Source organism: Solanum dulcamara, chromosome 8 (assembly GCF_947179165.1).
Source record: "Solanum dulcamara chromosome 8, daSolDulc1.2, whole genome shotgun sequence".
NCBI classification, from domain to species: domain Eukaryota; kingdom Viridiplantae; phylum Streptophyta; class Magnoliopsida; order Solanales; family Solanaceae; genus Solanum; species Solanum dulcamara.
Genome location: NC_077244.1, coordinates 62875461 through 62947549, shown reverse-complemented (window position 1 = coordinate 62947549; position 72089 = coordinate 62875461). Strand labels below are relative to the sequence as shown.

Genomic DNA, 72089 nt, shown 5'->3' with positions numbered 1-72089 from the left:
CATCTGGCAGTGGCCCTTTTCCAAATTGCTTTTTAAAAAAAAACTCATCTTTTTTAAAAGCTTTTAATACATCAAATATTTTTACATAAATATATTTTAGTCTTATATCTACCGAAAAGTGGGGAATCAGAGCAAGCGATCGAAGATAACAAGACAAGGAGAAAACAAATGGAGAATTCAACACAGATCAATTCATTCAAAATTAATATTTTTTTTGTGGATGCAGATTTATAAAGGATCACCATATCCCTCCGTTCAGCAAATACAAAGATATTAAAAGAACAAAGAGTTGTCAAAGCGATAATTTTTGTCATCAGGATTCATCAGACAAAAAAGAGACTTTCAAAATATGAGCAACAATGCCTTGTTCAAATCTCCACCAAACCATGAGCCACAATGAATATAAAGTGTTCAAAAATGAGCATGATATTCACACACTAATGTCAAACTGATCAGGCACTTTGTACATATTTTCAAGAATTTTCCTTAAAATTTTTTTACTCAGTCATTAGTTAAGATGACAACGTGGCTATTACTTATTTTCTTTTGAGTACAGGAACACACGAAGGAGCTACTTTCATGGCATTCAAGCGTCTATAATGACGTCAATTGTATTCTCCAACGTCAAAGACGTTTAATGGGCATACATAAGCGGCATCAAAAAACCGAAGAAGATTTGAAGTACAACTAACCAATACATCCGATATCATGCCAAAAATCGATCAAATATCAACCTTTGAAGGATATCGATCATCATCTTATCAATACAGCATCGCCATCCTGTCAATAGGACATCGTCATGATTACACATTCTAATTGCCAAGAGGGTTATTCATATTTTTATTATTCGTATTATATTACCGGAGGTGATAATATCATTCGCCAAGAGCATTCCTATTTTTATTATTCGTATTATATTACCAGAGGTGGTAATATCATTCGCCAAGAGGGTCATTCATATTTATTATTCGTATTACCGGAGGTGATAATATCATTGCCAAGAAGGCCATTCATATTTATTATTCGTATTATATTATCGGAGGTGGTAATATCATTGCTAAGAGGACCATTCATATTATTTTATTCATATTATATTACCGGAGGTGATAATATCATTGCCAAGAGGGTCATTCATATTTTATTATTCGTATTATATTATCGGAGGTGGTAATATCATTGTCAAGATGGTCATTCATATTTTATTATTCGTATTATATTATCGGAGGTGGTAATATCATTTGTCAAGAGGGTCATTTATGTTATAATACCATGTATGATGATAATGTCATATATGATGCCGTATACGATGATATAATGCCGTATGCGATGATGTAATATCGTATACGATGATCTAATATCGTATACGATGATATTATTTTATTCATATTATATTATCGGAGGTGGTAATATCATTGCCAAGAGGGCCATCATTCATCATTGCCAAGAGGGCCATCATTCATCATTCATCATTGTCAAAAGGGCCATCATTCATCATTGCCAAGAGGGCCATCATTTATCATATCATCGCCAAGAGGGCCATCGTTTATCATATCATTGCCAAGAGGGCCATCATTTATCATATCATTGTCAAGAGGACCATCATTTATCATATCATTGCCAAGAGGGTCATCATTTATCATATCATTGCCAAGAGGGCCATCATTTATCATTGCCAAGAGGGCCATCATCTATCATTGCCAAGAGGGCCATCATTTATCATATCATTGCCAAGAGGGCCATCATTTATCATATCATTGCCAAGAGGGCCATCATTTACCATATCATTGCCGAGAGGCCATCATCATATCATCTCATTGTATATTACATCAAAATTAAAACTATTTGCAGTCGAGAAATATATTATAAATCACATCAACTTAGGAAATACGTTTTATTTTGCTCTACGTCAAAATCGGAGGAGGTTGACATTCGTACACAGTAACGACGCTACCCTTTTTTCTATAAGTTATATTTTTTTTCTACTAATGAGTTTTATCTTAGTCTTTGACGAGATCAACTAAGAGGATAGATTCTCAATTAAACCACATGTGTGGATGGCATAAAAAAGAATGCAGCACAACGTAGAACTTTTCTTAGTAGCAAATTGGAACACGAGTTGAAGAATAACTTCCACCACACCACACCACTACAAGAAGGCATGTGGTATCCCTTTAAGTTTGTTGGTCTAAATTTTGCTCCAGAAAACTTCAGCTTGTCACCGAAAGTAATTTCTCAATCTGAGTGACGATACATCAAGAGCTTTGGAAATTATGTCCGTGTACGTTCTTAATTATAGGTGTGAAGCTAACCACATTCATGGTTAAGAGTTTTTAAGCCTCCTTTTCATACTCGATTCATGTGTCACTCCTCCTAACCGAAGGTTATCTTGGCATAAAAGATCTCATTTTCAACCGATTGAGTCGAACTACAAGCAGTTTGATTCCTAAGTTTAAAGATATGTAGGCGAGCTCGATATTGAAAACTCGACTGTACTCCAATAAACTTCTTCATCTCATTCTCAAAAATTTTGATTCTTCATAATTCGACACCAGGGTAATTCTTGTATTCTTTCAAAAAAAATCATGCATCAAATCAAGCGTTTTAAACTACAAGTGGCCTAAATTCTCATTTAACTTGAGATATATAGGAGACTCGATACCGGATTTTGGCCATAACTTTCTAAAGTCCATATCAAACCTCCTTTCATAAAAAAGAAAATATGGACGGTCAAAATTGGATTTGTCAATTTTCTTTAATCAGAATCTCTTTCATCGACCCTACTCAAAAAAAGGGACAGCTGTTGACACCCAATTTTTACCACCTATAACTACTTTTTGGATTGCTATTTTAATAAATAGGCATTTTTTAAAATTATTTCTTTATTAATTAAATAACTTTATATTTAGTTTAATAAATAAATCGTATATTTTGATATTCATAATTTATAATATTTTTGCTATTTATTAATATTACTACTATTATCTCTATTATTTTTATAATAAGCTTAATACGTTCAAATATTCTTACGTATCTATTTAATATATATCTGTGTATTTTCTTTATATAAAAATATTTCTTAACTAAGTTTATTTTATAGTTTACTTATTCATATTAACATGCAAATATTATATATCTATTTTAATACGTCTTGTATACATGTGCATATAAAATTATTACTTAATTAAGTTTATTATATATTTTAGTTAACTATATTAATTATGCATCTATTTTAGTATGTATTATATACATACGTACGTCATATATATATATAGATACATATATTTATGTAGTATATACATAAGTAGTAGTATAATCTTAAATCCATCTTTAAATCATATCCATCCCATCCCATCTTTATCAAATATCAAGATCTAATCGTGACCGCTCATCAAAATTAATGAACGGCTAAGATTACATTTTTTATTTCTAATACCAAACCCTAGCCTAAACTTTCTTTTTCATTTGGTCATCTTCTCCAAAGGAGAGAAGACAACAACGCCGCCTCCCTCTCTCGATCTCTATCACGCCGCCGCCTCCCGTGGCTGCACTCTAGCAGCCCCACACGCACACACTCTCACACTCCCTCATCTCTCTCTCTACATCCTCACAGCCACCACAAGCTATAAGCAGCCATGGCTGCACGCTTCCAGCAGCAGCAGCGACGCAACCGGCAGCAGCACAGCGCCACCAGCAACGGCAACCACCAGCAGAAGCAGCCACGAACAGCTGCAACCAGCCGTGACGACAAGCAGCAGCAGCAGCCAACGGCGAGCAGCAACACCTGCTGTCCAGCGAGCAGACAACCAGCAGCCATCGACGAATATCAGCAGCAGCAACACATCTGTCAAGATCCATCTTTAACGAGCTGACATCTTGTTCATCATTGACGTCGGAGCTGCTGTCGCTCGTGCAAGATCCGTCCAGGTTTGATCATTTTTTACTTCTTATTCTTTCTTTGTTTTAAATTTTTGAATTAATGGACGATTCACTTTTGAGCTCAGTAGTCAGTTTTATACTTTATTCTGGAAGTAATGTTAACTTGATGTTCATATACTTGAATCCAAACCAACCAAATAGAAAAATATTTATGTTTCTTTACTTTTAGTTATGTTAATTGATTTTGTTACCAAAAAAATATTTAATTGATTTTGTCTGCGTAGAGATGAATAGAGATCCTCTAGCTCCATTATTCATTTAACTAAGCATTTATTTTTCTTATTTTCATATAGCTATATTTACAACAACATTTGTCGAGAAACGATGAACCTATAGAAGTTACAAATTTTATATTCTCAATGTAAAAAAAAATTGACTATCAATCCATAGCATGGCTGTTGAATTTAATTTATTGGCTGTGCTTTATAAATCTTTCAACTAATATCATGAATTTCTTTGAAGTGATGAAAACCCTTTCAATAGTATTTAAGTTTTCCATATAGAAGAGAGATTGCGAGGAAAGGGTATTGGCTTTGGTGCATTTGTGTCAATCTACTATACCTCAACCCATAAGTAGTTCTGTTGTATGTATTTTGATCTATGAGAAATATATATATATATATATATATATATATATATATATATATATATATATATATATATATATATTATATTACTACTAAATGATTTTGTCTTTTAAGTAAAATCAAAGATTTGCTAAAACTAGAGGTGGGTTGATCTTTATCTCAAAACAAACAATCAAATTTATATAGAATAGGAAGAGTGTAAGAAGATTCTTGACAAGCACCTAATGTAAGTGTACCTGTGCTTGAATTCCTAATTAGTTATTCTCACCAGTGTTAATTTTCTGCTCTATTGTGTTTCCTTTTCTGTTAAGTCCGTGCTTATCTGGTGATAAGCACCTAATGTAAGAGTAACTGATATATTTGGCCTAATTATGATATTATTCAATTTATTAATCGACTTCTTGATTCCATGATCATGTAAGTTGTAATATTTCATGATCAATTTTTCCGTTCATGGCATATACAATTGATATCCTTAAATTTTGAACAAACTCTAAACCTGATTTCTTTGAATTCTAAATTATTCTTGTTAAAAATTACTTTATTGTTGCCTGTAATAGATTATATTTATATTATAATTATTATTGGTGGGTCCCTCTAACAAAACTTTTTGACTTTTGAAAGATTTTTTTTTTGAATAAATTTGAATCAAATCTGGGAGATCCGATTTGATTTGGTTGACAAAATCTTGAAAATATTGTCATATTCTTTGGAAATTAATGGTCTCACCGACTTGTCTGACAAAGTTTGAATTACAATCTTTTTCAGCTGTTTTATTGAAATTTTGGACACAATCACTAGTTCTTTTCTTTTCTTCAGAATTATAAATTAAGAGCTCCATCTTTATTTTAAGGGACACACTAATAGAGAGAGGAAGGAGAAGAAAAAACATACAGAGTATTGAAAGAAAAAAGAATGAAAACATTTCACTTTACATTCTTAACACTCAAACGAAAAAAAAAAAAAAAGAGTTGCTTGCACACTTTAATATTCTATTTCCGGTGTTTAGTATTGGGGTTCAGATTTCTATTTACTCATTCTTCCTAGCTAAAATATCCAGGTTAGTTCCAACCTTTCTTTATATGTTAGCTTATTATTTTTTTAAAAAAAAATATTCTTTCCTTGTTTGTTTACTTTATTGAAGTAAAATTATGTAATCATGTTACACCTCTATATTATTTGTATACTGCTTGTATATATTTTTATGGTTTAGCAGGTTTTGGATTTCAAAGTTCAAAACACGAAGAGTTGCGAACTAAAGGTTAAGATGTAGTTATTTCGTCTACACCTTTTGTATTATTCACTTACTTTTTATTTTTAGTTTGTAATAATTTTGTAAACTATATTCTACATAATAATAAATATTTGGGGACTGTCTAAAGGGAAGGGGAATCTACGTGCTAATTATATTTATTTTGCTTTGACATAATTTTATGTGGGTGTGCACGCTAAAAAATATGCCAAAAGTTAGTTTTAATTATTAAAGTTATATTTTATCGATGCTTCGATTTAATATGTTAGTCACAGATTTTAAGATCAACCTATTGTTTGAATATCGATAAACTTGATACATTTTAATCAATCTTCTAATTTTAATATTTTTTTTACTTATTAATATGTATCAAATAACATGTCCAACTCTCATATATTTTGTTCAAACTACCAATCATTCTATTATTAAACATCATGTACATACACTTTCAATAGATAATTTTCAGCATGCTAATTGAATCCTATATCATTGCTTAAGCTTAATATTTTCAGCATATTAATTGAAACTACATCTACATGACTCGTTTAAACACGTTAATTTATATAGAAATCATGTTTAGGATTTAATAAGTATTTAATAGGCTACTTTAATACCTAAAATGCCTATAGATTTGTTAATGAATATTTTAGAACGTTATATCATATAGAAACTATGTCTATAGGATATACTAATATTGCAACTATATAGAAACTATGCTTTCATAGTAATAATCATACATAAATCATGTCTATAATATTTAATGAATATATTAATACTTTATAGAAATTAAATTATGCTTATAAGACTATAAATATTTTCATCATATTGATTCATATAGAAGCTATGTCTATAGGATTTAATAAATGTTCCAATGCATACTTTATTTAGAAACCAAGGTTATAGAATCTTATAATTTTAATATAGCATGTCTATAATATTGTTAATTAATATTTTTAACATGTTAATCACTTAGATATTATGTTTATAGGATTTAATAGTATTTCAAGCATATAGAAACTATGCTGGTAAAAACATTTTGAGCCTATTAAGTCCATGGGACCTAACAATATTTTCAGCATATTTTATCATATAACAATCACGTTTATAGGTATTATAATTCTAATGTATCAATTAAATAAATATCATGTCTATAGGCCTTCATAAATATTTTTCATAATATTATGCGTAGAAGTCATGTCCATAGGTTTCTAATAAATATTTTATCATTTTATTCCATTTTGAAACCATGCCTACAATTTTAATAAATTTTTAACATATTATTTCATTTAGATACCACCTATCTATAGTATTTTAATAGTTTTTTTAGCACAATCTTAACTAAAATCATATTAATAACTAAAATTATCGAGCATGCATTCTTTTGTTACGCCTCGGTAATTAAAATTCCCTTCATGTGTCTAATGTTATATTTACGATACCTACGTCTGATTATATGCACACACATGATTATTATAACAACTTTCACTATTTATCTGTGTTTTCAAGCATGCTAATTAATTAATTTAGAGGCTTACTTGAGATTTTATGTGCTAACTATTCGTCCAATCTATTTTGTTTGGCGATGTGTCTAATTAAGATGACTATATTTTTTTTAGTCTAAAATCTACCCTAATAGTACGTCCAATGCCTCTTGGATATTAAGTTGGGACGTTAGACACCTCTTAAGACGTTAGTTTTTAATATTTCTTTTAGATCGCTTTAGGATTAAACTAACAAACAAATTTAGGAGGGGTAGGGGTAGATAGACCCTTCAGAAATGATGGAAATCGACCCGAGCAGAAAATGACAAAATACTATATTTTTGTCTTCCGATTAATAAGCCGGCGCTGATCCGAAGAATGTGAATACATAAATATTTTATCTTGCTTATATGTTTTGCTTGGTATATATTTGGGGTAGTTTGATGTTAAAAACTAAAATGTTTCCCTTTAGGTATCACTAACTCCTATTGTTTTCACTTTGTTTAATTAGGCAACAATATTTATTTGTCATGTATTAGTTCTAACATTAATTATTTAGTTTAACCTAATTAAATCCCTCAAAGAGAAGCCATTTTTTATGATCAATTATTTTTATTTAAATGATTTATATACTAAGTCTATATTTATTATAAATTATCTTGAATGTTTTAAATCTATATTTTTCTCAAAATTGTTTAATACTTTGATTATTGTTAAAACACATTTTTCCAAAGTTAGTTAAATAATTTTTAAATCATCGGACAACCGCATGTTAGCGGTTATTTTAAGTGCTAAAACCTTCTTAAAATGGTAATATGAATTTCGTACCTTTTTCTCTGAATTTTTTAAGACTTAAATCTGTTAGGGTCTTTTAAATTAAGTTTTCTTAATGTCTTTAAAAAATTAAGTGATGACTCTTCTTTTATTAAAATTGATTTTTTCTCTAAAAGTTGAAATTGATTTTAAATATTTTTTTCCGACATAACAGACATCGCTTCAAAACCTAATCTATATGGTTATAACTGCCCATTGGATTGATGATAATTGAAACTTGCAAAAGAAATTCTTAACTTTTTTCAAGTTTCAGATCATAAGGGTGAGACAATTGCAAAGACGATCGAGGCTTGTTTGATAGAATGGGAGGTTGACACTCCATTCATCGTGACCCTAGATAATGCTACTGCTAATGATGCTGCAATTAGACACTTAAAGGTGAGGATTGATGACTGGAAAGGTATCATCTTGAACAATGACTTTCTACATGTAAGATGTAATGCTCACATTCTGAATTTAATTGTAAAGAAAGGGTTAAGTGATCATAATGAGTCCATTTCTCAGGTCAGGAATGTTGTGAAGTATGTTAAGTCCTTTCCTGCCAGATTTGCTTCATTTTAGTTGTTTGTTGAAAAGGTTAAAATAGATAGTCATGGTCTTTTGAGTTTAGATGTCGAAACTAGGTGGAACTCAACATATATGATGTGGAGTGCAGCTATTAAGTTTGAAAAGGTCTTTTCAAGAATGTTTGTTGATGATCAAAAGTACCAAAAACATTGTCTTGAAATGATTGGGAGCAGAGGGCAATCAAGTGGGGATGATTGGAGGAAGGTAAAAGGTTTTACAAAGTTTCTCGACATTTTCTATTAGATTACTTTGAAATTTTTGGAAACTTTGTTTGTTATTTCAAATTCTTTCTTTCATGAGCTTTTTAATCTTATTGATTTTATTAAAAAATAATTCTCATGGTGATGATTTGGTGTTGATTGATATGGCTGATAAGATGCAAGTCAAGTTTGATAAATATTGAGGCGATTTTGATAATATAAATATTTTATTATTTATCGTTATTGTATTGGATCCCCGATACAAGATGAGGTATGTGAAGTTCATTTTTGTCAATGCTTATGATAGTTTGGTAGGAAATTTGAGATCGGAGAAAGTGATGAAATACTTTAACTCGTTTGTATCAACATTTTCCAAGATTCTTCTTCTAAGACTTCTGATATTAATTTGGAAGGTCAATTTAACATGTTGACTGAAAGTGATAGTGACGAGATATGTCAATTACAATGAAAAAAATATTTGCAAGAGGAAGTTAATGTTGGAAATAAAATGATCTTGAGAGGTACTTGATAGATGATATGGAGTTAACCAAAGATTTGAATATCATGGCTTGGTGGAAAGATGCAAGCAAAAGGTATCCAATTGTTTCTTGGATTGCGAGAGATATTCTTGCAATTCCTATTTCTACTGTTGCTTCCGAATCGGATTTTAGCACCAAAAGACGGATTCTTGATTCATATCAAAGTTTGTCCCAAAAAACTGTAGAAGCTTTAATTTGCACTCAACAATAGCTTGGGTCAACTCCCAAAGAATACAACATTGAAGATATTCTAGAGAAAATTTAAAAACTTGAAATAGTTGGAAAAGGTAATTTTATACCTTCAACTCTTTGTGAATATGTTTAAGTTTTTGAATTCATGTAATGTTAATATTTCAATTCTTTTCTTTCAGAATATCCCGATGATGTTTTGATCATTGATTAGCTCAAATGATGGAAGCAACTTCTACTATATTCTTGTTGCTTGAAGTTTCAGATGAATTTTATTTTAATTTGCTATGTGAAAGAGTGTTTTACAGGACCCTATTATGATTTTGTTATTGTAAATTTGTAATACAACTCTTTTTAAAGTTGGATGATGAAAATGACATACTATTTTCTGTTTACGTTGAGCCTTTTATTTAAAGTTGATTCATGTGTTGAGTCATGTTTTATTTTTCTGTTTATTCATATGTATGGTGTGTTAAATATGAAGTAGAGACTCATAAACTTTAGTAGATTTTTCGAGCAGCTTCATAATCCTAAGCTTGCCTGAAATTATGAACAAAATGGAAACTGATTGAAAAGACTTCTCTTTCTCCATTTAGCATATTTGAATTGCAGCAAAATCTTTCATCAATATTTCATGAATCTATCTATTGTTAAGATTTATTATTCTACTTAAAAGAAGAATAAAACAAGAGCCACATTTTTTTTGCTGTATAAGATTTATTATTCTTTTGTTATATAAGCTTTATAAACTGACTTTTTATAAGCAAAAGAGTATGATTGCTGAAGCCATGAGATACTATGGACTATGGTACTAGGGGCATCTTGCTATTTGAGGAATGGCTTTAACAATTTTAACTTTTGTTTTGTGCTAGCTCTACTGTTCTTGGCAATACTACCCATTGCTAAGAATAAGTATGTTCCTGAGTTTAGTTTTAGGAGTGACTATTCTTGGCAATACTATTTCAAATAAGTTTAAATTCAAATAGTGACTACAAAGCATTTTAAAAACCGACAAAAATTGATAAAAACTGACAAAAACCGAATAGTAAAAACCGATATAGTTTGATTTGATTTGGTTTGACAATTTGAATAACCAACTCAATTGATTTGGTTATTTTTTAAATAAAAATCGATCCAAACCGAACCGTGAGCACCTCTGCTTCCATGAGCCTTCTTAGATCCTTTGAACATTGCTATTTTCTCTGTAAATTTTATTTTTATTTGTGTAGCTATTATCTCACTATTAACAATCTTGACTCTACACAACTTCCAGTTGCTTGCCCTCCAAGTGTGGTAAACTATAGCACTCCAAACTGCAACAACCCCTTCTTTATAGAACTGCCTCCAATGCTTCCTCTTGATCCTTTCTAGCACTTATCGCACCTCACCTGTGTACACCTGCATGTTGGCCCTGAGTAAAATTTCAGCTTTCACTTGTCTCAATCAAGTGTAGTGGGCAAAGAGGTGCAACTGAGTCTCCATCTATTAGCTGTGATGCAAATAACATGTCTCATTATTAACAGGAATGTTCAAACATATCATCTTTTCCTTGGTAAGTAGCCTACCTTGTACTGCTAATCACATTATTATTCGGTGCCTTGGTTATGCTACAGATGTCCAAATAAGATCAGCTATCCTTAGCATATTCAATTCATCCAGCATTGCATTATAATTGTGACAGAGATTGAATATTGTCCAGAGTGAGTCAGAGTATACCTTCTTTGTAAGTACCAGTTCCTCATATTGTTCTTTAGTGCATTTAGCTTTTTTTAGTACCAGCTACAGTCTAGAAGCGGGATATGTTTCTAAATGAAATCACCATTTCTTATATAAACTTCATGAACCTATTTCACCCATAATGTATTTTATTTTTGCGATAATTGTTATAACAGTTTGCCTATTGATGCAACATTCGAGTTACTACAACCCTTAACATTCAACCCTCCAACCTTCTTTGGACAACAAATTTTCTACCAAGCTACTAGTGGTACTTTCCTCTTCTCTTCATTACTCCCCCAAAGATAGTTCCTACAAATTTTATCAATCTTCCTGAGAATACTTTGGGGGAGGATGAAGACAGAGCTCAGATACTATATATAGAAACCAATACAACAATCACAACTTGAATTCTACCGGCGTAAGATAGAAGTTTGGAATAGCCAGTGTTAATTCAGCTAGTAATCTTCTCTTTTAGAAGTTGACAATCAACTCTCTTCTACTTCTTAGAGGATAATGCGAGCCCAAAATATCTTATTGGAAATTATCACAGGGTGAACTCGGTCATTTCTAACAATTGCCCTCGAGTTCTATCATCTACTTAAGCTACACAGATGCTAGATTTATCTACATTGGCTAGCAAACCCGTTACTTCCCTAAAATGAGTTAAAAGTTCTATCACTCTAGCCACAGAACTAGTGTTACCTTTGCAGAAGATCATTAGATCATCGGCAAAGATTAAATGAGTCAATTTGAGGTACTTACATATTGGATGAAAATGAAAGTTTGGTAAATCATCTATGCAATTTAGCACTCTCGAGAAATAAGAGAGGAGACATCAAGTACCCTTGTCGTAAACCTCTTTTATCAGGGAAGAACCCACGTCTTTCACCATTGACTCTGACTGTAAAATACGGTGAAGATACACATATCATCACTAATTATATAAAACTTTTAGGAAATCCATAGGCTACCAATGCTTCCTCCACAAATTCCCAGCTTACCATGTCGTATGCCTTTCTTAAATCTATTTTCATCAAACATCTTGGCGTGGTTTTTCTTCTGTAATGTTGCATCAAAGCATGATATATCAATATGTTGTGAGCCATAAACTTGCCTTGGACAAAAGCCGATTGATTTTCTGTCACTAATGTGCTAATAACTCCTCTCAATCTGGCACATAAAATTTTAGAAATACATTTGTAAGTTTGCTTTTATAACTTATAAGTGACTTAAAAAAATTCAACCCAAACACTCCTAAATACAAATTTATTGATATTTTATATTTTTAAGAGCTCAAACTTTAAAACCTTACATTAAAAATAAAAAAATCCCAAATTATTCTATCATTATCTTTGTCAAAACATTTATCACTTTAATTTAAAATTTTTTGAAGCTGGAAGTAGTTTTTTTAATTTAATTTCATGCTTGCTACTCTAAAAATACATAAAATTACTGATTATTCTTCATAAAAGAAAAAGAGTAATTTTGTCAAATATATGTTATAATTAAAATCATCACGTTTTAAAAGATCAAAAGGTAATATGTTAAAATTTACTATCTATTGTTGTTGGTGCATGAATTATTACTCAAGACATCTTTGTGATTTGATAATATTTTTTGATATTTTAAAATATAAAAATATATAAGACTGTATAATTTCTTGGAGTAAAGTACCTTATAGGTAATATTTAATTATCTGAATTTTGCGCTGAAAAGATTAAAACAGAACACTAATAATAGCAGGATAAAATAAAACAAAAAAAAAAGGAGAGGAAAAGCTGAAATGAGTTCCGCCGGAGCCCTTTTCTCTTTCACCAACTCTTAAAAACCGTTTGCTGACCCAAAGTGATTCTTCTCTCTCTCTCTAAAACGCTACAATAAATATCCATTCTCTCTCTAAAAACCTAGAGAGATACTTTTATGTTTATTTCCTGAAATTGCTCATCTTACTGTTCGTCAAGTTTCTTCAAATTCACGAGGTATGATCTTTATGTTGATTCTTCTCTTTTCTGTAATCTTTTTTTTGATTTTATGGCAATTAGGTATATGTATGTATCTGCATTGGTGTTGGAGATTTGATTTTAGGGATTTTGATGTTAGCTGCTTAGGGTTTTCTTTTATTGGTGTATCTACCCTTTCGCTTTTGGGCTTCTCTAGTAGAAAAATGGGGCTCCGTTACTTTTCAGTTTTCCCTGTACAGAGGTATTGTTATCTGTGTGTGCATTAAGCTGCTGTTTTGTAAAGTAAGATTTTTTTTCGGTTTTCTGGTGTTGGGTTTTCTAGCTCAATGCAGTAAGTGATCATCTCTCCTGTAATGGGCCTGGTGATCACCATCTCATCCGTAGAGGTGATGAGTAACTCTGCCTCCACGGGTTAAGCAGATTGGAGAAATCACCTTTGCTTATTTGACTCTGTCAGGTCTTAATCCCAGCTAGGCACAAAAAATAAGTGTAGGACAAAAAAGAAACTAATTAAAGTTGTATATATATGTGCTTGTGCAAGATGTTTCATCAGTAATTTTAGGTTAGGTGGGTGTTGGAAAGAGTTGGGCTGCATTATTTTGATTTAGTCTTTAGCAGATCTGAAAATATTGGGTTATGCACTGTTTAATTGCTAAAACTTCATTTAGCATTTGTATGCACCGGATTCTCTGTTAATTCAAAATATTTCATTAATGTCCCACAAGCTAATGATACATTACCAAAGTACGGTGTTACATCAGACTCCACGAGATTTAATCGTTATATTATACAGGAAACATACTTTCTGGACCAAAAGAATAAGTGGAGAAACGAAAGGAATTAACTTTCCCCAGGGGAGTTTATATATCCTAAAAGATTCTCTTTTTTCTTTCTCCTAGTCAATCGAAAACTACAAAGATGAGCAATCTCCCACAACTCTTCTCTTTCTGACATCCACTGCTTGTCATCCAACTCACCACATGGAGTAGACTAGAGCCCATGACTCTATTGCAAAAATGCAATGTAGTAGTAGGTGATTGACTTGTCCTCAAGGGTGCGGCCTAGTGATGGAGGAGAATGATGAGGATTCTAGTGGAGGCAAAAAATATTAGGTGATTTTTTCCCATCTACCTAAGCACTTAATTGGAATAAGCGAGGAACACGCAAGCTAGCTGAACACCACTGTCGTAAAAAAATAGGTAGTAGGTGATCGGCTTTACTATTTTCTTTGAGAAGGAAAAAATATGGTAAAGCCGAGCACCTACTACCATTTAAGAAAGAGAGAAAACGGAATAGGTCATCTTCCTTCGCATACCTGGTAACTTGATTATATCCTTGACATCATAGCTATGTTTTGTGACATCTTTATTGTTTATGGTGGTGGTTTTCTTGTCCATGTTATAGCATTCCCCCCCCTCCTCCCCCCCCCCCCCCCAATGTGTGGGGAATTTCTCTCTATTTACAATTCCCATCCTTTTTGTGTGTATGAATGCTTCAAGACTTGTTTGATGAAGATTCTGAATGCTTTTCTAATTAATATAACTATCATTTGCTCTTACAGATCACTGCAGTGAATTTCTGAGGCAAGCATATCTGTACATGGCAGTTAGTTCTTGACATCTTGTACTGGTATAAGGAGGAATTATCATTGGGGCCTATGCTTTCTTTGAACATTGCTGTAAAACTGTTGTTATGCTTTCCCAGATATCAACAGGAGACAATGTCTGCGATTTTGGGCAGAGTTCATATGTCATGGATTCCAATTACATGACTGAAAACTTATCTGTCTCTTTGCAATCACCTCAATCCTTTGAGATAAGATCTGCTGATGTGTCTCATAGAATGGTCACACTTGATGTTTCAGGGACTGATGTTCTTGAGAATGCTTCTGACTCAATTAGCATAACTGAGTTGTCACAAAAGGAGGATGATAAAGGCAAAGATACTGTAAAAGCTGATATTGCTTCTGAAAGTGAATGCCCTGACAATGCATGCATTGCTCCTCGGAGAAGGAGTGGGCGCAACAGCAAGTTAAGCCAGAGTCTGGCTACAGTACCAGCAAGAAATGGCAGGAGAATAGCCATTAAAAAAACATCCATAGATCTTAGTTCTTTGCAGATTACAAGAAAGAGAAGAAGCTATTTCAGTAAACAAGCTCGTTCTTCGGTCTGGGGTTTGTTAGAAAATACACTGCAATCTTTTGAACGTAATGTCAGGCTTGAGATAGCTTCAGGGAAGCAGAAAAATTTAAGAATAGCAAAAAAGGGTTGTAGCGGAAAAGAGAAACATGGTAAGAATCAGATTGGTCGAAAGTCACGAAAATCAAAGGGTAAAAGTTCCATTCCAACTGGCCCAATTTCCTTGAAGGTGAAATTTGGTCCACGTTATCTGATGGATGTTATTCCTCTTATTGATAATGATACTAACAAAAACTGTGCTGCTGGAGAAGAATTGAAAAAATTGCCCAAAATTGCTAGCGAAGTTGATGATAGGTTTGGAGAGGAGGTATTAAGCGTGCAGTTCCATGGTTGCAATGGAAATTTGGATAATGACTATGTTTCTTTATCAGAAGGATGCCAACCTGGAAAAAGCTCAGTTCAAGATCCAGCTGCTAAGACTTTAGTTTGTCACGTTGAGTCACCTTCCCAGGATGGAAGGTCGGTCAGTAACAGGTTTTTGGATCCTGGAACTTCACCTGATTCAGAAGTCATCAACCTAATTACTGATACTCCAATCGATGTTCCAGAAGAGTTTCATGATTTGACTTTGTCTAAGCCATGTGCTACTCCTGTGGATGCTCCAATTTTGAGGACGCATGAGAAGAGCTGTAAAAAAGGATGGAAAAAAGAGAGGCTCCCAAAGGTTTCCAATTCTGGGGTGAAAGATTTGCTTAGTCCAGAAAGCATGAGCAGTGCACAAGTATTTGGGAATACCATGCACGGAGAAAAAAAAAGGGATGGTTTGTCTTGTTCTGATACTTCTGTTTTAACTACAGCTGGTGGAACGGGCAACATGTTCAGCACTGTGATATTTTCAGGAGAACTGCTTGGTTGTTCAGGAGTGTCAAACTTGGGAATCTCGTGTGCGTCCTCAAATCCTGAAAGTGATCCAGAGGGAAATCATTGTTCTAGTGTTGGCACTGAGTCTCCAGAGTCAGGGTTGTCGGAGAAATTGGTATCCTCTCCTGATGAGCGAAAAGTTTCTGAAGAGGGGAGACCGAAGGAATTAGGAAAGAGCAGGCCAGAAGTCCCAAGTTTGTCAAAAGGAAGAGGTAGTAAAAAGAAAGGGAACAAAGAAAAGGAAAACATTATGCATGATGTGAAGCACAAAAGTGACCCTGTTAAGTGTTTAGGTGAAGTGAGACAGCACTCAGGAACAGGTATTGTCAGATGATTCAGTAATAATAAATTGAGCTTTTAAAGTTCAATTTATGTAAGCTAACCTTGGTACATTGTAGTATTCAGTGACTATATTAACTAATGTTGTAGAGAATGGAATAACATCTGGGCTTGGACAAGTTGTCTCTGAAAAGAAAAGTTTAGATGGAGGCATTTCAAACTTGGACATTCTGCAGAGTGAGATAGGCGAGCGCCTCTTGCCACCAAGAAATGCTTGGGTGCAGTGTGATGATTGCCTCAAATGGAGGCGTATACCTTCCTTGCTTGCTGATCAAATTGAAGAAACAAACTGCAGATGGTATGTGATATATTCTCACCTAACCTCCGGATCACAGATGTGCCAATAGTATACTCTTCTGTTTCCATTTAGTTTTTTCTTGGTGGACTATGGCTAGATCACACTTCCCAATTATGTGTCATGTGTGCGCTCGCTCACATATGTTTGTTATGTGTCTATGCATGCGTCATATTTCCCTGCTGTAATTCAAAAACTAGTAAATGCATTCCCGAGCTTCTGTGGGTCACCATAAAAGTCAGCCTTCTTTTCTGTCTTTACATGCTATGGTGATTCTATATGTTCTAAAACTAAGCATGCTCAGATTGAAAAACTTAAATTTTTATTGTTATAGCCACTATATCTCCTAAATGTTAGTTTTTGTATTTTCTGTAAATTTGTGGGGTTTACTTAGAGGTTGCTTCTCGCTTAAAGCTGTAGGAGCCTTGTTGTATTTCTGCTCTTTTCACTGTAAAAGCACTGTTACAGTGATACTTCTTCATTTCTATTTTTTTTGGAGAATGGTAACTTTTCAACTGTATATCCACAGGTATACTACATCAAAAATTGTAATCCCCATCCAAAAGTATTACAACTTACAACTAGATTTCTTGTTTGTACTTTTTTTATACAAATAATCTAAAATATCAAAAAGATCTTCTGTTTGTGCTAGCACTTCCTATTTACACCAAAAATAATAAGGAGCTAAACAATTAACACCATTTTATTCTTAAACAAATTGTAAGGATTCAATCCATTAACGTATTTAGCTTTAGACTTTGGTATGATGTTTTCTCTTTAGACTAACTTTTCATTTACCAACTTTAATAATTTACTCCACCATCACTAATATAATATACACATCAAATTAGGGTTTTGTTTTTAGAGGTAAAGGTAGTGTGTGGTAGGTGTGTGCCACGAGTTGGAATCCAGAGGTGAACCAAGTGTGTTATTTTAGTGGAGAAGGATAGAAGGGTGGATTGATTATCCACCAAGTTTTCAAGTTGAAAAAAATGGATTTCTCAGTTATCAATAGACACACACACATTTGTGTGTGTGTACACAAACCTATGTCTGTATGTACACACGTATGTGTCTGTATGTTCACACACATCAATTTAACATCTTAAACTTGTTACTTGTGTCCATTAAATGGCGTCTTACAAAATGGGATAAAGGGAAATCCAACTCAAAACATTAAGGCATTAAGTAAAAAAATGCTCTCAGGGCCCCTTTTTCGAGGCATCCTCCTGAAGTTCCATCTTATCTGGGCTTTGGGAATCCCATTCAGGAAGAGACCTTTTGGGTGATGGTAGCCATATGGGGGCCACATGCAAGCTGACCCCACCACTAAGCCTTTAACACAAAAGAACTCAGTTGGGCCAAGGCTTTTGGACATGGAACAAAAGCTTGTAAGGAATGTTGACCCCTTCATTAAGGAAACTAACATCTGGCTTCCATCTAGCGAAGCCCAAAACGATCTTTTGACTTATGTTGACCAGGTTATGTTTTTCGAAACCATTGTTCCAGAATCTCTAGAAAACTATCTGTATGCAGATGTGCAAATCCCAGAGCATGTATAAATGTCGAGTACGCCTAAAAAGGAGAGGGATATAAGCATTGAAGAACAAGGAAAATTGAATCAATTAACCTTCCTGGGTGATCCGATACCAATTAATTCAGATGCATCCGGATGTACTAAAGAAGCAGAGGGAAAGGAAAACACTTAGGTGAATAACAACATTATTAGGCTCAGCCAATGCTACCTTTGTGGCTATAATTCCTAAGAATACTGGAGCAATTGAGCTAAATGATTACATACCTATTAGCTTGATTGGGGGAGTCTGATTATTGCTAAGCTTTTGACTGAAAGGTTGAAAAAGGTTATCCATAGACTGGTGAACAGACAACAAATGGCATTCATAAAGGGGAGACAAATCATGGATGCCATCCTAATTGCAAATGAGTGTGGAGTCAAGACAAAGGAGTAAGCTACCAGGTATGTTATGCAAACTAGATATCCAGAAAGCATATGATCATCTAAATTGAGACTTCCTAATTCAGATGATGGAAAAGATGGGGTTTGGAGCTAGATGGATCATGTGGATTAAACATTGTATTAGTACAGTGAAATTCTCAGTCTTGATAAACAGAACACCACATGGCTTTTTTCCTTCTCATAGAGGATTGAGGCAGGGTGATCCCCTGTCATCTTTCTTGTTTATCCTGGCAATGGAGGGTATAAGCAACTTACTACACACAACTAAGGTAAAGGGATGGATAAGAGGCTTCCAAACTGGGATGTAAACAACTTGGAGATTACTCATTTGCAATATGCATACGACACCCTAGTTTTTTGTGATGCAGTGGAAGAACATATTTTGATTCTAAGGGCTATCTTCATTATCTTTGAAGCTGTGTCAGGTTTGCATATCAATTGGAACAAAAGCTTCATTTATCCCATAAATGAAGTTTTGGGACTAGAAACTCTGGCTACAAAGCTAGGAGGGATGGTGGGAATCTCCAAACTACATACATGGGCATGCCTCTGGGTGCAGAAAGCAATTCCAAGGGGAGATGGAATGGTGTATTAGAGAAATGTGAGAAGAATTGACAAATTGGAAGAGTCAATATCTTTCTAGAGGAGGAAGACTCACCTTTGCAAACAGTGTATTAGAGGCACTACCTGCATACATGATGTCTATCTTCCCAGCGCCAGTAAATGTGATAGACAGAATTGACAAAATCAGAAGAGATTTCTTTTGGCAGGGTAGTGAAGACGAACAAATTTCACTTAGTTAATGGGGGAATTGCTAGTGGGAAAGAAAGCAGGAGGGGTTGGTATGAGAAATATGGAAGCACAAAGTTAGAGTCTAATGATGAAATGGCCGTGGAAATTTGGAACAAATGATAACATGTTATGGAAGGAAATCATCACTGCCAAATATGGGATGGAAAACAATTGGAAAACAAACATGGTCTCAATACCATATAGTTGCACAGGTTGGAGGGCTATAAGAAATCTATGGCCTCTATTGAAGAGAAAAATCTGCTATAAAGTAGGAAATGGCCAAAAGATTTCCTTTTGGAATTATAACTGGATAGGGGATGCACCATTGCAACATCAATTTCCAGATCTCCACAATTTGTGTATCTCTCAACAGGCCACAGTTGCAGAGATGTGGACTGGACAAGGATGGAACCTAATAGGAGAAATCTGAATGATTGGGAAGTGGGTAGAGTAGCAACTTTTTACACCATAATGGCCAATTTCAACAATCTATCTGAAGAAAGGGATACCATGGTATGGAAGAAAGAAAGGAAATGTACTTTCACTGTCAACTCAGCTTACAGAGAACTGAATACATCAAAGCATAGGGGGGAAAATTGGCCATGGAAGATGATATGGAAGATCAAGATTCCATACAAAATGAACTGCTTTATATGGCTACTGGCTAAGGAATCAATACTGACACATGACAATTTGAACAAAAGGAATTTTCAATTATGTTCGAGATGCTTCTTATGTGGGGAACAAGTGGAGACAATTAGCCATCTTTTCTTGTATTGCAAATGGATAGAACAACTTTGGAGGATGTTCATCAGCTTGAGGAAGATAAATTGGTTAAAGCCAGGGAACATCAGAGAGTCCTAAATAGTTGGAATAGTGATGGTAATGCAACAACAAAGGAGGAGAGATGGAAGATTGTCCCAGCATGAATATGGTGGACAGGATGGAAAGAGAGGAACCAGAGGTGCTTTGAAGACAAGCAGAATGGATTTCAGAGTTTCAAGATGATTTGTGTAGTATTGTTTTATTTTTGGTGTAAACAAAATATTTTAGTCCAAGCAAAAGATAATTTGGATGTTTTAGATTATTTGTAAGAAATAGAGGTGATAGGGGCAATATGATTAGGTTGTAATACTTTTTGAAGGGGAACTACATATTTTGGATGTAGTATACCTGTGAATATAGAGATTACTGTTACTATCCTAAAAAAACAACTGTTAGATGACTTTTGTCAAAGAGAGAGAGATAATGTATATTGCACTTATTGCAAGTGAAATAATTGATACCATAATTAGAGGTGATGTACCAAGGGTGATGTGTAAGCTGGACATAGAGAAGACTTATGACCATCATAACTGGAATTTTCTGATCAACACAATTAGATAGACGGGTTTGGGACCAGATGGCTCAAATAGGTCGAATTCTGCATTAAAACCACCAGGTTTTCTATTTTGATAATTGGAGAACTTATAGATTTTTTCCCGCAGAGAGGGGTCTAAGGCAAGGGGACCCCTTGTCACCTTTTCTGTTTATTATTGCCATGGAGGGACTGGACAAAACTTGTTGAGAAAGGCTACTGCCAGTAACTGGATAAGAGGTTTCAACATAAAAAATAGGGCCAACGAGTTTATGGAATTGACACACCTATTGCATGCAGATGACACAGCGGTGTTTTGTGAAGCAGTAAGGAGCAAATATGTTACCTTAGGGTAATACTGGTGGTTTTTGAATCATGCTCAGGGCTGAGAGTGAACTAGAGGAAGAGCAACAATTTTTCCGGTCAATGAAGTTCAAGAGATACAAATACTAGCAGATATTCTGAAATGCAAGATAGAGAAATTGCCCACAATCTATTTTGGCATACCATTGGGTGCTAAACACAGCACTTGACATTTGGGATGGGATAACTGAAGAGACTGAGAAAAAGCTAGCTTTGTGGAAATCACAATCTCTGTCACTAGGAGGGAGAGTTACACGAATAAGCTCAGTACTGGACTTTTTACCAACATATGTAATGTCTCTCTTTCCTATTCTTGGGAAAGTGGTTAGACTCTGGACAAACCAAGGAGGGACTTGTGGTAAGGAAACAAAAATGAGAAGAGCTTCAATTTGGTGAAGTGGATTACAGTCATGCTTTATGGTGGTTTGGAGTGAGAAAGGTTAAGTTGCAAAATAAAGGTTTGCTCATGAAGTGGCTCTAGAGAAGAACAAGCCTTATGGATGGGTGTGATCTCTCATAAATATTGAACGTAGGAGCAGTGGTGCTCAAATGAAGTGATTACCACCTATGGAGGTGGAGTCTGGAGGTCCATTAGGAATCTCTGGTTGATACTCAAGGCCAACACAAATGTCAAAGTAGGAAGGGAGGGGGGGCAAAATCTCTTTCTGGAAAGAGGAGTGGAGTGCTCATGGCACCCTACAGACTCTTTTCTATTTATGGGAGCCCTGAGTGTAGCATGCAGGAACTGTGGTCACCACAGGGGTGGAACTTGGTTTTCGGGAGGCTACTAAGTGATTGGGAAATAGCTTAGGTAACTGAGTTGTTGAATCTGATAGGAGGATTTCCTTGTACTAACATGGAAGCAGATAAATTGATATGGGGACAACATAAGGATGGTTTGTTCTCTGTCAACAGAGTGTACAAATGGGGACTTTCTGAAACTGCAGGAAGATTAATAGGCCCTTGGATTACTATGGGGAAGAGTGTGGCTCCAACAAAGGTGAAGTGCTTTACTTGGTTAGTGGCTAAGAGAGCCTGTTTGACACATGAGGCTATGCAGAAAAGGGAATTAACATAGCCTCTAGATGTATGCTATGCAAAGAGGCACATGAGACCAACAAACACCTCTTTCTTCATTGCAAAGTAACAACACAAGTATGAGATCTCTTAACTAGGATAGCCAATGTGAACTGGAGTATGCCAGAACACACAACAGACGTTCCTAGCTGCTGGATGAAGAGAGGTGAAAGTAAAAGTCAGAAGAGATGGTGGAGAACAGTTCCACTTGCATATGGTTGATTATTTGGAAGGAGAGAAATTAGAGGATTTTCGAATGGAAAGAATGCTCAGTACAGAAGATCAAATGGAAAGTTATTACAATTTTAGGATTTTGGTGTAAAGAACAAAATATAGAAGTCCAATTAGTGGATTTTATAGGATCCTTGTAAGTATCCATGTCTTTTTTTGTAAAATTTTGGAGGTGGCCAGCATAGTCCTGAATGCTGATGAATACAAATTTACTAGTTTTAAAAAAAGAATGGGATAAAGGGAATAATACTTTTGTATTAGTGTGAATTATCGGGAAGAGAACTTTTCCTTTTAAGGAAATATCAAGTCTTGCGGGTTGGACCAAAAGAAATGTAGATCATTTCCTTTGGACCCAAGAGTAGTGAAATATCGCTACCAGCCATTGCTTCACAATTTCCCTGTGGACCCCGAAAATTGTTGGTTTATATTCTTTTGTTTGAACTGAAGGACCTACTCCTAAAATTTAAGGCCAAATTAGGTTTTTTGTTTTATTGGTGTAGATAGTTAAACTTCTAGTTGTTGACCTAGGAAATGATCTTTTTTTTTTGGAATTAACCTCGTCCTCTCAAAAATACAAGACGTAAAAGGAAAAAAATTAGTATCATTCATCAGAAGAACTAGTCTATGGAAATGGGGTTTATTTTCTTCTTTTTATTTTGATAAATGACACTTGCATTCCAATTTTGTATATGTGAACTAGTTAAGGTTTTGTTTTACGCAACTCAGATTCTTAAAAGAAATTTATAGTGTGCTTCTTTTTCACAAATTGCTAGTTATATCTTCCTATCTAGATGTATGAAGTGCAATCTTGATGAAGGGGCATTGCACTCTCTCACTTGTTTAAACTACTGCCGAGAGAATTTGCCGCACATGTAAAGTTTAGCTTGTAGAGAATAGAGATCATTGTAAGTGGTGACATGCTATATTACTGAAAACAAAATCCTGAGGTGGCATTGCTTATCAAACTGGTTTTGTCCAAATAGGCAACTTATTTGTGTTTATTGTGTCTCCCTTACTTTCCTTTCTCTTGTTCTCTGACTTATTCTTTTTGATAAGCTAAGTTATTTTATTAATATCTGACTATCTCTTGTTTATTGACTTATAAAAACTTCTAATTTGAGTGCATCCAAAATTCTTCTGCATTGCTGGCTGTTTGCTGTAGGAACACTGATGTGATGGTTTCATATTGCTTCTGCAAAATTAAGTGGATTTATTAAAACTAAGCATTGGATGACTATTAGCTCCATGTCATCAAAAAAAAAGATGACTATTAGCTCCTTTAGTCAGGGTAAAACAATTTTTCAGAAGGGGTGGGGGGGTGGGGTGGGGTGGAGAGGTTGATAATCGTGATTTAATATTTGAGGTTTCTCTAATGGAAATGGAAGCACCTGTCATTGCCAAAGCATGATATGTTTTGTTTGATTTTCAAGAGTTAGTGGCTTATAGTCTCCTACCAATTTTGAAGGACTTGTAAGGACAATCTGGATAGAGCTTTTGCTGATTGCTCATTTCCCCAAGAGAAGTCAAACTCAGAAATCAATGCTGAGCTGGAAATATCAGATGGCTCTGGTGAGGAAGATGTTTCTCGTACACACTTGAATTCGAATGGATCAGGAGAGAAGAATCTACTTGGTATCTAGCCATTGTACTTATGAAATGGCTCTGTTATTGTCTTGGGGCACATAATTTCAGAGTAAACTTGCACTAATCTGATTATTTTCCTTCTTTATGTTTGTTGCAGTGGCCCATCAATCATCTTGGAATCGGATCAAGTCTAATTTGTTTCTTCATCGCAACCGCAAAAGTCAACCTATTGATGAGGTAGATCCTGATCAAGTCTGCATTATTGCCTCATATACACTGTGGTTTTCATTTGAAGAATAAAATGTAGAGGAGCATAAAGGCATTAGAATTTCAGTGTTTTTAGACAAAGTTCGTCTGTGAATTTAAAAATCATCAGAAAAAGAAAAACTCTAAAAGTTTAATTACCTAATTATCTTGGTTTATCGAAAATTAACTTGTGAGTTGTGACTTATTCTTGGTAGAACACTGTTGCCTTATAAGAAGGAATTTCATCAGAAAGGGTTGATTTACAAATAAAATCACCTTTTTGGTGTTGGAGGTGACCATTCCGCAAATATGAATCATCTTACTTCCTGGATGGTAATTTATTATTCGATTTTGCGATAAGAAACTGATATTTCAGTGATTATGGAACTGCAAATTTAGTTATGCATATTACTGTTGTTAACTTTCTGGACTTCAATTTTATTCTTTTGGGAGGGATCTAGGCTTGATTTTATCTGTTTCTTGAGATATGATCTGGTAATTAAATGTACCTACGCATATGACATAACTAGGCCAAACTCATGGGTTTCTGTTATTTAAGTCCTGGGCTTTTTTTTTTCCAAATGAAACTTCCTAAAATGCATAAACTGTTATTCTTTCCCTTTTCCTTGGTTGTGACTTTGTGTGGGCATTGCTGTATTATTGGCTACAATGAGACATTCAGGTACATCCGTTTAAAGAAATGCAGTGTATGAGTAACTCTCGGTTCCTCTAAACGAACTAATTGGTGTGTATACTATGAGTCTTTCTTGTTGTAAATCTTGGTGATTTGCCTTGTCCTCTATGGTTACGATGTTCTGAGCTGACATTTTCAGCCCGGCTATGATACTATGTGGAGAGATGGTTTATGTGAAGTAGATTTCTGCGGTAAAATGAAAGGAAATGATTGTTTGAGAAGGAAGTATCATGTGGTTTTTCTTGGGTTCATTTCAATGATGTCTTTTAGAAGGGGTACTTGTCCATTATCATGATAACAGGCCTACATCTTCTCTTCTAATAGTTAGAGCAGTGGATTAACTTCTAAAGTAAAGAAATGGACTTACAACTAAATCATTTTGAGGTGGGTGAAGAAAATATAGTTTCAACACTCAATTGCTAGAAGTTGAGTTTTGAGAAGATTCTATAGCAACCTCTAGAGAAGCGATTCATTAGTAGAATTAAATATCAAGTGATGTACAATGTTTACAAGACTGACATGGTATAAGGCTTTTTTGATCTTGTTTCGCATGAAATTAACTTATATGACACACACCATGCCCTTGGCTGGCGCTATGTTTGGGCTAACATCCCGTAAGGAACATACACCTTCTATTGTCCCTCTTATTTCTTTGTGAACTGCTGCTTATTTGAGTATCTGCATGATCATCTTGAACCTACCTTTATTCAAAGAGTATTTGCATGTTCATATCAACTAATGATTTCTGATGTGCTTGCAGTAACAGAAACTAAATTACTTACAATTCAGTAACTTCTATTTCATTCTATTGTCCTTCCCTATTAGATCATGGTCTGCCATTGCAAGCCACCTTCAGATGGTCGAATGGGCTGTGGAGACGGATGCCTGAACCGGATTCTCAATATAGAATGTGCTAAAGGGACTTGTCCTTGTAGAGAACTCTGTTCAAATCAACAGGTTCTTTAACTTGCAAAGGCTTACACTTTTTTTTGTTTTGTATATTGCTTTTATTCTGCAGGTTGTATCATCTCTATCATATACTGTTTGCAGTTTCAGAAACGCAACTATGCTAAATTGAAGTGCTTTAAATGTGGAAAGAAGGGTTATGGCCTACAGCTTCTCGAAAATGTATCAGAAGGGAAATTTCTTATTGAATATGTCGGGGAGGTGAGATATCTTCTCTACAGAATTTTGGTGACAGTTATGGGGATTACTGGAAGTGGACGCAGTAGTGCAATGTTTGGAACCATTAATAGTTTTTTCCTATCTTAACCTATAAAATACCAAAACTTAACTATGTTTATCCCAACTCCTTCCCTGGGTGGGTACCCCTTCCCAAGAAAAGAGATTGCGAAAGTTAAGAGATGACCATGCTATTAGTAACCAAATTATTTTTTGGGAAAATCACCAACTTGCGGTGGTAAACCCGTCAGCATCAAAATGACATCATAACCCGTTTCCATGGGAAACAAGTCAACACCCTTAACTTTTTTGCAGAAAATGAAACTCCTTTGCCCCCTTTTACACGATTTCATAACTGTAGTCTTGAACTTTCTAGTATCATAAGTCACCCCAAATTTCAATTCTTTTGGTTCAAGTATGGCTTTGGGTTTCTTTTTTTTTTTTTTCCTTTAGAGTTCTCTTTATCATAATGTGCTTGCTTATGTCTGTTGATTGTCATATCAGGCTCCTGGATCTTGCTCTATCTAATCACGATGATATCCCCAACAATTTCTCCCAGTTCCCCTCCTTAAGGAGCTACCTTTCATCGTTTGAAGCTAAATTGCATTCTCTTTTTTTGTGTTAACACATCTTTGGGCCCAGACATATTCCTTCACAGCTGTTATTGTCTTATTGATTAATGTCATGATAGTTCTTTAAAAAGGGATACTTACCCATATCTACCTTCGGCAAACTTAATTGCCAGCGCTAGCTGAAATATACAAAACCTATACACTGATTATGTATATTATATGTATTATGTATATTTATTCTTAAACATACAAAACCTATACATATGCTGGCTGTTTTATAAACTAGATCACCCCAAGGCATTGGACTGTAATTATTCCATCCTTTAATCCTACTCCTGTGCTGCTCCTAAATTGTTTTAGCTCCTTGAGAGCTAAGAATCATCTTCCGATTTCCTCAATCTTTTTGCACACCCTTCCCCATAGTCGTCTTTGTACTGTTCTTTTTCTTTTGCTGTCTTTCCAGTAATAAGGGCACCCTTAAGTGATTCTGCCTTCATCCCTTCAGATATTATGGCTTTTTGTGAATTCCGCTTTTGAACCTCATCAAACTCTGGTACACTATTGTGTTTGAAAAGAGAAAGGATAACGTAACCTAGGGGCTTACCTACTCAATTATTCATTTGTTTACTTCATAATTTTTAGCTTTATTACCTACTTGATTCAAGTTATTCAAACAGTGTTGCATATTCTAACCCGAGAGTTTCTGATTTTTCTAGCATTGAACTCCAACAACAACAACAACAACAACAAGAAGCCCAGTATAGTCCCACCATGTGGGGTCTAGGGAGGGTAGAGTGTACGCAGACCTAATCCCCACCTTGAAAGGTAGGGCGGCTGTTTCCGAAAGACCTCGGCTTAAGAGAGAAGAACAAGAGAGGAGAAACAAGGAGTGTTTTAGAGGCTGAGTCTTCGACTGTTTCTGGCGATTTTCCTATCTGTCTAACTCACCTATGATCTATCTTCAAAGGCTGGTTGGGACATATTTCACATCTTGTTTAGGCCATCTGTCTACAACCCATAAAGTTCCTCATAGCTTCTTCTTCTGGATTCCACAATCCATATTTGGATTTGACGTTTTCCTCTTACACTAATAAGTGCGAATGTCAGAAGATCATCTTGCCAATGGGCATCTCTATCGGTGGCCGGCAGACCTCTGATTCGTTGGCCTTCCTGCGTTTTTATACAATTAGCTTAATACCAAATACTTATTTCTCATTTTGGCAGTTGCTACTATTCTGTTCTCCTCATCAAACCTGGTGGCAGGTTAGCTCATTCAGATTTATTTTATGTTGTATGGTAAGTCTCACTTCCTAAGCACCCCGCCCAAGAGATTCCCACTTCTCTCCTTGGTTACTTGAACTTCCAACATCATTGTTAGAGGTGAAGGGCCCTTTCCAGGATATCTCACTCAGAAATCATCTAAACCATTAAGTCGTTCCAAATCTTTGCCATGACCTTTATTGGTACTCTGGTACTTCTAGGTTGTCAATTCTTTCCTTGAAGAAGGAATATCTCCTTCCATTGTTCACTTTCTTATAAATTTCATCTCTCTTCTCCTATTTTCATCAGCACCAGGGCTTGCTCCAACTATGAATTCTTTTCAATTCCTTGGGTGTAAGTTTGATCCAAATTCACAGCATCTTACAATTAATGTCATTGATGCTTGTTTTATTTTCATCAAAAGATTGTCTAGAATTTCTTATTTGATTTCTAGAGGTTTCCTCTTCATATGTAGGATATGTATCTATGCATGATTTGCTTTGTGTTGCTGAAATATTATAGGCTTATAGCTTTAAGTTTTGCAAATTCCTAGGTGCTGGATATGCATGTTTATGAGGCACGGCAAAAGGAGTATGCATTGAAGTGTCATAAGCATTTTTATTTCATGACACTTAACGGCAGTGAGGTATTACAGTTCACCTTGATATCTCTAATTAACAGATATTAATGTTGTTAAGTGTTTAATATAGCCAGATTTGTAATGTAAAGGAAATAGATTTTTTTGGTATATGTATCTATTGATGGATTTATAATGTGAAGGAGATAAAACTTTGGTATGTGTATCTATTTTGAACCGTTTTCATTCTACGGTCAATATGTCCAAATTTGTAATGACTTGGTGCATATAATAGACTCATTAATTTTCTGTTTTCTCTCACCTTATCGTGTAATGTCGTTTTTATGCCTCTTGTTTCAGGTAATTGATGCATGTGCTAAGGGGAATTTGGGCCGTTTCATCAATCATAGCTGTGACCCTAATTGTCGTACAGAAAAGGTGACTATGCTTGGCAACTGCACTGTGCATTAAATTCTGTAAAAGAAGAAGGGAATGAATTGCTTGATTATTCCCTTAAGCATGTTTGGTTTATATAGTGTTTACAAGTAATCCAAAAAAAAAGAAGAAGAAAGGAAAGCATGCAAGTAATACCAAAAGGAAAGGAAAGTAGTTCCTGGTAATCCTATTTCGGTATACACAAGTACAAAGATTTAAAACATTTCCTATCTATGCAAGGATTGAGTTCTTGGCATATTAATAGTTTTCTAATTCTTAACAGTCTCCGCCAAGTTGGGGCGTACATATTGTTAGCTCCTAACTTGCTACAAATATAGTCAACTCTGAAGCCACCAAGTAATTTTGTAAGAATATCTGCTAACTGATCATTTGAGTTGACGAAATCTGTCACAATGCAACCTCGATTCAATCTTTTGTTGAATAAAATGAAAATCTATTATTATATGCTTTGCTCCTTCATGAAATACTGGATTCAAAGCTATGTGTATTCAGCTTGATTGTCATGTATCAATTTCGTGGGTAATAGAATGAGTTGTTTGATCTTTTGCATTGGATGAAAGGTAGGATTCCAGTTCCATTGGTCTGTACCACCATTTGTTTTCTTAATAGGAAAAAGAAGATTGCTTTTTGCGTGAGATTAAGTAGAAAAAGAAGATTTCTTTGGAAAGGAAATAGTCCTTTTTAAAAAGAAAATGAGACAGAGAAAGCGAAGGAACTTTTGTTTTGAGCAGAAAAGATTTAGTGGAAGAAGTATTGTTTTAGTGGAAGTAGTATTTAGAAGAGGGAAAAGAATATTCAGAGTAAGGAGAAACAATTTTTAGAGTCCAATCCTTGACTCTTATAGAAATTCAAGATTAGAGGAGCCAGGAGGGCACCGGTCGCGTAAAAGTAGCAATGCCGATAGCTGAAGAGATAGTGGCACCATAAAGGTCATCAGAGAGATGAATTGTGCTAGACACGATAAGGGAGAAGAAACGATGAAAATCATCGACTAAGCTGGCAGAACGCAGTGGCCAGTTTAACCTGTCAATAGCTGAAGCCTATTCGAGTCTCTACCGTCATGATCTTAAAGACTCTAGTACCAATAACTCTCTCCAATCACAAGTCCACCTTTTTTAAAAGGGCGAGGAGCTCTAACTTGGGAAATGTGTCTGATCTTTCTCTCTCTAAATCATGTTCGGACATCTATCTCTGATAACACTGGAATATCAGTTAATTACCATGGAAAACAAGATCTTTCTCATTTCAGGTGAAAAATCATTCGAACTCATTGATTCTGTTGAAGAGTGGCTCATTTTAAATTTTTAATTTGAAAGAGGGAAATTGTTTTTGACCAGAATCAAGATATATGAGAAAAACCTTTGTTAGGTATGTGATGCTCTCAAGCAAGCATGAAAAGGAGCAGGATATTATTATTATTTTTTGATAACTGTGGTGCCCGGGCTAGCTTGCGCGCACCTTGGCTAATTCTATGAGGTACCTGCTATCTACCACAAGCACATGTACCGAGCAACTCTGTCCACCAAGGCTTGGACAGGTGGAAACAAATCACCTAGTGCTTTGTCTCCTCTGAGATTTAAACCTGAGACCTCATGGTTTTCATCCCATCATTGACCACTAGGGCACATCCCATTATTACAGACGTTGGGGATGAAGCCACACGTGTACATCCATAGAGTTTTTCTAAACTATAAAAGTTATGGTCTATATATGTTGAAGCTTTGTTGGGGGTCCTGAAGTCTGCAGTGATCATTCCTGAAGCTGATTACAACTTGGGATGGGAAGATGTAGCTGGGAAAATATTACAGTTTCTAAACAGTTTCAGGCATGTCAATACACCTCAGACGAGGTCATATGTTGACTTGGCTAAGATCATTCAATGGCTGGAGGTGGTGAAGCTCCCAGCAAGGGTGATTGATAATGTGATTACGGTCAACTCAAGAACTGATGAAGAGAACCATTTGTTTCTGTCAAGATGCTTAGTTGGCTCTTCTGATGATCCATTGAATTGCAGTCCAAACAGTAGGTGATTCAAAAATGGTTTTTGACCTGGTAGAAGATTTGTGCTGGTATGGAAGTTACCTCTCTCTTACAATCAAATCTGTTTGAGTGACCTTCATGGAAAGAAACTGTGAGAGTCCATGCTAGCGAATAGTTCTGAACTGGTCATAGTCTATCATTAGAGTGGTGGTCACCTATGACGGGCACCGAGTTAGCTTGCCAGAGATCCGACTCTAAACCAGTGCATACGAGACAATACTTTGAGTCAAATTATCAGTTTTATTGTGAATTCCTTCAATTTTAAAAATGAGTATGAACAATCATATAAAATTGTATCTTCTACAATATTTAGATTTTTGAAATATTTACATATCAATAAAAAGGATGATCATCAAAACTATAAAGTTATGTCTTCAAGAGTCTAGTTTGCCACATAAATTTTTTGGTGTACTTACGAGGTCCCTATTTGTATAGAGGATTTGATCTCTTTTGTTGAGAATCATATTTTGATGTAGGTTCTCTACTTTTGGTATATGGCTTGTGTACGGGGTTTCCCCTTTTGTTACTAAAATTATTTACCCTCTCAAAAGAAAATTCAGTCAAAGGTAGGAGGCAATTTCATTCTTTCAACAACAACAACAACAACAACAACATACCCAGTGAAATCCCACTAGTGGGGTTTTCATTCTTTCAAAAGTCTATTTTCCACATAAGATGGTACAAAGTAGGGCACAGTTATGTTGTTTATCGAGGAATTGTTATTGGAATGCAATGTAAATGTGATTGTTTTGCTCCTTTTATCTATTGTCACTTAAAAGTTGACAAGGCCATAAGGAATATCTGGTTAATGGTTCCTGGAGCTATTTTTTGGTGCATATGGTCAGAAACAAATAGAAGATGTTCTGATGGAATCTCAACTCCATGTGTCTCCCTAAAGTCTAAGTGTTTAATGCAACTTTTTTGCTGGCTCAAGCCTACAGCTGTGCAGCATTGGGCTTTTTTTGGATTTTGTCAGTTCATTAGATTTAGTCTCTAGTTGTTAGAACTGACATAATCACTACTTTTGCCTCTGAGTTCCCTTACTCTGCCTTGTAAATTCCTGCATCTTCTTGATGCCATTAAGGAAATCCTTACTTCATAAAAAAGTTAAAACTCCTGGTCAGTTTATTCCATCAAATTCCTCTTGCTTTCTTTGTGGTTTGCCTCAAGATGTTACCACTCCTTTAAGCGGAGTTTGTTTTTTCATGGAAATTCAAAACCTTTTGGACACCATGAGGGATGCTTCTCTACAAGTTAATTGCAGCTACATTTTTCCTTATAGGATATCAATTTTGTTGGAAAGTGACCTTTAACTCAATGTTGGGCTCACTTCAAGAAGTACTTCTACTTCTGGCTTTGCACTGATAAAAATGGAAGTTGTGATGAACAGTTTCAATGAAATGCAGCTCTTTTAATTCTAGAAAACATTCTCAATAGTTACTGCAGCTTAGTTAGTTTGCCTAATAATGTGTACAAGTGATCGTAAGCGTAGGATTGGTTCTTTAGTGGACTCAATATATTTCAAAAGTCCTAGATATTGGTCACAGCTCATTGTCTGAAGCAAGGCTACATTTTTTCGAATTGAAAATAACGTCACTTGCAAACTATTAATGAAGTTAAGTTTTAACCCTGACTCTGCAATCTTTATCTTTTGGTTGCATTGTAAAATTAGTAAAGATTTTCTCCGTTTCTGTGATCTTACTTAGGTGGTTGATCTCTGTATTACCTATAAATAATTAAATATGACCTTGTTCTTTATATATTTTTTTAAAAACCTATCTATGTCCACCCAATTATCAGTTTTGGTTTTGGATCTTATTTTTCAATTCTAGAGGTATTGGGAAATAGGAAGTAGCTTCATTGCTTATCGATGCACCTAAGCCTGTATCCAGATTCTTTGTTCATTCGGCTATAATCAAACAGTTTCCCCCTCTCCTCCCACCAATTGCGTTCTGCAGAAAATGGTTGATGTACAAACATAGTTCTCTCAGCTTTTTTTCTTTCTTTTCGAGAAAGGTAACAACTTGTATATATAGCAAAAGGCAGCACTTGGGTAGTGCTGAAAAGGGTAATTACAAGCTCTAAAAAGAGCCAAAAGGAGACTATCCAGATCTGTCTAGCTGTGCCATTCCATTTTGCTTGTTCGATCTATCAAGTCCCCTGTATCCCCTAAAAGATTATGTTTACATCAGAAGTAGAAAAGACTAAGACACTTCATCCTAAGTTTGTGAATGGGGTTTCTTGTATCTTCAAAGATCCCTGTGTTTCTCTCTGTCCAATTTATCCACCTTATGCAAGCTGGAATCAATTGCCACTAATTTTCTTCTCCATTTCTTTTGCCTATCCTTTTCCTGTAGCTTAGTAGATCAAAAGTGGTTCTGGGCATGACCCAGCTGTTTCCTAGAATGCAAAAGGACACATTCCACAGATTTGCAGTTGTTTTACAATGAGTGAATAGGTTTTCATTAGTTTCCCCATCCAGTCCACATAGTATACACTTTGAGCAAATCTGGAAACCTCTTCTTCATATTTTTTCATATGTTAGGCAAGCTTTCCTAACCTCAAGCCAGGCAACACAGGAGACCTCAGGAGGGATCTTGACTTTCCAGGGCGCCAACACTGTTATAGAGGCATTGTGATTTAAATCCAGTAGGCAGATTTAACAGTGAAGATTTTCTTGCTATTTAACTTCCAACTTGGTTTGTCTGGTAGTTCAGGGGTGATCTTGAATGGTTCCAGAGTCTGTAGCAAGTTGGTTACTTTCTTAATATCCCAGTCATTTAGAGATCTATTAAAAATCAGATTCCATCCTTGTTGCTCCCAAATCTGATTAACCTTTGTTTGTTGTTTTAAGCTGATAGAGTAAAGTTCAGTGAAAAGGTTCTTCAAAGAGCTTTGACCTGTCCAAATATCATCCCAAAACTCAGTTTTTAGGCCATCCCCAATCTTGATGCAGATGCTATTGTTGAAAGCTGGCCTTTAATTCCTGATTGTTTTCCATAAACTGGTACCATATGTGGATCTGACAACTTCTGTTGTCCATTGGCTTGACATACCTCACTTATGGTTGATGATCTTTCTCCAGATTGTGTTGTCTTCTAAGTTGAAATTCCATAGCCATTTTTGAGTGCATGTTTCAATAGTCAATTACGGAAGCGTGTTTCAATTGTTTACATGGAAGTATTGAGTGCATGTTTCAATAGTATTGATGTTTTGACCCAACTTCCTTTCATTTGCTGAACAGTGGATCGTGAATGGAGAGGTCTGCATAGGACTCTTTGCTATAAGGGACATAAAGAAGGTAAAGTCTGTTTTTCTATTTAGTGCAACTTACTTGTTTTGACCATTCACAGGATCCTAAATGACCTGCATATGGCAAAAATAAAATGTATCCTCTATTAGCCCTTACTGTTCTAGTTTTATGTTTTTCCAATAAGTATTCTAGTAGTAGTCCTGAGCTCTTTAACATCTAGTAAACTGTAAACATCAGCATAACGGATTGAAAAAAATTGTAACGGTTGTTTTTGTTGCAATCATCAAGTCCAGAATTTATGATAAGTATTGTCACACCCCAAATTCAGGGTCACGTGACCAGCACTCGACTAACCCCGCCAAGCAAGACAACCTTTCATAATTGAGGGGATGGAGGTGTCTTCATCAGTAGAGGAATTTAAGACATGGTTATCCCACAGATTATCTTGACTCCTTTTCTTCTTCAGTTGTTTCCTAAGTAGGCATGGTTACTATACCTGTTTGAATCCTCTCTTGGAGTAATTTCCGTCTTAATACTAGCTATACGTGCTTTTGGTTTGTTTCTATTATGTTTCCAACTGGTATATGCTTTGGATCCTATTATCAGGGTGAAGAGGTGACATTTGACTACAATTATGTCCGAGTCTTTGGGGCTGCAGTAAAAAAGTGTGTATGTGGTTCACCTAATTGTCGGGGCTATATAGGTGGTGACCCGCTGAATGCAGAAGTGATTGTTCAGGAGGATTCGGATGATGAGTATCCTGAGCCTGTCGTGCTGCGCGAGGATGCTAAAATGGATCATAAAGAAGACAACATTACATGTGCTACAAGTACTATTAATTGTGCTAAAATTAAAATCCAACGGAAACGACCTAAAAAGAAAAACACACTGGATGGATTTATTGCTGAAAATCAAGAATCTTCCTGTCAAACAGATATCAACAGTTTTGTGGGTCAAGAAAAAGTTAATTTGGGCAACTCTATTGCTGTTGTTAGTTTGAATGTTAAAGAGGAAAGCAAGAACTTCACTGATGTATCTCCTGCATCAGCTTTAAAGGCAGAAACACGTGCGGCACGGAAAGCCTCAGAGTGTCTGTCTCATTCTTCTGCTCAACCTGTTGAGACTTCCTTGTCACTGAAAGATACATGTGAAACCGTGTCTGGAGTGAGAAAAGGGTGCACGGTAGCTGGAAAAGTTGCGAAGTACTCTATCTCTTCCCCGCAGGAATTGGAGATAACTTCTCCTGATGCAGTGGTTAGCAAGTCTTTGAGGAAGCCAAAATCCAGCAATGGGAAAGAGACACATGATTCCTTGAAATCATGTCTGTTTGTGAAAACTTCACGTGAATCTTCTTTATTGAAGAAGGGAAAACAGAGGAATTATGCTGTGAATTCCAGACCATCGCTTGATGTGGACAATAAATTGCAAGTTCCACAACCTAAATTGAAGAAACCTCCAGATGGCTCCTTATATGGTCATTTTGAAGCAGGTATCATTGTTATCATTTTTTTTTGAAATCTGCAGGTTGTGGAGTATTGTTACATTATCTTTTCTTACCTGAATTTGCAGTTGAAGAGAAACTTAATGAGTTGTTGGATCATGATGGTGGAATAAGCAAACGCAAGGTGAGTAGTTGAAAGCTATATGATGTAATCTGTACTTACTTTTTGTTGCTGAGTGATTCGTAATTAATCATTGTGCTGGTTTGTGTGAATGCTCCTTTCTTCTGCTTCTGCTGCACTTTGGTGCAGCCTCTTTGGTGTTAATTCATCGAGGGGGAGTAGGCCAAAAAGTTGTTGAAAGGGAGGGGTGGAAGGCGCTCATATAGTGTGTGGTGATAAGGGATCATCATTCATCATTGTTGGCCACATATTGTCGTCTCAACTTAGTAGCCTCTCCATTTAGACTTTCATGGTCCTATTTTGATCTTCTGAGGCATTTCCAGTTTCTTAACCGAGCCTTTACTTAGTAACCTCTTCATCTAGAATTTCATGTTTCTACTAGAATACTCTGAAAGCATTCCCGTTTTAAAACTGCTGCCATATCTGTAAATGCATGCATGCCTAATCCACAGTAATCTACATTTTTCTTTCAATTATTACATTTCTCTTTTCTTGGAGCAGGATGCGTCCAGGTGCTACTTGAAGCTCCTCCTCTTAACTGCTGCTTCAGGGGATGGCTGTAATGGTGAAGCTATCCAGAGGTAACACATTGCTCGCCTTTTAACTCTTTATAGTACTAATAGTTGCATTCTTAGCTGGTGCTACTTCTTATTTACATAATTGTTAATATATGCATTTATTTGTTTGCAGCAACCGGGACCTTTCTATGATCCTTGATGCAATCTTGAAAACAAAGTCACACACAGTTTTGATGGATATTATAAACAAAAATGGTAATAAATTGGTGCTTACTGCATGCATTAGCTTTTTCTATTTTCAACTATACTGATTGTTGGATCTGTTTTTGTTTTTGCTTGTTAGGGTTACAGATGTTACACAACATAATGAAGCGATACAGGAGGGAGTTCAATAAGATTCCAATTCTCAGAAAGTTGCTGAAGGTAATGTAGTATTCTGTAGCCCTATACTTCTGCTCTACTGATTGAGTAGTTAGCTTGGGAAGTACAAGAATTTGAGAGGCTATACGGTTAAATATGAGTTTTAGCACCGCTCATGGTCTGAATATGCTTGAGCTAGAGGTTATGTTGCTGACACATTATTTATTCACTATGCAGCTTCTTAACTAACACGTGCAGATAAACATAAATTAAATAGCTAGCAGCTTATGGAAGATCTCAACTAGCTAACATAGCAATGCAATGATCACTGTACAGTTTGCTAACTAAAAAAAATTGTAAAAGAAGGCATTTAGTGGCGCCGTTGATCAATTCATGCATTGTGAGTTTAAGTTCAAAGATCAAAGCCAAGTGGGTAGAATGGGCAGTATGCCTTAAGTCTGACATTCTATTGTCACTGAACGGGTAGGATAATATAAATATAGTTTACAAATAAACGTGAAATACTAGATATATATATATATATATATATATATATATATATATATATATATACTCTCTGTATTTTGTCCATTCTAACATCAGAAACAATATATTTAAATCATTGAAGAGTTAGACAGATAAAAACAATGTGAAGTAGTTCCCAACACTAGTAAGAAGAGCATAAAACCCAATATCACATATCTAATTCTATTACTCCCTCCATCCCAATTTGAGTGTCTTAGTTTGATTGGGCACAAAGTTTAAAAAATAAAGGGAGATTTTTGAATCATGTGGTTTTAAATTAAAGATGTGTGTAGTCCTTTAAATCTCGTGGTCTTAAACTTTCTATGTAGAATGTTGGAATTGGAGTACTAAAGATAGAAAGAGGCACTCTTGTTGGGACATACTAAAAAGGAAATTAGTAAGACACTAAATTGGGATGGAGAGAGTAGTAATCTTCTCTTCGTCCTTTCTGGCTTTGGAGATTCATTGTTTTCACAAAGTCTCGTTAGAATTAAAGTGGTAACATTTTTTCCTTTAAAGATCTTGTCTTTAACACAAGCAGCAATATGGGTGGTGGCCTGAATGCGTAAGAAGATTGTCTTTCTTGTCATTAAGATGCTGTAGCATAAAACTTGAGTGAGGAATGCGTCAGTATATAATTATAGTGGCTTCTTAGGTCACTTCCTTTTTTGTTTGAGCCCATTTGTATTACATGAGGTCTTCTCTTGGCTAAACCTTTTCCACAGAGGGTTCTCTTGATATGCATAGCAGATCTGTTATTTGTCATTGCTATCGTACCAAGCTTTTGGTTTCACAATATGTCAACTCACTTTAACAGGTCTTAGAGTATCTAGCTGTAAGAGACATCCTTTCTCCTGAGCACATCAAAGGAGACACATCCAGAGCTGGAGTTCAGAGGTTAGCAGATGTTACTTATATAGAATATTTCTAACTTCTGTTCTGATCATTTATGTGGATTTCATGCCTGCATATGATGTTTGGGTAGAGTTTCCTTTTTTTTCCCCTGCAGTGATAATGATCTAAAAAGCAACTTGAATGTCAAACCCAAATATGAATTACGGTGTAACCGAAAAATGCGAGGGCTAAACTAGAAAACACATAAGTGTAACTGTTTTACATTAAGAAAAAGTGGTAGCATAAACAAAGGTTTCACAACTACAATATTTATATGCCACTATATTGGAAGTTCCAAATTGTTGGAGTTGAATCTTGATTTCGTTTAAATTTCTAAATTAGGGAAGAGCTACTAGAATATCATCTCGTCTCCATATATGAGGAGTATGTTATATGATGAGTATGTTACATATGTTTTATTCGCAATGAACTTTTATGATGTTCCTGACTACTAGTCCTCTGTCCCATTTTGTGTGACACTTTCCTTTTTATTATGTTTGAACAAGGATGACACCTTTCTATACTTAGCAACAATTTAACTTTAAATTTGCTAGTTTACAATCGATGACATGATTTTATGGCTACATAAATGTCTATAGCATGTTTTATACTTGACAAAATTCCAAAAGTCTTTTTTCTTTAACTCATAGGCACATCAAACATCTTCTCATAAAGTGGGACAGAGGGAGTACTTTGTGACATTTAGAAGACTCTGTAGGAAGGTTCAGAGAGCTTTTGCAGTTTATTGTGTCTTTCCATCCTTCATAGTATTTGGATATTGTATATCTTTGAAGATCCTCTGTTGTCCTTTTTCTTGCATCTCTTCTGGAGACTTCTGTTGTAGCACTTGGTGCAGTGTCTTCTCGTTAATAATATTATCCTCCTATTTTCTGATAAAAGATAAACATTTATAATCTCCCTGATCTTCCATAACCAAGGAAAAAAATTATATAAAAAGAATTCCTATCTAAGAATTTTTTAATCAAATTTAACGTTTAACATGTAAATAAATAAAGGAGTATTGGGACAACTTATGTTGATCTATTATTGTGGGAAGAGGCTTTTATATTCTCTTCTCCACTATATCCATTTGTATGCATCTCTTTCCCTCCACGACTCAGTTTGATTCTCCTGCATGCATAATTGGTTCATTACTTTGCCCTTGAACAATAATGTATGCATGATGCATCTTCTTCTTGAAGTTTTTCTTTTGAATCAGTTGACCTATCTATTATAAACAAGGAACTACACCAAAAGTGTACTTCAGTAATAATTACACTAGTAGTCAAAAGAGCTAATCCTACCACATACATCCCTCATAAACTGTATAAAACATGAATTATGTCCTCTGCCTCTTACGAGTTCTCATGGATACACCAAAAAAAAGGATTAAGCAATTCATTTCAACTTCTGGAAAGAGGTGCACATCTTCAAAACACTTTTGGTTCGTCTCCCTCCAAATTGTCCACCAAATTAGTACCATGTTGATATCAAACATGCCAATTTTCCTTGAAGTTCTAGAGAACTAAGCTATTTGTTTCTTTAGAACTGTAGACAATAATGCACCTATTAATGCTTATGAGTTTGCTTATTTTGTTCATCTTATGTGTCACGTGCCGTATCTTCACCTTCATTTGCTTATCATAAAATCTGTCCAATTCCCTTTCTTGTCTGTTCGTAGTCCTGAACTATACAATACAAGTGCCTCCTCTTTGGCAGCTTAGCTTTTAAATGAGTCGGTTCACACAATCATGTCACCAAAATAGCAGAGATCCTCAATTATGTTTCGTCGCCATCCAAAAGCTAATATTTTCACATTTTGTAAGATTTTCTACTTTTTGGAATACATTTGGTATACGGGCTAGTTAATTCTCTTGTTAATGATAATATTCTTACTTCATCTATAAAATATTTTCACATATTTTGCCCAAGAGTCGTACCCGCACTTTAGGGGTGTGCTTTAGACCTAAAATAAATAAATAAATAAATTTATAAGACTATAAAAGTGTTCTCTCTTTAACTATTTAAGCGTTTAGATATGACATTCACATAGTTAAATATTATTAAGAGAATTTGAACATCCAACCCAAAACCTAAATGTAATGTGTGGAGTAGTCCATGGCTTGCTACCTATTTCAATGCCGTTATACTCGTGATACATTATGTCTCCAACATGCTCGAGCACTTGTAACTTGATTTTTAGATTCGTCACATGTTATTCGATTAGGGTTAACATGGGAACTTCAGCATGAGGCTACAAGTGTAAGAGCAAGCCTACCAAATGTTAGCTTTGATACCAAGTTAGAAGAATATGAGAATTCAACCTGAAATTACAAAACAGTTGATGGAGTAGCTCGATATCCATATCAATCCTCTTAAGATGCCGTTATATACCATGTGGGACATTAGACAAATAAAAAATAAATAAAAGAGGAAATATTGATGAACCTATAACTGTAACTAGTACTACACATCGTTCCATGCTATCCATATTGTTTTGGATCAATTTATTCCTACATTCAATTACTTGAGATACTAGACGTTCTTTACAGTTTTTATGGACACACATTTCTAAATGGACTAGAAAGATTCTTAGCAAATACTGAACCTAATGTAAATATATCGTCATAACTCAACCTTAATCTCAACTAGTTGGTATGTGCTTAATGGTTGAAGAGTGGAGACAAGAGTACTAAGTTTTTTCCACAGGTTGGCTAATTCTCATTAAAGATATAATTCCATTGATTCTTTAGAGGTAGAATGGTAAACTATCTCTGTTCCAGAAGAAATCAAAGATGTCACTCAGTTTCTACCAGGGTTTGTATACAGAAACAGAAAAATGGAGACCTGATCTCATCCTCCAAGATATAGCAACTATTTCCATTGAAGATCAGGAACGTTTACAAAGAAATTTTGAAGAGGAAGAAGTATGGGATAACATCAAAACATGTGCAACTGATAAGGCACCTGGCCTTGATGGCTTTAATAGGAACTTTTTTCAAACTTTCTGGGAGGTTATTAAGGCTTATATTATGGGAACAATGCAATATTTTCATGATCACCAAATCTTCGAAAGAAGTTTGAATGTCACATATGTGGCCCTTGTACCAAAAAAGGCAGGAGCAGTGGAATAAGGGTTTCAGATCCATTAGTTTGATTTCTGGGATTTACAAGATAGTTTCTAAAGTGTTAACTGAGAGATTGAAGAAAGTGATGAAGACTCTGGTGAATAAGCATCAAATGGACTTTGTTAAAGGAAGAAAAATTATGGATATTGCCTTAATAGCAAATGAATGTGTAGACACCAGGATCAGGGGAGGGGTAGCTGGCCTAATGTGTAAACTAGACATCAAAAAGGCTTATGACCATGTGAATTGGGATTACTTGCTAAGTGTTCTGAAACAAATGGGGTTTGGGGATAAGTGGTTGGAGTGGATCAGTTTTTTATTAAAACTGGTAGGTTCTCCATTTTAGGAAATGGAGAACCTGTTGGTTTTTTTCCCTCTGAAAGGGGATTGAGACAAGGGGACCCCTATCCCCTTTCCTGTTTATTTTGTCTATAGAAGGGTTTAGTAGCATGATGAGAATAACAATTCACAACAATTGGCTAAAGGGTTTCAAAATAGGGGAGGGTGGTTTGGAGATATGTCATCTGATATATGCAGATGACACCATTATTTTTTGTGAAGCCACAGTGGAACAAGTTACCTATGTCAGAGCCATGTTGGTGGTATTTGAAGCTGTTTCTGGTCTAAAGGTGAACTGAAGGAAAAGTAGTATCTTCCCCATCAAAGAGGTAACAAATGTTCAGACTTTGGCGAGTGTGTTGGGGTGTGAAGTGGGTTTTTTGCCCATTGTGTATTTGGGTATGCCATTAGGCAGGAAATACAAAGAAGTAGAGATATGGGACAGCATTATCGAAAGGTCTGAAAAGAGACCAGCACAGTGGAAAGCACAATATTTGTCTTTAGGGGGAAGAGTCGCACTAATAAACTCAGTGTTGGATTCTCTACCTACATATGTGATGTCTTTGTTTCTTATTCCTTCCAGTGTAGTGAAGAAGCTAGATAGACTAATAAGGATTTTTTTGTGGAAAGGCAACAAAGAGAGGGGGGGGGGGGAGGGATATAATCTGGTTGAATGGGAGGTCACCCAATTAAGAAAAGCATAAGGAGGACTAGGAATAAAAAATCTGAAAATTCAAAATAGTTGTCTTTTGATAAAATGGCTTTGGAGATTCTGTGATGAAGAAACTTCTCTCTGGAAGGAAGTAGTTGTTCATAAGTTTGGACAAAACAGCCCTTGGTGCTCAAATGAAGTGAGTTGCACTTATGTGATGGGTGTATGGAGGGCTATCAGAGGTCTATGGTCAAAGCTCCTGGAGAACTCTAAAATCAGAGTGGGCAACGGTAACAATGTTGGGTTCTGGAAGGATAACTTGATAGGGGAAGTACCACTACAGGATAAATTTCCAGATCTCATGTTGCTATCCAGCAATCCTGAAATTGTTGTGTCTGATTGCTGGTCCCCCAGGGTTGGGACCTTAACTTCAGAAGGCACTTAAATGACTGGAAGGTAGAAAGATTAGTTGGCTTGCTAAAAGAAGTGGATAATTTTGGTGGGACAACAATGGAACCTGACAGACTTAGATGGAGACACAGTTCAGAAGGAAGTTTCATAGTAAATAAGCTATATAAGTGGGAGAATAGCATTATGCAGGAGGAAGAGCTAAAGATATGGAGAAATGTCTGGAAGAACATAGCCCCTACAAAAGTGAAATGCTTCATATGGTTAGTGGTAAAAAAGGTATGCCTTACTCATGAAGTGTTACAAAAGAAGGGGAGAGTTGTGGTGACTAGATTTTTTTTGTGCAATGAGACTGGGGAGACAAACAATCACTTGTTCCTACACTGTAAATTCCCAGCTCAATTGTGGAGTCTGTTTTTCAGTCTCACAAAACAGTGTGGACAATGTCTGAACATACAACTGATCTAATGAGCTGTTGGATAAAAAGAGGGGGAAGTAAAAGTCAGAAAAAATGGAGGATAATACCCTCTTGCATATGGTGGTCAGTTTGGTGGGAGAGAAATGGAAGGTGTTTTAAAGACAAAATCAGATCAGTCCATGATGTGAAATGGAATGGTCTTGTGACTTTATTTTTTTGGTGTAAACAAAACTGTATAGAAGAAATAGTTTCTAGGAGCTTTGTAGAGCTAGAGTTCATTTTCTCTGTTAACATGTTTTTGATGGTGGCCAGCATTTCCAATGCTGAAGAATACAACAGTACTAATTTCTCAATTTTTTTTTACTTTTTTTATGTTCTTTACGTCAAGATTGCATGGATTCCCATTCTTCAAAAGAAAATTGCGTTGATTCCAAGATATTGCTGGTCTTTCGAAGCAATATTCTTCCATGTGATTTTTTTAGGCCTACCTCTTCCTGTAATACTCCCCCCACCATTCACATATGTAGATGGGTGTATTAGGAGGTCTATGTAGGACTAGAATCATGATGAAATCATCTTAGTTAGCCTTCTCTAATTTAATCTTATAAGTGTCTTGATTGCACCTTCTGTTGGATGCGATTATTTTTTTAATCTTTTTTCACCTTATGAAACCGCATACTCACCTACATTCACACATATATACAGCATGCATCTCGTCGATATGTTGGGTCTTAGAGACCTAACATTCGCTCCAATATAACATTGTTTCCTTTAAAGTTGTTCTATAAAATTTGCCTTTTTCTTTGCTAAATATCCTCCGACTGCATACTTTTTTGTGGCTCTCCTCCATTTCAGCCATTTCCCCCCCCTCTAATTGGACGTGTTAGATCTTCATCTCTCATTCAATTTTCATTCTTATTGTGTTGGATAAACTTTCAATGAATAATTTGTCTTATTTATACGCTTCTTTAAATCTTTTATTTCTCAAGTGCTCCTCCCTATTTTAGCCTTTGGTTGACATCCTTGTTAATTTTGACAGTAACACAATATTGTCTATGAATAGCATACATCATGTGATCTCATCCTTTTTACAGTTAGTTCCGTAATTAAATAAACGAGCACAAACTTGGTGTAGTTTCCTAATGTAATCCCACAGTTGTGGGATTTCTCTATATTTCCTACCATATTTTTCACATTAGTCTGTCAACCTAACGACCCCATGTTTTAATTGTTCAATGCTAGACAATATCAAGCTTTATAATTTCTGACATTGTAATGTCACTATATAATGCTGATACTTGACATTCTAACGCTCTCCTCCACTATATCCATTTTTGTCTCTACCTTTCCTGCAACTTGCTTTAATTTCCTGCATGCATGCTTAGTTCATTATCTTGCCCTTGAACAATGTACTACATGCATTGTTGCTGAATCTGATGACAGCTATGCCACATGTTTTCTGACAATTATGGCAATAACATCTCTCCAAATTCTGACTACTTAGGATTGTGTTTTCCATCTTCCACCTTATGTGGCGCCTATCTAATATTCCCACATTTGCTTGTTATAATTCTATAAAATTCACTTTTGTCCATGCTTTTTTAAGTGATATCCACATTTGAAATTACCTCTGAAAGTATTGTTTTTTCCTCTTTGCAGCCTTAGGAGCTCAATTTTTGGATTGACAGAGCACGAAGACAAACAGGTACTGCTTTCTGATTACTATGCAGGTCTTTTGTTTTCATCAAGTGGTTCTAGAACCACATTCTTTGCCTTCTAGTTTTTCCAGCAAAATATCTGCATTGGATTGATACTTAGACAGAGTTGAGATTTCGTATTGGTATGAAATTGAAATTCTTCTAAAGTTATCTTGCGGTTCTGTTTGTGCGTGTTGCTTGAGGTTTTGTGCATGCATGAGGAAGACTGGTTTCTTTAAGTCTCAACTAATTCATAAGAATACTTTGCCAGAGAGCTAATATATCAAAAATGAAGTAAACGTAAAGGGAAGAACAAATGTCACCACTTGTCTGCGAGTAACTATTAGACAAGGCCTAAACAGTACCAAAAGAATTGTTACAGAATACAGATGCAAAATTTTGGGGAAGCATTCATAAGCTTGGGCTCACCTTGTTGCTACAAGGAAAGTTTACCGATCTCTCATTTTTGACCTTGTTCCTTCCCATAAATGACTAAGGCTACTTATTTTTCAATCTCAAATCAACTACATTTGGAGAAGATGGATAAGTAAGAGAGTAGCATGTCAATTATCCTTGCAAGATAGGAAGGAAAGAGGAAGAGGGATCTTTGGTTAAAAGAAGACAGAACATCCTGAAAAGATCACAGTTTGTTAAGGGATGTCCTATTTATGCTGATCATAGCTATTAGGCTAGGAATTAGCATACACTGATAAAGGTTGTGTGCACGATATTCTGTCACTGCCTGCTCTGGACTTTCTGTGTATGCTTCTAATTCCCTTAGTTTTACAATGCAGATTGTTCTCATGCTTGTTATGTTTTTGTTGTTGGTCTATGTTTCGAGTTATACGCATAGTGTGATTGTTGGGGGGGGGGGGGGAAGGGGGTATTTTTTCAGTTAATTACTTTGTTTCAAAATTTTCTTTATTCTGAGCGATTATGTGACAAAATATATGTGATTTACTGCATGTCAGGTTCATCAAATTGCAAGGAACTTTAGAGATAGGTGGATACTCAGACCTCTCAGGAAAAGAAGTTGCATTGATAGAGATGATTGCCGTATCAACACACATTCCAGGTCACAGTACAATAGGTGTTTAGCATCACAAAATCAATGGTGCGATTTGGGTTGTAAACCATCGGAAGGAGCAGAGTATACCTGCCATTCAACTGTTGCATCTGTTCAAGCAGATGCTGGTGGGCTTGATGGTTCCTCTGTTTCATGTTCTGATATTGGGGCAGCGTATAGGGAAAAGAAACGTAACCGTAAAAGTCGATGGGATCAAGAGGCTGAAGCAAAGTCAGATCCAAGAAATGAGAGTGATGTAGCTGAGGACCAGAAGCAGGTCCTAGATGATGATGTTCCTCCTGGTTATGAATTTCCTCCTGGATTTTCAGTCCCGGTTAAGGCTTGTAGTGTTTTATCTGATGATTCTTCAACAGCTATTTACAGTACCAAAGAATGCAACACCGTAGAACATCCACAGCCAGTTGTTATGGGGTACTTGCAGCAGCGGTTCGTTTCACGGTTGCCTGTCTCTTATGGAATTCCATTTTCCGAGGTGCAGCAATTTGGGTCTCCTCAAAAAGGAAGATTTGATGCTTGGACTGTTGCCCCAGGAATACCTTTCCATCCCTTTCCTCCTTTACCTCCATATCCCTGTGATAGAAGAGATTTTGTGCCTACTGCTGCTAATCTTGGGGTAACTAGTGAGCTGCCTCAAAATGCTGGAGAAGATTGGGGTACTTATTCTCCTAGTCACTTAGCTCAAAATTCTCCAAGCATATCTGGAGCAGACCAGCCTCAGGATGGCAATGGAAACCAACTTGGTTCTGAAAGAGTTAGTGACTCTCATAACTTTGGAAGGAAAAACTTTAGGAAGCAAAAGTTTAATAATTCCAAGTTAATACCTCCCTGGCTTCGGATAAGAAGTGGCTGGGAATACACAGGAAATAACTTGAATAATAGCATGTGCATTGCAGGTATAGCAAGCAGGGAAAATGAGTTTAGGAGTACGCATAGTTGGGTGGAGCATAACCTTGGAATGCAGAATTTGGGTCATGCTCTACGACCGAATACTTTCCAAGGGTATTAGATTTACCTACCTTATATAGGCAAGTTCTCCGCAGCTTCTAGATTTTTCTTCAGTGCCCCTTTCGCACTTGCAATCTTCTGGCGCCCGCAGAAAATGAAAAGCACCTTTTTAGTTTTGTAAATTTGATTCTTTCACAATTATTAGGTTTAGGACCAACGTTACTCTAATTTATTTGATGTCATACATTGATAGTGACCTTTCAATGCCTCAAAGAGGTAAACTGCTCAATTCTTTTGGTCATTAATTGAACATTAAAAAAATTGTCTGATAATATATTATCTTGCTGGCCTCTGGATGGTATCAATCGGGGTGCTCTATGTGCGTACTTGAATTCCTCATGCACTTGCTTATGACTTATTTGATGACTTGGTTGTTGCTTATGTGAACTAGTGTATGCATTGACATAAATTGATTCTTCCACGGGCATTTGAGTTGTGTCAATCTGCATATAGCAGATATCTTTTTTTGTTTCTTTTTTCCATTTTTGAGGTGTCAGACTTGATGAACTGCTGGCTTGAACTCATGAATTTCTTTAGTTGTGCTGCAAAAATATACTCTTACCGTGAACAGTTTGAACTGGTGTAGTTTGGGATGAAACTCAACCAAATTGGGAAAATACGGTTTGAGTACATTCCATTCCGAGCTGAATCAAACCATTTCAAATTTTGCAACTATTTTGGACTGTTTCAGTTTGGTTTAGTTTGACTTGTAGTCTCTGTCTTGTTCACTGAAAAATATTTTCTACTCACTAACTAAACATTACATGGAAAACACTTGTATGAAAACATGAGGGAAGGGAAAGAGAGAAAATGACCAGTTACATCAGGCAAGAGTAATTCTTTTTATTTCTTTTCTATTACATGAGGGAAGGGAAAGGAGGACAGTGAGAATCAAACCTACAGTTATTTGTATAGAACATTTTCACTGGTATCACTACACCGTGAGCATTAGTGGTCATTATACACTAGCTTTTCCTCTTCAGGCTTCACGTAAAAAGTATTAATATTTTCGAAGCAAAGTCCTCATACAGATGAAGCATGAAGTTTTCAGTAGTGTTTTTGCTTTCTCCAGCCATCAAAGTACCTTCCTTTGCTTCACCACAGCCTAATAATGTGCTAAATTTGGTCGACTGCTCTTGTACTCATCTTCCAGCTTCAACAATCACATCAACTAGATTGAACTCTGCCCCAGCTAAGCTTTACTTCCACCTCATCAAGAAACTTTACAAGATGATCCTTACGCTGTCTTAGAACTTCCAACATTATTAATCTTATCATCTGTATCATATGCTGCTTTTAATTTGTGATGATAGTCACTTGCTAAATTGGGAGATTCTGCCATTCGAGCAATTGTTACATGTCAAAAATGTTGGTGCTGATTGAACTCTGACGTTACTAAAATTACCAAGGTATATATGAATCGAAATATCAACGTAATAAAGGCTGAGGTGAAAGATGACTAAACTGAATTATCTCAATTGTATCATATGTGATTTGAGAACCTTTCTTTAAAACTGGAATTTTGCCACTTGGATTCGTCCTAAAGAAAAATGCATCCATGTTAAAGGGTTCACATGATAAGATGTGTAATCAATACCCTTGTCCTCCAAGTAAGTCTCACCTTTTGACTATCCATGGAAATTGGATGATGATATAGCTGCATTGTGTCATCCACTTAAACTACTTGATTAGAACAAAATAGCTAGCTGGATATATAAACACCTCACTGAATTTCTATAGAAATTAATTAAAACTAATTAGGCAATCCACAAAACCAAGAATAACAATACTAGCCTATTCTCTCTTTCTAATGCTTTATTTAGAAAGTAGGAATGACAAGGAAGCCAAAATGTATATTTTATGTATATCACAAATCCGATAAAATTGAAACATTAATATGCAAAAAAAAATATATTTGTTGGACGACTATTTATAGATATCAACTTCTCAATTCTATCTACATTTTAGAAAAAAATGTAAGGAATATTTTGATAATTGTTGGAACAAAAATGATTTTGATGATCGACAAAAGGAGTAGTTGAAAAGGACAAGTCACTATTATGTGTTTCTATCATACCGAATCTAACTGGGATTAGGAGAAGCGGATATATGCGAAAGAAAAAGATCCAAGGCGGTGAATGAAGATGCAGAAAAGGTTCTTTTCCTTAAAAGCAGCAGTAGTCCTACAAGGAAAAGGGTGCGGTAAAAAGAAACAGACTTCGACTTAAAGAAGGAGAAGTCTTGCGCTTATAAATACAATGAGTTTTTCACAAAGACCTTTGCGCACTTACATAGAGAGCATCAAACATAACGAATTCAAGTAAGAGAGAGTTCATATTTGAGAGAGTTCTGGTTGAAGTTTCAGAGTGTTGCAAATACAAAGAAACAAGATTGAAGAACCTGTTCCATAGGATAAACTACTCTAGTTCTAAGTTTGGTTTGTTTGTATTTTTTGTTATTGAGTTGTAATCATTGTTGGTTCATAGTATAGGTTATTCTTTGAGTTGAGGGCAACTTAGAGAAGGGGTTCAATAGTCAAGGGTGATTGTTGATAAATAGGAATTAGAGTTTATAATTCCTTAGATTGTTTAGGATTGTAGTCTTAAACAATTGTTGAGGCTCAAAGTTTAGTGAAGTGGAGTTAAGTCCTAGAGAGTTGTAGGTCGTGATTTTTCACCCTTTTGAACAAGAGTTTTTCATGATAAATCATTGTGTTATTACTTTAGTTGTCATTCAAAAAACAAGCTTAGTAACTCGTAAGGAACATATGCTGTAGACTTGTTCCTTAGGCAAATTAGGGGGTCAGTATTCTAATAATAACTAAAATAAATATATATGTTAGCGCTAGGGCTGTACAGGGCAAACCGATAAACCGCATCAAACCGATAAACCGAATCAAACCGGAAAAAAACCCGACTAGTGGTTTGGTTTGACTTGGTTTGATGTTTGAAAAAAAAACCCGACCATTATAGGGTTTGTTTGGTTTTAACTAAAAAAAGTCAAACCGAACCCAAATCGATCCGATTATAGATATACTACTTTTAAATTATGTTATACATAAAAATATTTATTAAAATGTAATGTATAAATATTTTTTTAATTTTTTTATAATTTTTGTTTTCTTTCTTATATTTAGATTTGGACTTGAGAAGTCCATCTAAATACTATACAAAAAAACCATCTTATAAAGTTATATTATAAAGTTATAACTTCAAACAGTGTTCTGCCTCCATCTTATATGTTGATATTTTGTACTAGAACTCTTTTTAAGAAGCACTGCTCTGTGTTTTTTATTAGATATTATGAAAAGTCCGAGAAACCCAAAAAAGCCCGAAAAACCCGTAAAAACCCGAGAAAAATTGATATCGAAAAACCCGACTTTATTGGTTTGGTTTGGTTTATAGATTTAATAACCCGATATAAATTGTTTGGTTTGATTTGTAAAAAATCTGAACCAATCCGGTCCATGTACACCCCTAGTTAGCGCTATCATATAATCAATGACAAACCGCTAAATCTGTGGGTGTCGAGTGGGATAGTTTGTGGCCAACAGTCCTATGAAGGACAATCACACTTCTTCATCCGAAGTCAAGCTAAGAAACTTCAAGCACTTTGAATTAATGTTGATCATGAGGATGGAAGACTTTCATAAATCATTTGATGAAATCCCTTTCATATTACACATTGCTATAATTGAACGAAGATCATGATTTGGGACTCTTAACGATTTTTTTTTTTGAAAATTGGCTAGAATTTTCCCTATTTCTAGAGCAATCCAAAATTTCATGTATCAATAAATCACACAACAAGAAATACCCAACGAATTGTAACACAAATAAATATGCATCTCCAAAATACGGAAAGAAAGTGTACCACTAATCACAAGTCTATAATACTCAAAATACTCATGAAACTGACCAACAGAACTAAGGGTGTGTTTGGTATGAAGGATAATGTTTTCATAGAAAATATTTTATTAAAACCAAGTTGGTTTTTAACTTATTTTCTCATGTTTGGTTGGTGAGTGAAAAATATTTTTTGAAAAATATTTTCTATAGTTTGATTGGTGAAAGAAAAATATTTTCCAGAAAATATTTTTTATTATTGGTTATAGAGTAGAAAATATTTTTTGACATGAAAATCAACCCCATTAATCGATTCGGGACCTGACCCCGACACCCGAATCGAAATTCAGCCCTGATGAACGATTTGAGATCCAACCGCGATGATCGATCTAGAATCCGACACCAATCTCTGACTTGGGAGCTGACCCCGACTCCCCATTCGAGAATCGATATTCGAACTAGAATCCAACCCTCGATCCTAACTTTCAAATTGGAATTTAATTTTTTTAAAAAATATTTTTTAAATTTTTTATTTTGTGTGTGTGTGTAGGGGGGGGAGGGTAATAGGGTGACTGGGGTAAGAAAAATTAAATTTTCAAAATTTGAAATATTTTTCAAAAAAGAAACTTTTAATTCTTTTTTTGGGAGTGGAGGGGGGGGGGGGAGGCAGGCGGGGGAGGTGGGGGGGTTGATGTGGGGGTGTGGGTCTTGCTGGTAGAGGAGTCGAGATAGGGATGGGGTAAAAAAGAAAATTTTAAAATTCAAAATATTTTTCAAAAATATTTTTTTTTTCGGGGGGAGGGGGTTGTGGGTGTGGGTAAGGGGTGAGGGGGGGGGGAGCTGGTAGAGGGGTCGAGATAGGAATAGAGTAAAAAAATGAAATTTTCAAATTTTGAAATATATTTTAAAAATAAACTTTTAAATTTTTTTTGTGGGGAGGGGGGAAGGGTTGGTATGGGGGTCGGGATAGGGGTGGGGTAAAAAAAATGAAATTTTTAAAATTTAAAATATTTTTCAAAAATAAAATTTTAATTTTTTAATCTTTTATGTGTGTGTGTGGGGGGGGGGGGGGGAGTCGTTTTGGTAAGGGTGGTCAGGATATGAGGTGGAGAATTGAATTTTTTAAAATTTAAAGTATTTTTTTAAAAAGAATTTTTTAAAATTTTAATTTTTTTGGAGGGTGGGGGCTTAGGGCTGATTTTGGGGTAGGGGTTAAATTTTTTTTGAAATTTTAAACAAAGAAATTTACATTTTTTTTATGGGTAGGGTCAAGGTGTGGGTGGAGTAAAACAAATTTGTAATTTGAGGTTGGAGGATAGTTTTGAAAAATATTTTTCTTAATTTTTGGAGGGAAGTCATTTTTCTTAAATTTGAGAAAAACAAGTTGATTTGAAAAGCATTTAAATCAACCAAACATGAGAAAATAAGAAAATATTTTTTGAAAATACATATTCCTTCGTACCAAACACACCCTAAGAGTTTAAAAGAAAGGAAGATGACTAATAAATATAACTCTTTGCTCACACAAGCCAATGTGGGATCACCAACATTACTAAATACTTGTCTTCATCAACTCATGTTGTCTTTGAAAAAAAGTTATTAGCTTTCCCAGCCGGCTGAAAAGTGGATGCAGAAACAACATCTGTAAGATCTCGAGGCTTATCAGAATAAGTTGCTAGCTTACGAATAATAACACTTAGCCATAATTGTTCATGGTAGGGAAAAAAGTAAGAAGACATGTTAGTATTTAACATAATCATAAACATGTTATTTTTCAATAACGATAAGTAGTAAACAACCCGATAATAAATACATCATGTAAATGGTTTCAAATAACTATTCAATGAAAAACAAAATAACAATCCAATGGTTAACGAGCGTTAATTTAATTCCATAATCATGGCCTTTTCTCAAAGTATTGCTATGGATATGTAACACCCCCCCAAAAAAACAAAATCTACGCCAAGACCCGTAGCATTTTTTTTCATGTACGTATAGGATCGTACTTGACAACTTTAAAGTGTATTCATGAGTTAGGATCAATTCCTAAGTAATTCAAGGGTATTATATGTGATTTAGGGTCATAAGGGATCCCTAAAACCAAGTCGAGTCCGAAGAATTAGTCTCGGCTAAGTTTCCGAATAAGTTCGTATAAGGGTCAACTTCCAATGACCATATATCTTTGAATATAACGAACTGGGTGTCGGATGACCTACCAAATTAAAGGTCTTTGAGTCTTTTTTCCAACGCCACCGAGTTTACCTCATTCCGAGTTCGGAGTCAAAAGCTATGGCCATTTTACTACAGACTAGTACTGCAGGAATTTCAGGCCTGGGCGAAATTTAGGCTTGGCGCTCCAGTGGCGCCCCACGCCACTATAGCACCAGAAAATGGCCTCAGTAGTTTGGTCTTTGGCGCGATGCGCCACTAATAGATGTGCAGGGTTTTAAGCCTATTTTGGCTTGGCGCTGCAGTGGCGCGACGCGCCACTATAGCGCCAGCAGGATTTTTGCCCAGTTTCCAAATTTTTGATGAAGGGTAGTTTGGGCATTTTTCCTAAACATATATACACTAACATAGGACATTTTAGGCTCATTATTTTCAGTTTTTCACCTCTCAAAAGAACCCTAAACTTCATCCTCTTCTCTCTCAAATCATCTTCTCCAATTTTTCTATCAAACTCAAGGATTCAACCTTCCCTTTGAAGACCTAACACCAAGACTTCTTCAATTCTTCTTCAAGTTCCTCCCTAAGGTATGTGAGTTTTCATCCATGGGTCCTTCCACCCATGGAGCCCAAATGTTTTCTCAACTTTGTATATCAATTTTAAATGATGAAATCTTATGTTATTTTACATAATGGTTCCAAATGCATAGATTATAGTATATTTAAGTTTATTTACTCCTATTAGTATATATATGTATATTGACTCTTAATTTCAAGTGAGGAGAAATTTTAGGGATTTTCATACTACGATTCCAAATGTATAGATTCTTGAATATTTGAAGTTTATTACCTATATTGACTTAGGTTGATTCTTATTTACATGAAATGGATGGTTTATCAAGGTACTTATATGAAGGCTTGAAAGTAGTTTTAAAGTGCATATGGTGGGTTATTTTTAAGATGTTTGATTTGATGCATTCATATCACTCTCATGCATACAAGTATTCTTTAAATGTATTTGAAAGTTATATGAAATGAACCCACCTAGTCTTCTTATGTTGAAATGAAGTTGGATTGAAAGTTTGACTCTAAATGAAAGTTTATGAAGCAAATGCCTATATTTAAGGGAGTCTTGTGAAATGTCTTTATGAAATGTTTGATTGATAAAAGGGCTTCTTAGCCAAATTAAGGTTTCAATGTGAAAGGAAAATTCTCACATTGAATCAAATGAAATGTTTAAGGTTATGATGTGACATGTTTGACCTTCTTATAAGCCGTCAATGCTTTTGAACATTTTCCCAAAATGGAAGGTCCAATTAGCATGGTACCCGGAATGCCATCACTGATTGTAGACCTAATTTTCTTATAAATCAAGGTTCATTAGTAGAGCGGTAAATAGGGCATGGTAGTCATGCTGATATTATAAACCAAAGGTTTTAATGAGCTATTCCATCGATGATGATTTGATGTCTAAAGTCATACAATGCTTATGTTATTATGATATATAAATGTTATTCCATGGGATTTAACCTAGCACCAAATGTAGCATGTAGATGGGGACTCGATCTAAGGGGTCCTTAAGTAAAGTCTCATGTTGCATTAACTATGTGCCACCATAGGAGCCCTTGTCGGCTAGGCCTTTGTAGCCACCAAATGTTAAATAATTAAATGTAATCTGAATGGAGTTCTACCTGGCAAGTAGTCTCCCCGTGCCAATGTAGGGGCTTATGTTGGATTCCATGTAATAGCTCGCATGGTCTTAAATGTCGGTTATGGTCATTTTCCCACAAAAATAAATATTTTAAGGTTTCCTATGATGATGTCTAACGCATTCATTCACTTATGCATATTGATTTCTCATGTCCCTCTTATGTTCTTCATTTCATAGCATACTCACATACTTAGTACATTCAAAGTACTAACGCATACTTTTGCCTACATGATATCATCATGTAGGAACCGACGTCGCTCCTCGATCTCCTCCACGTGGATAACTTGAATTAGTTTGAAGATTTCTTATGGTGAGTTCCCTTGTTTCGGGAATAACATCCTTTTTCTTCTAAGCTTTTGTTATGTAGAATAGTAAGACTTTTATTAAAGCTTTTCATGGCACTTATATTAAGGGTGAGCTAGGGACATGTCTTAGCCCCCGCCAAGTTTATTAGTAGAGGTATGTTTGGACATAAATGGATAAAATGTTTTTATTTCCGCTTATTATTGTTTTCCATTACCAATGAAATGCTTAATGAATGCTAAGAGGCTTGGGTGAGGTACTTTCGGGTGTCTCATTCGCCGTGTCACGTCTAGACCCTAGGCTTGGATCGTGACAGGATATTAGCGATGGCCGAAGCCATGGCTGCTCTAAATGGCGTGAAATGGTGTTCTCAACATGGGCATAGCAGTGTAATCTTGGAATGTGATTCAAAGATAGTTGTTGAGATGATCAAGATACGCAATTATTGTTGGGTTTAATTGATAGTTTGAATGAGAAATTGAGGGGAAAAGAAGTGGAGGGAAAAATGATATGTTCTCTCTTGCTTTATTAAATAAGCTTTGGTCCCACATAGGTGGTGGAAAGGAAAAATCTCATACTTAAAAGTAGAAACACTCCTTTATGTTGCTAAAGGGTCAAGAAGAGGGTCTCCCCTCGCGCCGTCGTCGCTCGCTCGCTCGGCTTCGGCTTCGGCTTGATTCAGATTCGGTCAATTGATTTGATAGATAATCTTTTTGGACCAAATTTACTTTAAATTTTAATTAATTAATATTATTTATTTATTTAATTAATTAAGTGAAAAAATCCTGACCCGCGACCCGTTTCCTTCCCGAATTAATTTAAAAATATTTTCCTCCGTTTTTCCAACAGATTTTTGAAAGGTTGCAACCTTGTCCGAAAAGTTGCAAATCTTTTTCTCAACAGTCAAAGGATGGCAGCAAAGGATTTTCTTTTGGCTTACCACTCTTGGTATGCAGAAGTTCACCAACGAAGACCCTCCTGTGCCCGCTGCTGATATGCCGGCCAATGAAAAATTTATGATTACTGAGGCATGGACACAGACAGAATTTCTATGCAAGGGCTACATCCTAAGTGCTTTGGATGATGATTTGTACAATGTCTACAGTGCTGCGAAAACTTCTAAAGAATTATGGAATGCACTTGAGAAGAAGTACAAGACTGAAGACGCATACTTGAAAAAATTTGTGGTTGCTAAGTTCCTAGACTATAAAATGATAGATAGCAGAACTGTTGGAACCCAAGTTCAAGAACTACAACTTATTTTTTATGACCTTATTGCTGAAGGTATGATAGTTAATGAAGTATTTCAAGTGGCTGCGATGATAGAAAAGTTACCTCCTTCGTGGAGAGATTTCAAAAATTATCTAAAGCACAAGCACAAGGAAATGAAGTTGGAAGATCTTGTGATTCGTCTCAAGATTGAGGAAGATAACAAAACAGCAGAAAAGAAGTCACGTGGAAATTCAACAATTATGGGAGCAAACATCGTTGAAGATGCTGCTCCAAAGAATAAGAAAAGAAAGCAACCTTTTGGAAAGAATCAGGAGCAGAACAAGAAAAAGTTCAAGGGCAATTGTTATAATTGTGGGAAAGTTGGCCACAAAGCTCCAGATTGTCGTCTTTCGAAAAAGGACAAGAGAAAGGGACAAACCAATATGGTGGAAAATAACGAAGGTATGAATGATCTATGTGCAATGTTATCAGAATGCAACCTAGTAGGTAATCCCAAAGAATGGTGGCTTGATTTGAGAGCTACTTCGCATGTGTGTGCAGTCCGAGAAGTCTTCTCTACTTATTCCCCTGCAGCACCTGATGCGACGATCTATATGGAAAATTCTGCAACTGCTAAGGTTGAAGGATATGGAAGAGTATTTCTGAAAATGACATCTGGCAAGGTAGTAACACTGAACAAAGTTTATCATGTTCCAGAAATGCGAAAGAATTTGGTGTCTGCCGGTCTTCTTATCAAGAATGGATTCAAATGTGTTCTAGTTTCAGACAGAGTAGTTGTTAGTAAGAATGAAATATATCTAGGAAAAGGCTACCCCACTAAGGGTCTTTTCAAACTAAATATAATGGTTGTTGATGATAATAAAGTTCAAGCTTCTTCTTACTTACTTGAGTCAAATAATTTATGTCATTCACGTTTAGGACATGTCAATCATAAAACCTTGCAAAAACTGATTAACTTAAATATATTGCCTAACTTTAATTGCAATAAATCAAAATATCAAGTATGTGTTGAATCTAAGTATGCTAAGCATCCTTATAAATCTATTGAAAGGAATTCTAGTCCCTTAGAATTGATTCACACAGGCATTTGTGATATGAAGTCTACACCAACTCGTGGTGGAAAGAAGTATTTTATAACTTTTATTGATTATTGCACTCGATATTGTTATGTGTATTTGCTTAATAGTAAAGATGAAGCAATTGATGCATTTAAGCAATACAAGAACAAAGTGGAAAATCAATTGAATAGAAAGATAAAAATAATTAGAAGTGATAGGGGTGGAGAATACGAATCTCCTTTTGAAGAGATATATTTAGAATATGAAATTATTCATCAAACTACTGCCCCTTACACACCACAATCAAATGGAATTGCGGAAAGAAAAAATCAAACATTAAAAAAATGATGAATGCTTTATTAATAAGTTCCGGTTTACCGCAGAACTTATGGGGGGAAGCTATCCTTACAGCTAATCGAATACTCAACAAAGTACCCCACAGTAAAACACAATCTATTCCATATGAACTATGAAAAGAAAGAAAACCCAACTTGAAATATTTCAAAGTGTGGGGGTGTTTAGCAAAGGTCCAAGTTCTTTTGCCCAAAAGGGTAAAAATTGGACCAAAGACCGTGGATTGTGTTTTTTTGGCTATGCTACAAACAGCAAAGCTTGTCAATTTTTGTTTCACAAATCGGACAATCCTGAAATTCATGTTAGTACAATAATTGAATCAGATAATGCTGAATTCTTTGAAAATATTTATCCGTATAAAACTAAATGTGAGTTCTCAAGTGAAAGATCTAAACGACCGCGAGAAGAACCAAAGGAAAGTAAACCAACCGAAGAGGATCCAAGGCGTAGCAAACGTCAAAGGATATCTACTTCCTTTGGATCAGATTTTGTGACATTCTTGCTTGAAAATGAGCCTCAAATATTTAAAGCTACAATGTCTTCTTCTGATTCAGCATTTTGGAAAGAGGCAATCAATAGTGAGATTCAATCAATTTTGAATAACCATACATGGGAATTAGTTGATCTTCCTCTTGGAAATAAACCTTTAGGATCAAAATAAATTTTTAAAAGGAAAATGAAAGCTGATGGCACTATTGATAAATATAAGGCAAGACTTGTGGTCAAAGGTTATAGAAAAAAAGAAGGTCTTGATTACTTTGACACATACTCGCCGATAACAAGGATAACATCTATTCGGGTGTTAGTGGCATTTGCAGCTGTATATGGTCTTGAAATCCATCAAATGGATGTTAAGACGGCTTTCTTAACTAGAGAATTAAAGGAAAAAATTTACATGGAACAACCTGAGGGTTTCGTAGTTCCAGGTAAAGAAAGGAAAGTGTGCAAACTTGTTAAGTCATTTTATGGACTTAAACAAGCACCTAAATAATTGCATGCGAAATTTGACCAAATAATATTGGCAAATTGATTTAAGATTAATGAGTGTGACAAATGTGTTTACATTAAAAATACTCCAAATCATGAAGTCATTGTTTATTTATATGTTGATGACATGTTGATAATGAGTAAAGACATTGCCGATGTAAATGCTACGAAGCGTATGCTTGCTAGCAAATTTGACATGAAAGACTTAGGGGTTGCTAACTTGATCTTAGGAATTAGGATCCATAAAACTTCACAAGGTCTAGCATTATCACGGTCACATTATATTGAAACCATTCTTGATAAGTTCAAGTATTTAAATTTTAATGTTGCAAAAACTCCAATTGATGTAAGTTTTGCACTTCAAAAGAATGAAGGTAAAAGTGACTCACAATTGGACTATGCACGAGTTTTGGGAAGTTTGATGTATATTATGAATTGTACATGACCAGATATAATATGTGCTATTAGCAAGTTGAGTCGATTCACGAATAATCCCAATTAAACTCATTGGATGGCAATGAAACGAGTCTTAGGGTATTTGAAACACACCCAAAACTATGCTTTGCATTATAATAAATATTCTGCAGTAATTGAGGGATATAGTGATGCAAACTGGATCACCTGATCATCTGAAGTTAAATCCACAAGTGGATATGTTTTCACCATTGGTGGAGGAGTAGTGTCTTAGAAATCATCAAAATAGACATGCATCGCCCGCTCTACAATGGAGTCTGAATTTATAGCTTTAGACAAGGCTGGTGAAGAAGCTGAATAGCTCCGGAATTTTTTGGAAGATATTCTATTTTGGCCCAAACCTTTGGCACCCATATGTATACATTGTGATAGCCAAGCGGCAATAGGGAGGGCAGGAAGCGTTATGTATAACGGAAAATCGCGTCACATTCGACGACGACATAATACTGTTATACAACTACTCTCTAGTGGTGTTATCACTATTGACTACGTAAAGTCAAGAGATAATGTATCGGATCCACTAACAAAAGGCCTATCTAGAGAGGCTGTTGAAAGATCATCGAGGGAAATAGGGTTAAGGCCTAGGACAAGTCATCATGGCGGTAACTCTACCTAGTAGACTAGAGATCCCAAGAACTAGGTTCAAAGAGATCAAACAAAGTTATGATTGGCGGTTCAACATTTTCAAATAACTCAACCCATTTTCGTGATGATGACAATGTTTAGAAACAAAGGATAAAACCTTAAGGCTTTTTAATGAGTAAATAAAGCATTAAAGATTTTTTAATGATTATCTAAGTCTGGCGAAAAATGACTAGATAGTGTGTCTATAGGACTACACGTTTAGAAATCACCTATGTGAATGTGAAGTATAAGCCGCTCCAAGAGGAATGACGGTAAAGGCCCATTCTCTATGCATTCACGAAACCAGGCGGTGTTCATGGATGAAACGAACACAACCGTGAGAACCATAGATGGTTGATGATTAATTGTGTGACTTATGTTATCTAGTTATACAATAAAGTTCAACGGTTCAAAGATATCGCATCTATCGATTGATCGAGTATATCCTATATAAGTTCACTATGGAAAGTTCAAAGGAAAACCTACTTATCCAGATGCAATTAATCTTCGCTTGTATATCACACACTTATCCGTGCATTCCTTTATCTTGTAGACATTCCCCATTCATGTGGGGGATTGTTGGGTTTAATTGATAGTTTGAATGGGAAATTGAGGGGAAAAGAAGTGGAGGAAAAAATAATATGTTCTTTCTTGCTTTATTAAATAAGCTTTGGTCCCACATAGGTGGTGGAAAGGAAAAGTCTCCTACTTAAAAGTAGAAGCACTCATTTATGTTGCTAAAGGGTCAAGAAGAGGGTCTCCCCTCGCGCCGTCGTCGTCGTCGCTCGCTCGGCTCGGCTTCGGCTATGGCTATGGCTATGGCTAATGCTTCGGATTCAGATTTAGTCAATTGATATGATTGATTGATAATCTTTTTGGACCAAATTTTTTTTAATTTTTAATTAATTAATATTATTTATTTATTTAATTAATTAAGTGAAAAAATCCTGACCCGTGACCCGCGACCCATTTCTTTCCCGGATTAATTTAAAAATATTTTCCTCCATTTTTTCAACGGATTTTTGAAAGGTTGCAACCTTGTCCGAAAAGTTGCAAACCTTTTTCTCAACAATCAAATATTTTCCCAACAGGTGCATTTTTCTTAAAAGTTGCAAATAATCTATATATATATCTGTTAATTCTCAAAATGTTCCATACGAAATTTCTGAAATAACATCTTCTTCTTCTTCTTTCTGCACTTCCTAAAATCGTGTGATATACAGCTTTCAAGTGGTTCGCAGTCACCAAAATTTGCAGTACCTCTACTTTGGTGAGTAAATCGTTCTATCCTGGGAGGAAAGATTCCAAAACCTCGGGTACTTTGAGGGGAATAATTTCCTTAAGGACACACTGTGTATTCAGTGGGCTCGATTTTATTCTTATAATAATTTTTCATATACTGTTATTATTTTCAGATTCATTACAGATTCTGTCTTTTATTACTTTCAGAAGTTGTTGTTACTGTTTAATATTTTCCAATACAGTTTACTAACAATTACAATAATATACATTGGCAAATGAAGAATATAATTAGTGGTATTCAAAATATTTCAAGTACTATTACTAGCGAGGTTCAACATTGTTACAGGGAAGCCAACGAAGTTGCAAATCTCTTGGAAAAATGGAGTATTACAAATGAGGAGTTGGTTATTTTTTTACACATGCTCACTTCCCATTAATAGCCACCAGACCTTCCAGACTTGATCTCATACAAATGGAGTCCCTATGGCATACGCAGAGAAAAATTATTTTGTACAAAATTGTTCTAGTTGAGATGTTAATAGCTATTTTTCCCTATCATGTAAATATTTACGCAATACTTGTATAGTTTTTTCCTAAGCCTTATTTTTTGCAAAGCAACTATTGGCTGTGATCTAGAGCAGTGGGTCGAGCTTAAGCTCCCCTCAACTTTGTAAATTTATTTATTAATATAAAGGTCACAGCATCATACGATACGATGATAAATTTAAAAACACAATAAATAAATTCTATATAATAGTAAACACTGTCATGTCAAATACATATATATGAGATATTTTCAAGAACAAATCATATAATTGGTAAGGCTCCTTACTTCGAGAGAGAGCCAAATAACTGTAGACCCTTTCACAAATGAGTCAAATATAACATCCCTATTCGTGGGAAATAGAACATAGTAGGCTAGTTTTATGTTCTCACTAACAAGGACAATAATGGTAATTCAGAAATACAAGATGCATTTTTTTTTAAAAAAAAATTTCCCATGTCTGAGGTGTTATATAGCAGAATTTATATACGAGAGGGGGGCTTGGCCTTACCTCCGAATATAACACAAGGATAAAAATTTATCGTTCACAAAAAGAGGGTAGGAGAAGCTAACTTAGACATTCCAACCCTGGCAAAAAAGACACTGTCTAGCTAACTAACAAAAAAAATTGTCTTATCATATTTGAGCTTTATAGAAGGCATTTGGCTCTTGTCTAGTTGGAATGGACCCTTAGCCCCGATAAGAAGTTGCTGATAGGTGTCATAATAGGCCTCATTCTGTCTGCTCACGACTAATTTAGCAAGATGATCTGCAACCATATTACCTCTCTGAAACAATGTTCTACTTTGACATTAGCAAGTTTCTTCAAATGTTGAATCTCTTCAATGATCCTGTTTAGTTTATAATTATAGCATTTGTTTTCATTAATCATTTGGACAAGAGATAACGAATCCAATTCAAGGGTAAAATCTCTATAATTCAAAAGTATGCATCTGCTCAAACCATATTTAGCTGCCAAGGCCTCTGCTTCCAGATTACTGTCACACTGTACGGGAGAAGAGAATGCCATCACCAATTCTCCTTTGCCATCTCTTAACACCCCTCCAATACCAGCTTTAACAGTAGGAGAGGTGAAACTCCCATCAGTGTTAAGCTTCAGAAGACCCAAATTTGGTAAGTTCCAACAAACAATAGTTCTCTTGGGGAGTGGTTTGAGCCTTGTGATGATGTCACAACAGTAGATCCATGGTAATGTCAAGCTAACATTAGGGAAAGCATGTGATATTGCTCCTAGAATATTCCTAGCAGCTTGTTGAATTATGACGAACACACTAAACTTTCTTTTGTTTCCATATTTGCACTCACAATATTGTTTCCAAATCTCCCAGCATAAACATAATAGAGTGATTTGAACTACCCTTTTGTGGACATCATTAGTGGTATTTTGAGTCCACCATTGATTGTTCAAGTGCCTGATTGTGCCTTGGTGGTGGTTGATCCCAATTGGTCCCATGCTTGTTGTGCAGCTTCTCCTGATATGAAGACGTGATGCATAGTCTCTAGAGTTGGTGTAGGGCAACATTTGCAATTTGGATTCCCACCTCTTCTGATCTTGGAAAGAAATTCAACAAAAGGTAGTTTATCTTGCCATAATCTCCAAGTTAGAAAAGAAATTTTAAAAGGAATGTTAGAACTCCAAACATTTCTCAGAAACTGATTTTGAGGTTTCTTGTGCCTGATAAGACTCCATTTGATTTGTTGGCGTATCTTCCATCATAGGTAAGATCCCAAAAAACTTGATCTTGCTTGTTTTGGTTGCCAATGATAATGGTCAATATGTGTTGCATCATTTCACTGGACAACAAGTTCCTTAGCTTATTAACATTCCAAGCACCATTAGAGATGAAGTTGTTAACCAAAGTGCTAACACTTTTTCTTTCATCAGGATAGTAACTTGCAAGGGGACCTTTTCCACTCCAATTATCCCTCCAGAAGCTACTCGAACCTAAATTAATTTTCCAAATCATTTGCTTCTCTGCGCTGCTCCTTGCTTGAGTCATCGTCTTCCACAAGTGCGAATTACCAGAAGCCCACTTTGTAGTATTACAATGAGCTCTAATACAATATTTATGTTTCAAAAAGGTAGCCCAAAGCGATGGAATCGATCGAAATCTCCACCACCTTTTAGTAGCCAGGACCATACTTTGTTCCTCCATACTCCTAATGCCTATTCCCCCTTCATCCTCTGGATAGCATAAGTTCCTCCAAGAGCTCCAGTGATATTTCTTTTGACCATGTTCTGAACCCCAAAAGAAGTTAGCAAAGTGTTTCTCTAAAAGTTTGAGAATCGCTTTAGGAGGGATGAGAGCTGTGAGGGTGTAGGTGGGAAGAGCTTGCAAACATGTTTCATGTGTACAATCTTTCTTCCGTATGAGAGCATTTTACCTTGCCATCTACTTTGTCTGTTGACGATCTTACTGGCCATGTTGTTAGCTGTGGATCCTTCAAAGTCTTCTCCCAAACTATATTTTTTGAATTTATATGCATTACATAACTCGTATGGAACATTTCTCAAAATGGTACAGAACATTTTGATTCTTATCAAATCATGCTACATATGAAACTTTGTCAAAAGAACTTGTCAGCTTAACTGTTTTTTTCAAGCAACTGTAAAAACAATAATCAATCTCTCTAGTCGTCACCCAATAATATCGTCCATTCGTTTGTTAATTACCGATGCAACACGAACTATCAAAGGCTCATTTATCAATAATTAATGTAAAAAATAATATAGTAAGTACTATTTGATCGTCTTTTGAAGCGAAAGCGATTTATGTGGGTTATATAAAAAGGGCAGCCCGGTGCACTAAAGCTCCCGCTATGCGCGGGGTCCAAGGAAGGGCCTGGCCACAAGTGTCTATTGTACGCAGCCTTACCTTGTATCTCTGTCAGAGGCTGTTTCCAAGGCTTGAACCCGTGACCTCCTGGTCACATGACAACAACTTTACCAGTTACTCCAAGGTTCCTTACGTGGGTTATATAAGTTGAGGAATAATACCTCATATTTTGCATGGTATACACGGTCCAATTTACTTTCTTTCGCCAGCAATTGTTTTATTTGATCATCAATGTCTAGAAGAGCTTGCTCCAACACTTGGTAAAGTCTTGTAAATAAGCTGACTTAAGGCTTCAGTAACTTCAACTTTAAGTGAGTTATTGCTCAAGTCGAAGGTCATGGACTCGAGATGAGTGGTGGTAAAGCTTTTTCAAGATTGGAAGTGGCATATCATTTCCATAATGAAATCGAAACATCTATTCAAAACATTTTTGATACATACCAACTAGAGAGTCATGAGAATATTAATGATGAGAACCTTTACGTTGTATCTCTTCGTTTTCGACTACTGAGGCAACAAGGACATTACATTTCTTTTGCTAAATGTATTCTTTCGTTCATTACATTACAACTTTTAAGAAGGTTAAAATATATATTAAAATATATATTTCTCTTACCGTATATTTCTCAACTCCTTAATTATTAAATATCCTAATAACTCTTATCATATATTCTATAAGCCTTAAAATCTAGAATATTACTCTTGGGAAAGGATTTTGACTTGATTTAATGGTGGAAAAGTCCTAATTTGGATGGAATGATCATGAAATTAGCCTAGAGTTAGGATTAAGTTATCGTGTGTGTGTGTGTGTTCATGTTTATCGTTCCATGTGAAATGCTTGTGTAATGCATGTTCAGGAAGAAAAAGGTGAATTTGTAATGACTTCATGTTGATAATCTCATGCAATAAACTTGTTTAATCTACACATTGTGATTGTGATTGTGCAAGCTGTTTGTGATTATTGGTTGGCTCAGGTACCATGTCTGATGCGGATAACCTTGGTTGGCACGAGTTTCACGTCTGGTACATGATATCATCGATTGACTCGGATACCACACCTGATACAAATTATCTTTTAGCTCGGACATCACGTTAGGTACAAGATAGCCTTAGTTGGTATGGGTACCACGTCTAGTACATGATATAATTGGTTGAATCAGATACCACGCCTGATATGTGTTATCAAAATGGTTAGCTCGATACTACGCCGATACAGATTTAACATGTTTGGCTTGTGTATGTCATTGATTTCTTGAGTGAACTAGATTTGATTGTGATCATGTGGGACATGTTTTATGTATTTATTAATTCAAGATTTGAGATTAAGAGTTTATTTTTGTTCTTAACTTGTTGTTATATATGTTAGCCATGTTGGTCTATGAGTGGCCGAATTGTTGTGTTTAAATATTGGGATGACTCTTGTGTTGACTGGAATTTGCACGTTAAACACCGTAATTATGTCTTGAGGATTCTTGAGTGGTTCGGACTACTTGAAAGCTTAGTAGAAGTCAGGGATGGATGAACGTGATGATCTTTTCATGTCTAAGCAATGGTTTGATCAGGTTGATGACGAGAAGTTTTGTTCATGGGCTGGTTACTTGAATTATATATGTCCGTTGTGTAACAAAGGATTAGGCTTGAAAAGTCTTAGTGCGTATAAAGTGTTAGGCTTGGGAAGCCTTAGTGTATATAAAATGTTAGGATTGTGAAGCCTAATTAGTATGTATAAAAGGTTAGGGTTGGAAAATCTTTGTCCATGATAAGAGGTTGGAATGATAAATGGTAGAGTTGGTAGCGGAAGAAGGTAGAAAGTTGAGATTAAAGTGTATTAGTTATGGAAAGGGTAACCAGAATGGTAGGGGTATGTCGAACAGGTTTGGAAAGAATCATTTTTCATATTGCATGTTGTCTTCTGACTATTTACATGTTATTATGTGATGGGTTTGAATCGATCGATGATATTTGTCAGTATGTGTTGGTTGTACTGATACTACTCTTTCTATACCATTTTCTATAGTGTGGTTGCAGGATCAGTGATGCTTCTTAGATGAAGACGATGATAATCTCCAACAACTTATACTCCTCTTTTTCTTATGCTGAGATTTGTGTCTTATTTTTCGTATATTGCTCTCTCTTAAAAGTTGAAAATAACTGTCAATATGTATGTATTGAGTGGCTGCAAGACATGTTTAATTAGGATGATCTTGCCCCCAAAAGACAACATCCTTCCTTGCCAACCGTTAAGCCTTTTCATCACTTTAGCTACCATGACATCAAAGTAAGAGATCTTCTTCTTTCCAATATAAATGGGACAACCCAAGTAGGCGAAAGGAAACTCTTTTTCATGAAACCAATTTTTCCTCTAAGTCTGTTAATCTTTTGAGCGACAATTTTAGGAGTTGTAAGAAAGTGACTTTTATTTTTGTTCACCATCTGACCATAACACTTCTCATAGTTTCTAAGTTGCTTCATAATAAGTTTGATGGATTCACTATTTCCACTGCTGAAGATGATAATATCATCTGCATAAGCAAGATGCTTGATTTGAGGTCCCGTGCAATTCATAGAAAAAGTAATAAAATTAGTGTTGTTATGAAAGTTATTTAAAAACATAGATAACACTTCAACGACTATAATATAAAGTGAGGGTGAGAGAGGGTCTTTTTATTTGAGTCCTTGTGAGGAGGTGAAGAATCTATTCATAGAGCCATTGATCAGCACAGAGTACTAGACATTTAGATCAGTCTATACACCATGTCTATCCAAAAATCAGAGAAATCAAACTTTTTTAGGACATGTAATAAATGTCCAGAACATTCGGTCATATGTTTTAGCCATATTTGAGGACAACATTGCCACCTTTATTTTCTTTTGTGATGCCTTGGATAATCTCTTGGGCTAGCATTATATTTTATGTGATTAACCTACCCAGAACAAAACCACTCGGGTTTTTGAAAATAAGCTTGTTTAAAAAAGGATTGAGTCTATTGGTAAGAATTTTTGAAATAATTTTGTTGGTAAAGTTTGTCAGACTTATGGATCTTAAATCTAAGAAGATGATCGGGGTATCAACTTTGGGGATGAGAACCAAAGAGGTATGTGTGCAGAGTTTGGTGAGCACCTTATTTTTAAAAAAAGTCTTTTCACATAATTAATAATAGACTCCTTGATAATATACCAACAACTTTGAAAAAAAACTATTATAACCATTGGGTCCAGCGGTGCTATTGGTACTAAGGCTGAAAATAGCTTCTCTAAACTTCTTCTCTTTTGGAATATCACTCAATTTAGTATTATCTTTTTTAGTGATGATATGGGGGATACAATTCAAGATATTATGATTCATGGTAGACTTTCTGAGGTTGAAGAGATGAGTAAAGTGCCTAACCGCAACTTTCTTTATTTTCTCTTCATTCTTGATCCACTTGCCTTTTGATTTCTAATTCTCACAATCAAGAGCCTTCTTCTCTTTTCCTTCAAGGTGCTATGAAAATAATTGAAATTACTATCATCCTTCTCAAATCATGTGATTTGAGATTTCTGTTTGAGGAGGGTTTCTTGCACTTCGAGACAATTAATATATTCAGCTTGAATCCTATTGGATTCTGCCCTCGTTGGATGAGTATTATCATTAATATTATATTTCTTGGCAGCTTGAACTTTGGCTTTCCAATGAGCCATATGATCATTAATATTTCCTATAGCATATCTAGACTAGTGACTTAGTTTTTTCTAAGCATTTTAAGCTTTCTCTGAAATATCCACATGGAGTTTTCGAAGATTTAAATATTTCAGGTGTCTTGAACATTAAAAAAAATCAGGCTGAGTTATCCAAAAAATCAGAAACTAAAAATATTTGATGAAGGATTGCTGATTGTTGTAACTTTTCAAGAGTAGGGGTTTATGATCGGAACCTGTCCCTTGTCAAGTGTTTGACCATATTATTTTGCAAGGCGTGAATCCAATAATCATTAAGGAATATTCTATCAAGTCTCTTTCAAATCCTTTTACCTGGTCTTCTATTGTTACACCATGTATATTAGAGCCATAGAAAACTGCATCAAAAAGGCCACAAGATTCCATACAACAGATAAAATTATTCAGACTCGTATGCATAATGTGAGGCTTACCACCAAGTTTCTCTGCAGTGTCGGAAATCCCAATGAAGTCCCCTCTCACACACCAAGGATCATTAATCACAAGACTCTGACTTACCAAGCTACTCCATAGTTCAGTTCTTTCAGTAGAGGTGCATTCACCATAGATTGCAGATATAAAGATATCCTTATCACCCATACCATTATTTACATTGAGGGTAATAATTTGGACTTCATTAGAACCTATACTGAATTGGCCGTTAAAATTTTAAAGGTTTGTTTGGTTTCTAGTAATCAACCTTTTTAGCTTGTGACTGACGTTTTTAGTTCTGATCCGCCTAATGTTCCAGAAGATTGTGTTAATCATAAAAACATTAGGAGGGTGGAAGATCTTTCTTACTGTAACACCCCTCAAAATTTTTTCCTAAGATTCAGACCTTTCTTGTGTTTGGGTAGGGTCAGACTCGAGTATTGTGGAGCCTTCGCGTGAGTAAGACGAGTTGTTGAGAAATGTTGCAGCATTAGAGGTGATGTGGGGTCACCAAGGACCCCTAGGACCAAGCTAAGTCCAAAAGATTCATCGCGGCTAAGTTTTAGGATGAGTTTGTTTAAGGGGTCGACTTCTAACGACCCTATCTTTTGAAAGACATCAATCTAGGTAGCCCACGACATATTAAATCAAAGGTCGTTGAGTCTTCTTTTCAACGCCACCAAAAATGTAAATTTTGGAGTTCGGAGTCGAAAGATATGACGATCCTAGGATAAACTAGCACAACAGAGATTTTTGGCCTGGGTTGCAACTGCTGGGGAAATGGCCTTGGCGCTGTAAGGGCGCGACGCGCCACTATCGCGCCAGAAACATGCCTCAGTAGTTTGGTCCTTAGCGAGACGCGCCACTAAAAGTTGTGCAGGGTTTTTCAGGCCAAAATTCCAAAACCCAGAAACTTTGGCCTTGGCGCTATAAGGGCGCGACGCGCCACTATCGCGCCAGAAACATGCCTCAGTAGTTTGGTCCTTGGCGCGGCGCGCCACTATGAGATGTGCAAGTTTTAGGCGTAATTGGCCTGGCACTGCAATGGCGCGACGCGCCACTATCGCACCAGGTGCATTTTTGCCTATTTTTCAGAACTTTTGAGAATGGGTAATTTGGGAATTTCCCCAAATTATATATGTATCATCCTTGTCCAATTTGGGGACATATTTTCAGCCCCCACTCTCTCTCTAGAAAAGCCCTAGAAATCTCTTCCTCTCTCTTCTTCTTCTTCTCTATTTCCAACAAGAATAGTTCCAAGAGCTTCAAGACTTCAAACTTTCCATTGAAGACCCAACCATAAGGTTTTCTTCAAGTCTTCACTAAGGTATGTAAGGCTATCCAAAACATGGGTTAAGTCCACCCATGTGCCCTACTCTTGCTTTGAGGTTAGATGATCATAAAAATGGAGATTCTTGGTATGGTTTATGGTTGAATGAGTTTTGTCCCCTATTTATTTGATTCTATATGTGTTGATGTTGTTGATCCAAGAGGTTCCTAAAATGAGCCCTTATGTGAGTATGAGTGATGAAGAAATGAGTTGTTAAATATGTTTTATTAATCTTCGTAACCATGTAGATTATGATAAATGATGTTATTTTCTTAAAAATATTGCTCAATGTGAAATGTCAATTTAAAGTCTTGAAATTGTGATGAGCCCCAAAGATTTCTCAAATGTATGGAGAGAATGATTGATTATATCTAGATGATGCTATATATGTGCATTTAAATATTTTTTGAAGATATGATTGAGATTGATCGGATAGTATGATTGGAAGAGATTGATTGTGATAGAGTTGATGAGTTGACAAGGTTGTAATAAGACTTGTCGATATGATTTGATCGAGTTGATTGGATGGAGTCTTATGAGCATTGAGTCTTGGGAGGAGTATCGAGCACCGAATTGGGCAAGAGTATAGTCCATACTCGAACCCAATAACTGCATCACCAAACGTAGGGGGGATGGAACCATTAAGTCGGATGCTTCCCCGAGAGATTTGTCCTTACATTATAGGACCTGGTTGGATTGGATCCATGATTGGTTGATTCGTTCATACCCTGGTAAAGTATGAACGGACGCAGCAACAACATCGGTTTGTTGTACTTTCACTGGCTCATAAGTGATGGTTGTCGGGTAAGAGAAACTCCCAAATAGGTCTTGATAGTACTCTGAGTCAGATTGAGTTGAATTGTATGTGATTGGTCCCGTCTAAATAATATTCTTGTTCAGACTTAGGACATTTGATTGAATTGTTATTCCTCTTGAGTTGAGATTCCGAGTTGATTGATTCTTCCTTGATGTTCATTGCATTCGGCCATTTTACATACTCGTACATTCCATGTACTGACTCCATTTGGCCTGCATCGTTTCATGATGCAGAGACAGGTACTAGAGATCATCAATCGGCGCTCCATTGAAGATCCACATACACTCTCAGCTAGTTGGTGAGTCCTCCTAGTTTCCGGAGGATGTTGAGATTTCTTGTATAGTTGTTGTCGTTTCCTTATTTTTGATTTTGGTAGCCATGGACTTGTCATTGACACCTCTTAGACTTTGATAGAGGATTCATAGACTGGAGTGTGGGGAGGTTGAACTGTTATTTTGAGGAGTCTTACTCTATTGTTTGTTGGCTTGTAAATGTTTGGCCTTTGGCCCCCATATAGTGAATAGTATTTCATTAATTGAGTTTCCGCTAAGAGAATGTGTGACTGGACCAGGTGGTTCGCTCGGAGGTCAGAAATGGCCTTCGGGTGCCGGTTACGTCTAGGGTACCCTCCCGGGGCGTGACACTTACCTCTACCTTTGGTAGAAGTGGAGGCGTTGTTTATGAGTTTTCTGTCATATTTTCTGTGCTTGCTCCTTTCTTTTTGTAAATATATTAGATTCTGTTTTGCTCATATTTTCTATATCGTGAGGAGATTCCTCATCACTAGGATAACTATTTTCTTATTATTTCTACATAAAATAATGGTATATGACACGCCCCGAGCCTATACCCTAGACGTGAATGACATCCGATGTTATTGCTGGCCCGAGCATACCCATAATATGGCATTGGACATGAGCATACATCTAAACATGAGCAGAAGAGTACATTTGAAAGCATTTAAAGAGACGAGTTTTATAAGTGATCAGATTTCATAACGTGAGTCATATAAATTTAAAACCATTGTCAAAGGAAATAAAGATCCAACATAACATAACTACTCATCTGTCTATTAAGCCTCTAAACATAATTTAATAATGTCAACTATATTGGTACAAGGCCCCCAGTATAAAAATAACTTC

The 72089-nt window shown here is 35.7% G+C and overlaps 1 protein-coding gene and 1 pseudogene across 1 annotated transcript; one reads left to right on the top strand and one right to left on the bottom strand.

Moving 5' to 3' along the window:
• Window positions 1-13085: 13085 nt before the first annotated feature.
• LOC129901738 (histone-lysine N-methyltransferase ASHH2-like) lies at window positions 13086-47578 on the top strand. Its single transcript, XM_055976996.1, has 18 exons — window positions 13086-13283; window positions 14827-16644; window positions 16754-16961; window positions 24222-24388; window positions 24498-24577; window positions 26106-26237; window positions 26331-26447; window positions 28848-28940; window positions 29232-29309; window positions 34612-34668; window positions 35227-36109; window positions 36190-36245; window positions 36744-36823; window positions 36933-37015; window positions 37104-37183; window positions 38463-38542; window positions 45144-45189; window positions 46153-47578. The coding sequence occupies exons 2-18, from the start codon at window positions 14958-14960 to the stop codon at window positions 47272-47274; spliced, it is 5049 nt and encodes a 1682-aa protein (XP_055832971.1). The 5' UTR covers window positions 13086-13283; window positions 14827-14957; the 3' UTR covers window positions 47275-47578.
• Window positions 47579-48348: 770 nt separating this feature from the next.
• Window positions 48349-48936, bottom strand: LOC129900046 (glutathione S-transferase TCHQD-like; annotated as a pseudogene).
• Between the last annotated feature and the right edge of the window lie 23153 nt (window positions 48937-72089).

What these genes read in the sequence shown, in the direction of transcription:
- LOC129901738 (XM_055976996.1), top strand. Translation starts at nt 14,958, where the DNA reads ATGCTTTCCCAGATATCAACAGGAGACAATGTCTGCGATTTTGGGCAG. An exon ending in GTGGAATAAGCAAACGCAAG is followed by an intron (nt 36,246 to 36,743) that starts GTGAGTAGTTGA and finishes TTCTTGGAGCAG; the next exon opens with GATGCGTCCAGGTGCTACTT. An exon ending in TCCAGAGCTGGAGTTCAGAG is followed by an intron (nt 38,543 to 45,143) that starts GTTAGCAGATGT and finishes TCCTCTTTGCAG; the next exon opens with CCTTAGGAGCTCAATTTTTG.